Consider the following 71,720-nt stretch of genomic DNA (forward strand, 5'->3'; position numbering starts at 1 on the left):
AGCAACATTACTAGCGGAGAAATGGATAGCATGGTCGGACAGGTAGTGGAGAGTCACAAAATTACTTTTTATGAGGATGAGCTACCGCCTGAAGGGTTGGGGCATAACAAAGCACTGCACATCACTGTGCAATGCAAGGATTACTTTATCACCAGGATCCTGATTGATGGGGGTTCCAGCCTCAACATTTGTCCGCTGGTAATGCTCAAGAAGCTGGGTAAGGGACTGCACGAGATAAAGGATGGAGCCATCGAAAGCCTTCGACGGTTCCCAGAGGTCCACTAATAGGGAAATTAGTCTGTGTTTGCAAATGGGGCCAACTTGGTTCGATGTCGATTTCCAAGTGATAGACGTGCCGGCATCTTATAATCTACTGTTGGAACGGCCATGGATCCATGACGCTGGGGCTGTAGCATCAACACTACATCAGGCAGTAAAGTTTGAATGGAACCACCAGGAAGTGATCATTCACGGCGACGATAGCAACCCCATATACAGTCACCAGACTATTCCGTCAATCGAAGGGAGAAAGAAGCTAGGTGGAGAGACTTACCATCACATTGAACGAGTGAATGTTGTTGACAAAGAAAAATGGTGGGACAACAAAATCGAGACTATACTAAATTGGTATGGGTACGAACCTAGCAAAGGGCTCGGCAAGAATCTCCAAGGAATCGCTAAGCCTATAAAACTCAAGAAGCATGGCACTACTTTCGGTCTAAGATATGAGTATACCTGGGAGGAGTTCAACAGCTGGTCGCCATCATGGCGTGGTCCTTACTTTCCGCTGGAGCAGCCTATACCACACTTGGAGCGGACTTTCCAACCAGCCGATATTATTTATGGGTCAGAAGAAGAGGAAGCATTGGCAGAGGTGAAGAATTTGTTCTTAGAAGATAGTGATATGGATTGTTGTGTCATTCTCAAGGAGGAGGGGGAGGAAGGCCCTTCAATACAAGCGGTAAGCAGAAAGGCCCGCCTCAATAACTGGACCATCAAGACAATCAGAGCCCGACGAGCCTCGGGGTAGCAAGGCTAAAACAAGCACTGTTTTGATTTACTGAAAGATTGTTATTTTTCTCTCGCATGTTTTCAATTCCTGCAATAATATCTTCAAATGTTCAAAACAATTATGCAATTTATCAAAGAATTCAGACTTTTCTTATGAATCAACACTTATTACTATTGTTTTCTCTCATTACTTTACTTATACATCATTACTATTACTTATCTTGATGAACCAATAACTGTGACATGCAACGAGACAACGCAACAAACGAACACAGATTCAGAGGAAGATGAAATACCAGAAGAGGTTGTTAAGGAAGTTGAGAATTTTGAGAACATACCTAAGTCCAACCTGGACGAGACCGATATTGTTAACCTGGGAGATGCAGAGAATGTCAAAGAAATGAGAATCAGTTTCCACTTATCGCCATTAGAAAAGAAGGAATACACAAAATTTCTAAGGGAATATAAAGACATATTCGCTTGGTCGTATGATGACATGACTGGTCTAAGTACATCTATTGTGGCTCATAAACTGCCAACCGATCCAATATGTCTGCCGGTAAAGCAAAAGCTCAGAAGGTTTAAGCATGACATGAGTCTACAAATCAAGGAAGAAATCACTAAGCAAGTCAAAGCCAAGGTTCTCAGGGTAGTAGAATACCCAACATGGTTAGCCAACATTGTGCCAGTACCAAAGAAGGATGGGAAGGTTAGAGTCTGTGTCGACTACTGGGATCTCAACCGAGCCAGTTCGAAAGACGACTTCCCCTTGCCAAACATACACATCCTGATGATAATTGCACCAAGCATGAATTGCAGTCATTTGTGGATTGTTTCGCTGGATATCATCAGATCTAGATGGATGAAGAAGATGCTGAGAAAACAACTTTTATTACGCCGTGGGGAATGTACTGTTACAAGATGTTGTCGTTCGGCCTGAAGAATGCAGGGGCCATCTACATGAGGGCAATGAACACCATTTTCCATGATATGATACACAAGGAGATAGAGGTGTGTGTAGATGATGTTATTATCAAGTCCAAGAAAGCCGCTGATCACATGGAAGATTTGAGGAAATTCTTCAATAGACTGCGAAGGTACAACCTGAAATTGAATCCCGCAAAGTGTGCATTTGGGGTTCCTGCTGGAAAGCTACTTGGATTTATTGTGAGTTGCCGAGGAATAGAACTAAATCCATCAAAGGTCAAAGCTATTCAAGAATTGCCACCACCAAAGAACAAGAAGGGCGTGATGAGTTTCTTGGGGAGACTTAGCTACATCAGCCGGCTCATAGCACAATCTACAGTTATCTGTGAGTCGATCTTTAAGATGTTGAAGAAGGACGCGCTACCAAATAGACTGATGATTGCTAAAAAGCTTTCGACAGAATCAAGGAATACCTGTCAACACCACCAGTATTAGTTCTGCCTGAGCCATGTAGACCCTTATTACTCTACCTTGCAGTATTGGATGGAGTATTCAGTTGTGTTCTGGGGCAGCATGATGAAACGGGGAGGAAGGAGCATGCCCTTTATTACCTTAGTAAGAAGTTCACCCCGTATGAGGCCCGGTATTCTCTATTAGAGCGCACCTGTTGTGCTTTGACTTGGGTAGCTCAAACGTTGAGGCACTACTTCTGTGCATGTACCACATATCTCATATCAAGTATGGATCCCTTGAAGTACATCTTTCAGAAGCCCACGCCCACTGGAAAGATAGCCAAGTGGCAAATCCTGTTGAGTGAGTTCGACATTGTCTACGTGACTCAGAAAGCAATCAAGAGTTAGGCATTGGCAGATCACCTTGCTGAAAACCCCGTAGATGGAGAATACGAACCCCTGAAAACGTATTTTCCTGATGAAGAGGTGTCATTTATAGGAGAAAACATTGCGGAATCCTATGATGGTTGGAGATTATTTTTTGATGGAGCAGCAAATTTTAAAGGAGTTGGCATAGGAGCAGTCCTGGTATCAGAAATAGGTCAGAATTATCCATTGTCCGCTAAACTCAAGTTCTCGTGCACCAACAATATGACCGAGTACGAAGCCTACATCTTAGGGCTCAAAATGGCTATTGACATGAACATTCAAGAGTTGCTAGTGATCAGAGATTCGGACCTACTTATACATCAGATCCGAGAAGAATGGGCAACCAAGAACTCCAAGATACTCACGTATTTGCATTATGTACAGGAATTGAGAAAGAGGTTCATAAAGACAGAATTCCAACATGTTCCCAGGGTCCAAAATGAATTCGCCGATGCATTGACTACCCTATCATCCATGATACAACATCCAGACAAGAACTTCATTGACCCCATTCGAGTAAAGATCCATGATCAGCCTGCTTATTATGCTCATGTTGAGGAAGAAGCAGACGGAAATCCTTGGTTTCATGATATCAAGGAATACTTGGCAAAAGGAGAATACCTAGAGCTCGCAAATCCTACTCAGAAGTGCACGCTTCGGAGGTTATCCAACAATTTCTTTCATAGCGGAGGAATCCTGTGTAGGAGGACTCCTAATTTGGGATTTATAAGGTGTGTCAAAGTAAAAGAAGCATCCAGGCTACTCGAGGAAATTCATGTTGGGACCTGCGGTCCACATATGAACGGTTTTGTCTTAGCAAAGAAGATACTCCGTGCTGGTTACTTTTGGATGACTATGGAGACGGACTGCATCTAGTATGTCCGGAAATGCCACCGCTGTCAAATACATGTAGACATGATAAAGGTACCTCCAAGCGAGCTTAATGCAACAAGCTCACCATGGTCGTTCGCCTCTTGGGGAATGGATGTTATTGGACTAATCGAGCCCGCTGCTTCCAACGGGCACAGGTTTATCTTGGTAGAAATTGACTATTTCACCAAATGGGTTGAAGCAACATCTTACAGAGTAGTAACCAAGAAGGTCGTGGTAGACTTTGTCCGCGACCGCATTGTTTGCCGATTCGGGATTCCAGAGTCAATCATTATCGATAATGGCTCCAACCTCAACAGTGACTTGATGAAAGCCATGTGTGAAACCTTCAAGATCAGACACAAGAATTCTACAGCCTACAGACCTTAGATGAACGGAGCAGTAGAAGCCGCCAATAAGAATATTAAGAAGATATTGAGGAAAATGATAGAGAAGCACAAACAGTGGCATGAGAAGTTATCGTTTGCTTTACTGGTATATCGCACCACAGTCCGCACATCAACTGGGACAACCCCCTATATGCTGGCGTATGGTACAGAGGCAGTCATTCCTGCCGAAGTGGAAATTTCCTCCCTAAGGATCATACAGGAAGCTGAACTCGACAATGCAGAGTGGGTGAAGAGTCGTTACGAGTAGCTGGCTCTTATCAATGGAAAGAGAATGAATGCAGTTTGCCATGGTCAACTTTATCAGAATAGAATGTCCAGAGCCTTCAACAATAGAGTCAAGCCGAGATAGTTCACACTGGGGCAGCTAGTGTTAAAGAAAATTTTTCCGCATCAAGGTGAAGCCAATGGGAAATTCTCTCCCAACTGGCAAGGTCCATACATGGTTCACCGGGTTCTGACAGGAGGAGCCCTCATACCTGCAGAAATGGACGGAGAAATCTGGTCGAAGCCGATCAATTCAGATGCAGTCAAACGTTACTATGTGTAATCTTTATGCTTTCCTCATATGATGCAATTTGAACTACGCCTGACCTGATTCCCATTTAAGAAGGGATACGTAGGCAGCACTACGGGTTCGGTCACAATTCAATAAAACTTTTATTCCCCCCCCCCCCCCGCAATTGGAAACCGGGGCAGAATTGTGAGGAGGACCCTCAAAATTCTGAAGTTAATTTCAGCCAATCATCGCTAGCAGCAGTCGAAAGCATCAATCCCTTAAACTGGAGCAGAATTTTGAGGAGGACCCTCAAAATTCCGTAACAAGAAGGGTTGCAATTTCTTGAACCACGTCGCAGTCGTTAGTTCATCTAAAGAAAACTATTCTTAATTATGTATTTATGTATGCCTTTACTAAATCATGCATGTTTATTGCCAAAATTGCCTTGTTTAGCAACACTACCCTAATGATACGTACAATATCACCAGATCAAATCCGAGCAGGTCAAGTAGAGCCAACCGGGATACGAACTAACCTTCCCCCTTTTACAAAACTCACGATTTTTCTTTAGATGCAGGCACTTGAGTTGAAAAATCATCAAATATACTATACACTCACGTGACTCACATCGCTCAGAAATACAACTCTCAGAACCGTTGTACTTACTCACAACTGCTATGCGCATGCAGGGTCCCCAACAGACACAGTATTCCCAAAGTCGCAATATCACAATCCGCTATCAGCTAAGAAAATTCTATTATTATTTGCCTTTTTACTTCATGCATAAGGCTACCATTCTGCCTTTCGAGACTAAGCTCTATCTCTATCTGAATTCTTGCATTTCATAAGGCTACCATTCTGCCTTCCGAGACTAAGCTCTATCTCCATCTGCATTCTTGCATTGCATAAGGCTACCACTCTACCTTCCGAGACTAAGCTTTGTCTCCATCTGCATTCTTGCATTGCATAAGGCTACCATTCTACCTTTCGAGACTAAGCTCTGTCTCCATCTACATTTTTGCATTGCATAAGGCTACCATTCGGCCTTTCGAGGTTAAGCTCTACCTCCATCTGCATTTCTTGCATTGCATAAGGCTACCATTCTGCCTTCTGAGGTTAAGCTCTACCTCCATTTGCATTGGCTGAAAGATCGCCACCTTATTTACATTCGCATCGGCTGAAAAATCGCCACCTTATTTACATTCGCATCGGCTGAAAAATCGCCACCTTATTTACATTCGCATCGGCTGAAAGATTTCCACCTTATTTACATTTGCATCGGCTGAAAGATCGCCACCTTATTTCCATTTGCATTGGCTGAAAGATCGCCACCTACTATATTGCATAGGCTGAAAGATCGCCAGACACTGCATCTCATGGGCTGAAAGATCGCCAAATTATCCGAAGGCGTCATTGTTCGGAGGCACCATTCTCATAGCCCGAGAACGCCATTTTTTGCATAATATTATTCAAAGGCATCATAGTTCGTAGGCATCATTGTCATATCCCGAGAGCATCATTTCATGGCCTGCGAATCTTTTATTATACGCTTCATGGCCCAGGGCGTCATGGTCTAAGGATGTCAACCTAACCGTCCAAAGACAACTTTTATGGTCCAATGGGAATTTGTATCATGTTTAAATTTACGCACAATATATGCTTGTATCGCTTACTTGCAGGTAAACCAGTGAGCAACGGCCATCTCATCAAGAGCGATCCCACTCCAGTTCCCATAGCCCTATCAGGTTTCAAACCATTTACCCCAACCTGAATATTGTGTCTGTTCTTGAAAAGTCTCCATCGGCATATTCCGCCGATGGATCCTAAACTACATACGACCTGATTCCTGTAAAACCAGGGATATGTAGGCAGATCAGAAACCAAATTACGGCCTAACTCTCCTCAAACCATTTCGTTCGGTCAAAATTGGCCATCATATCTTTACTGGACAACTCTTTCATCCTTCCCGGGTAAAGAGGGGTAGCTGTTGATTTAGAAGTCTCTCTGATCTTTAGCATGTTCTACTATGTTTCTTATGCTGATTCTTCTACTGTATTTCTTTATGTTAAAGTCTTAAGTTCTTTCTTATGTTTCTGATTTTATTTTCTTTGTTGATATCTTTGCCTGATTCTCTTGTCTTTCACCTCTACACTCGATTGATGGCAAAAACCCTAAGATTTGGGGTTCATTCGAGTTCTGATATTATTTGCCATGTGATTTGTTTGTTCCTCATCTCCGAACTTGTTTGGTTTCAAAACCCTAATTTCTTTGGACCTATTTGAGTTTCTGAAGTTGTTTCATCTGTTGATCGACTGAATTTCAAAATCTTTTGTTTCTTTATATGATTCTGAATCCCTGCTAAACTCTTCTAAGGTCATTCTACTGGACCCTTTGCATGCTATTTGATACTCCGTCCCTTCTCCATTGCTAAGTTACTGAAACTGACCTATGTGACTACCATGTCCTTATAGTCCACTACTTACTGATTTTGCAATTGCATGACACTTTTCTTTATCCTAAATTCAGCCTCACATAACTAATACGTGTGTGCTCTTTATATATGCTGAGCTTCTCCTCTAAAATGACTTTCGATTTTTGACTGATTTCAGACCTCCTTGTGTAAGTCTGATTGATTCTTTCTTTGTTTTACTAATTTCCCTGTTTCTTGGTTTGATTTGAAAACTTTTCTTAGCCTTTCTGACTTGGTTTATTCATGAACCAATAATTTCGAATCTCTGACTCCTTGATTTACTATGTACTGATTGATTCTTACCTTATTTGTTTAACCGTGTATTTCAAAGATCCTTCCCTTAATTAAACTCCTATGTATTTGCCCCTAATTGTCTACTTTGTACAAGATGCTTATTTGATCTCTTTCCTTAAATGATTTCTATTCATTACCGTTTAAGTTTGAACTCCTTAATTAAAGGAAGTTCTTCTACTGATTGATTTTAATTGGTACATGATTATTCTCTTGCCTTATTCTCTGCCTATTTTCAAACTATAAATACCATGCTCTTTTATTGACACAAAGACACACGAACACTCTTAGTTTTCTGAACTCACACTCACATTCAAAAAGCGCTCTCCCTCTTGTTAGTTGTACTGTAGCCTGTTTTCTTTCAAGTATTGCTACTGTTATATTTTGCTTCTTTGAAACTGATATGTCCTGATTAAGGTTTTCAGAAACCACAACAATGTATTTATTTAATACCTTCACTTGCATGTCTTCCTATTGCTTGTGTTTAGTTCAAAATCTACTTTAGCATGCTGTAATTTCCTTCCTATTTTTCATCCCAAACCCCCTACCCTAATGTGTTTGATGCTAATGGTTTGTTTGAGGCATGGCAATATTAAGTATTATTGCCTATTGCTCAAACTTGATTCCCCTGGAATCATAACCTCCATGTCACTATCATATGTTGTGTATTCGTGTTGATTTGTAAACATAACAGCACTCCCTATTGTTGTGCATGCCCAGAACTAGCTAAATGCCTAAGCACATAGGCTCTTTGCAACTTCCCTATTCCCCTGAACCCCTTTTATGTACTTTTTTGTAGATGTTTCCCTCTCATTTATCCCCTTAGAACTCTGTCCTTCACTTGCACTCTCTCTTAGACTTTAAGTTCTACCCCCTTCTTGTGAGCCTTGCCTTGGGACCCCTTGAGCTCCCTCTAAACTTAGACACTTGAGGGCTGGCACTTCCACACTGCACTTATTCCTATTCTGATAATGCAATTTGGGTGTGAGCATTGCCCGGAGTCCCATTGAGGCTCTTAGGGAACTTTGACACACTTAGATTGGAGAAAGGCTTTGGATCAATGGTCTTTGAGTTGGGGTTATCTTGTAACTCAGAGAGGAAGTTAGAATCGGGCTTCCTCTAGTTATACTTTTTACTTTTCCTGATATAATTTTATTTATTCCGGTTTGTAATAATTTGTAATAAATATTTGGGGCTGGTTAGTGAAAAAGGGTGGGTAACTATGTATGCAAAGGGTAGAAATCATGTCTTTAGGATTCTGCATATTTAACTTCACTTAGAAATCATGGCTATAGGATTTTGCATATTCAAACTTCACTTAGAAATCATGTCTATATGATTTTGCATATTTAACTTCACTTAGAAATCATGGTTATAGGATTTTGCATATTCAAATTACATCTAGAAATCATGTTTTATAGGATTCTGTATATTTAACTTCATATAGAAATCATGTCTATAGGATTCTGCATATTCAAACTTCACATAGAGACCATGCCTATAGAAACATTTTAAAACAAATTCTGCATCAAGATACCATGTCTATAAGGTTTTTAAAAAATCAGCAACGTATAGAAAGCATGCCTATAGGAGTTTCTAATAAAATCTGATTCGCTTCACTCAGTGTTAGATATAAATCAGTAATAATGGCTACTATCAGTCGCAGGACTTTCAATCAATTCGCTTAAATCCTACCTCTCTTTTAATAATCTGATTCTATCACTTAGCAAGTTTAACGAGTGTGCATTCAAATAGTTCATTTCGAGACTTACTGTTTCATTGCTTTCTGAATCTAGTAGATACCATGCTTATAGGATCGTTGTCCAACACTTAGGCAAGCCTTAGGGTAATAAATATAAACTGAATCTGTTTCTGTTAATAATTACAATCAGCAGGCAGGCTTGATTCGGACTTCTTATCTGAGTTATGTGATAAGCTAAAACTGTCTTAACGATTTCCTCTCACTTGTCTTTAATACCTTTTAAATCAGACCTAAATAGTATGTGTAAGTCATGCTAATTACGTGCTTCTTTGTTTAAGGAGGTATATCTGAGCCTTTGCTTGTTATATGCTTTCCCCAATTTGCAATACGTGTTTTGTATGTCGCCTTAGAGTTTTTTTGCTTTGAAGCTGCAAATAAGCCTAATATCCCTCCCTTTTAGGATTAGTAGTCCTAAATGCCTCCGGGACTGATAGTATCGGGGCGGGTAATAGCATGCAATAAGTAAACGAGACCAATCCGCGCTTTAAATACCTTAACGGGGTAGGAAGGGTAGATATGGACATGATGACCACGCGATAATGTCACGTGTAGCCCCTATTTGAGGAGTGATTATCGGGCATTGTGTGGGGTGATCCATATTGTTAATAAACCTAGGACCCCATTTCCCTTATTTCTTTTATCATTTCAACTCCTTCTTTAAAAAGTCAACCTTTTTTTGCTCTTCCAAACTTTGTTTGTTTGTAAACCATTATATGAAACCCCCTCTTATTTGAACCTTATTTGTCTACATGTTAATTGCACCCCAAATTCACAATAATTGTCTGGTCAGGAACCACACTAGTGGATTCTGAGGGGTGCCTAACACCTTCCCCTTGGAATAATTTCAAGCTCTTACCCTAATATCTGGTTATTCAAAATCAAACTATTTTGGTGTCCTAATGCACCCTAATTATTAGGTGGTGACTCTTCAAACGCAAACCCAATTCCCAAAAGGAATGAGTTGTCTCTCCAAATATCATAAACCCGATTTCGCTCTAGAAAAAGTGGGCACGACAATACATAGATCCTTGAAGGCAGTACTCTTCTGACCTGTCAACCCTTGCATGTTTTTCAACCGTCGTTCTAAGCTTTTCACTCTTTGGGTCATTTCTTCCTCTGCCATATTTCGGGCAGGCTTCTCAATGCTTGCAGGAATATCAAACAAGTACGAGTGGTACTTAGGAGAGTGGTATTGCTCTTGTTGGGTAGCAAATTGTAACTCATGACAAGGCTGTCATTGGCCATTGGCCCATGCTTGACACATTTTAGTCATTTGTTGTTTCAATATTCTATTTCCTCAAACACAGTAGACTCTTGTTGAACCCTCTAACCCTGAGTCTGTTGATCACAGCTTCGATGTCAGTTATCATTTTTCATTAGATCTTGTGTTGTCCGCTTACCACAAACCGACCATCTCAAACTTTCTTCACAATTCAAAACAAAAGACAAGTTAGAATGGACTCACTCAGTCCTTATTATTATCATCATTTTTTTCATTTTTTTTGTTGATCGAACTTGATGTGGGTTGCCTATGTATCATGTGGGAACATGAATCAAATCTTGCGTAGTTTGGGAAGATCGAAAATAAAGTGAATAAGCTAATTTCTTTTTTTGGATTTTGAATTTTCTTTTTGAATTTCTAGAAGAAAGACTTATAAAGAATAAAGAAAATATTTTTTGATTTCGATTTTTGTTTTTGGGGAATTTCAAAAGAAAAATTTCTAAAGAAGAAAGCAAATATTTTTGAATTTTTGGACTTCTATGTTAAAATTATGAAATAAAGCCTTCTAAGAAAATATATTTGAATCTTGAATTTTATTTTCAATTTTCGAAAGAAGAATGAAAATATTTTTGAATTTTGAGAAGAAATTAAAAGAAAATATTTCTATATTTTATTTTATTTTAAAAAAATTGGGTCTAAAGGAAAGACTTTTCCAAAGAAGGAAATAAAGAAAAATATCTTTGGATTTTTTGAAAATTATGGGCCGGAACCGATGAGGTTTGCCTACGTATCTCACATCCGGTGAGAATCAAACCCGCGTAGTTCGTCCATTTTGAGATAATTGGAAAAACATGCTATTGACTCACTTTCATATTTTTTTTTTTGAAATACACTTTCTTTTCCTAGACGAACCCAACCCCTGTGTTGAGTCCCCTAAGTCAAATGCACGTGATGCAAACTAACGTTCCTACTAGGGATCCGGTATGACGTAATGTTATTCTAGGTTTAAACCTGGGGTTGTGTTCTTGATCTAGCTTACCCGAGCGGACAACTCTAGCTGAAGAGGGAGCAACATACCGGGAGCACTAAAGTCTACCCAGCCTTGTTGCTTGCCCAACCCCGTTATTATTTGGTATAACTTCTACAGAAAAAAGCGGGCCACGCGAACATGTGCACCATTTTCAGAAGACTCAGAGGGGTGGCGTAAGAAGACAGTTATATACAATAATATCAAAGCAGTAAATAAGCAACAATTAGCACAATAGGTTCAAAAAATACAGTAATATCAACAATAAATAAAGTCAAGGAAAAATCATATTAACAAGCTCGAATATTTGAACCCTGAACCAGAAGTTCTAGGTTCTTGTCCCCAATAGAGTCGCCAGAGCTGTCACACCTCTTTTTTTCTACCCTGGAAGGGTATAAGGGAGTTTTTCTATTCTAAGTGACAATCAAAATGAGATTATTTATTTAAAAATCAGAGTCGCCGCTTGGGATAATTTATGGTGTCCCAAGTCACCAGTTAAAATCCCGAATCTAGGAAATTGACTCTATTTACTGTCTGCGAACACATAAATCCGGGTAAGGAATTTTGTTAACCGGGGAGAAGGTGTTAGGCATTCCCGGATTCCGTAATTTTAGCACGGTCGCTTTGATCATACTTGGCTTGTTAAATTATCTAATTACTCATTTTAGTACCTATGTGTATGTGCCTTTTTTAATTAAGAAACTATCCTAAAACAAGTCACGCGTACGTGTACTCATTTCGTTTGGCGCGTCAAAAAATTATGTCACGCGAACGTGTCCACACTCGATAACGCTTTATTACTATTAAGAACGTTTAGTCGAAGTTGCGCGAACGCATACCCCGATTTTGTTTTAAGATCGTAATTATGTCACACGAACGTGTACACAATCACAATTTATATTAAATCGCGCCTAAAGCAAGCCACGAATATTCATGGATTATTTATTCTAAAAATTAGTTTAAGATTATTGTGACGCCAAATTTATGAACAAGATATTATTGGGGTAAAAAGGCTAGCTAACATGATCTATTACTTGGCTAGATTCCTCATGGTCCGAAACCCACCTTATGGTCCATTCTTATTCCTTGCCAAGAAAGAAACAACTCCGATTTTTCCATCTACCCAATTAAAAGTATTTATTCAAGAAACAAGACTACATATATCACGATCGAAATAAAATTAATTAAAACAATTTAAATAAAAATTAAAACATGCCACTCAAACAACGTAGAATCACAAATCAACCAACACGTGCACCGAGCTATCATAACATAATAAAAATGAGAATGAAAATTGAGAAATGGACCTTTTATTGATGAACAAAGCTGAAAATTGCAAATCAATCGGGCTATGTCGATAGCAAACTCGAACAACCACTTCAAAATATATGTTGGACCTTGGACCGGAAAAACCTCGACAGAGGATATGATGCTTGTTCCCCAAGAGATTGACGCGCAAGTTAATTCTCAATGCTTCAAAAAGGAAATGTTCCTAGAAATCATCATCCATATAACGTGATGGTAACAAGTAGCCACCATTATTTTCCAACGCCAAAGATTCTTGGCTGTACACCAACAGCAGACATATGAGATTCAGGAAAAAGGAAGTCAGATTTTCATTCCTAGATTTTCGCCCCTAACAATCAGGAAAAAGGAAGTCAGATTGGGGTAAGGTAGCTGAAATCGGAAAATGAGAGGGAAGCCCGCTGTTCTTAGTTTAGAGTCTAGGTCTAGCAATTGAAAATTTGGGGTAAGATTTCTATAATTGGGTATTTTATATGGAGGTGGGAAGGGATGATGGCCATTGGATTAGAAGGAAATAGATGGCTAGGATTAAATCTTGCACTTAAATGGGCTAATGGGTTGGGAAGAATGGGCTAAGGGTAATTGGGTTGGACCATGTCTTTTGGATTTGAACTTAGGCTAAAAAGACCAAATAATACAATGTCTCTATAAAAATGTAAAAATCACTCTAAATTAAAATAAACTAATATAAAACTAAATACTACGAGTGAAACTAATTTTTTTGTATTTTCAAAAGTCATAATACTATAAATATAAATATACTAATTGACTTTAACCTAAAGATGAAAATATTTATTTATTTTTTTGTAAATTTTATTTTTTGTGATAAGATAAAATAAAAGAGTCAAAACTATTTAAAATAACGATATTAAACCTAAACTAAATATTTTACGCTAAAAATGTGTAAAATCTTGGGGAGTGTCAAAATTACATGTCTACATTACTCAGAGTAGCTAGTTGTGTACATCTATGCTTGTTTTGTAATGATTTCACTGGTGATTAATATAATATTTTAATTACAAAAAAATAAATAAATATTGAAGTTAGAATTAGGGATAAAACTAATATTTTCATATAACCGAACAAGGCTAAAGCCGAGGGACGTATTAAACAAACAATTGCAGTCCTATATTCAACGATAATTCTGTTTTCTTCTGTTTGGTTTAACAATGGCAAAACCATTACATATTTCAAGTTGTGCTCTTTTAATTCTCCATCCCACTCATAGAGCTAGCTACAATGGCTTCCTTGTCAACTATACCAAAACCCATATCCGACACCTCTTTTTTATTACCAAAATTAAGGGATTCCGTTATTTTTCTGAGGAACATCTCAGTTTCAGGACCAAAGATCAGACCTTTGACCCGATCCAATGTTTTCAAGAATTCAAATCAAACCCTGTTTTCCTCTGGTAAATTTGAAATATTTTTTGCTTAATTCTTTTATTTTGGTAGGGCAGAATGAAAGGAAAAAAAAAACTACATATTTGTCAGAGAATATTTTCTAGACATTAGCACTTTGATTGTAGGTCCTATGCTTTTTAAGTGTGGTTTAGCTGGAGATTTATACATTTAGAAAATATACAGAACTAATTGTATTTACATCATATTGGCATGAAATGAGTTTAAATGGAGTAACGTATTTAGTGAGAGTTCATATAGCCGACCCCAACTTGTTTTGGACTGAGGTATAGTAGTTAATGTTGTGTTATTTTGGTAATTGGGGTTATGTATATTCCAATTATTTCTCAAAGTTGTTAAATAATTTGGCTTAAGCAACTCTCGTTAGTGTTCCGAGTTTTTGGTTTATTGATGGTTAGCAGTTATTGAAGGATAGCCTTGGAGCAACGATCAAATTGTCTCCATGTGACCTATAGGTCACGGTTTCCAGCCGTAGAATCATCCATTGATGCTTGCATCAGGGTAGGTTGCCTACATCACACCCCCTTGGGTGCGGCCCTTCTCCGAACCCTGCGTAAACCCGAGATGCTTTGTGCACCGGGCTGTCCTTCGATGGTTAGCTGTTATTAGAAGTTTAATATGAGCTAATACTAAAATGGTTGTTTGGTGTTGCAGAAGGACAGTGTAGTCCAACGTTTGATGTCCCACTTCTTTCTTCCTCAGAGGTCTGTCTTCTTTTTATGTTCTTATTGTTTATGTAAAGACATAGTAATTGTTTGTAAAGCTGCAGAAACAGAACTTGAATACTACCTGCCTCCGGAATTTACTACTCATCTGTTCCATTTCATGTGATTGTGTTTGAATGGACACGTAATTTAAGAAAGAAAAAAAGACTTTTGACTTTTGTTTTCCGTGTAAAGGTTATTGAGAGAATGAGAACAAGTCGAGAAAGTCAAGAAACCAAGCAGCTTTATTTGGCAATGTACTCTAGCGTCTTCGGTGGAATCACAACTGATACAGCTGCCATGGTGATCCCCATGGACGATCACATGGTTCATAGAGGACATGGAGTTTTTGATACCGCTGCCATTATGGATGGGTTAGTATTTCTAACTCTATGGGTTAAGCCATTTAATTTTGGTTCTTTATCTTTCTTCCATCAAGGTTGATTTATGATGTAGATTTTCGTTCCTTTATGTAACATCAATCAAGTCTTGGAAAGGCCTATTAGGATACCTAGAGATTTAGCTACACTTGGTTACAGTGGCAATAACAACAACAACAACAACATACCCAGTGTAGTCCCACAAGCGGAGTCTGGGGAGGGTAGAAGTACGCGGACCTTACCCCTGCCTTTAAACACTTGGTTACAGTGGCGAAGCTAGAATTTTCATTAGGGGAAGTCAAAATGTAAAGAAGTAAACCACCAAAGAAGCCAAGGGGAGTCAATATATAGATATACATAAAATTGAATTTTTACTTAGCTACACAATGTAATTTTTCGGCAAAGGGGTGTTGACACACCTTGTTTACATGTGGCTTGGCCACTGTTTGGTTATTTTAAGCACATATCCAAGTGGTCATGCTCATGCATCTCCTTGATGAAATTTGTCCTCCTACTGAATTCGATGACAAGTTCATTGTTTAATACTGTCAATTTACTATCTTGTAGTTTTCCGTTGAAATATTCTGTTTGGGTCTGTCTAATTTGTCGATAGTAAAGAGTTATTTTAAACCCTTTTATATTGCGTGTGTTTTCTACTTATAAGTTGAGATAATATGAGATCTGGTTTTTTGGCAAATAGAACATAACTTGGTTGTATGTCTAACTTGCCAAATTTCTTGTCCTTTACACGCAATTACCTCTTCTAGTTCTATGTTGGGAAAATGTCTGTTTATAGGATTAGATCACAACTCCAAACTGTGGAGCTAATTGTATTTCTCTTACGTTCGATGTTGGACAAATGCCTAGTTATAGGAACTTATATGAGCAACTTTAAAGTGTGGAACTAATTGTACTTTACATGACTGTGAACTGGTAAATCTGTAAATGTTTTTCTTGGTTAGTTGTCAGCGAACAAAAATGAGAAGCTACAGGTTAGATGAAATTCTTAGGCGTTGCTTTATTCTTCTTATATTTTATCTACCCTCAGATACCTTTATGAGTTGGACCAACACCTCGATCGCTTCCTGAGATCTGCAGCCATGGCCAAAATACAAATTCCTTTTGATAGGGAAATTATTAGAAGAATTCTCATTCGTACAGTAAGTGTTTCCCAGTGCAGAAAAGGCTCTCTAAGATACTGGCTGTCGGCGGGACCCGGTGATTTCCAACTATCTCCATCGGGCTGTCCTCGAGCAGTTCTTTATGCCATTGTAATACAAGATCAATCACCCCCCGATCACAGGGGAATCAGAGTTGTAACTTCATCCATCCCAATAAAACCCCCACAGTTTGCCGTCATGAAAAGCGTAAACTATCTGCCAAATGCACTTTCCAAAATGGAAGCAGAAGAAAATGATGCATATGCAGCAATTTGGTTGGATGGCGATGGCTTTGTCGCAGAGGGACCAAACATGAATGTGGCTTTTGTTACAAAGGAAAAGGAACTTCTGATGCCTAGTTTTGACAAAATTCTCAGTGGCTGTACGGCTAAAAGAGTTCTGGTTCTTGCAGCAAAGCTAGTAAAAGAAGGTAAACTTCGGGGCATTAGAGTAGATAACGTGTCGGTAGAGGATGGGAAAAGAGCAGAGGAGATGATGCTAATTGGCAGTGGTGTTCTTGTTCGCTCGGTGGTGCAGTGGGATGAAGAAATTATAGGTGATGGTAAGCCTTTCTATGCCGCCTTTCTCAGTTTCTTTGCTTCCATCGAAACAATGAGCTTTGCACTGTTACAATTGTCTTTTTATGGTCAGTAACTTAATTTTCTTATATCCTTACATCTGTTTAAAACTTTTTCATCCAAGCACATAGAAGCGTATTTCAACCGGTAATGAATAATGGATGCTCTCCTTGTCATGTTGGAAGCTCAAATGCTCAATTTTGAACTTGACTTCTAAATAATATTTGGACAACGATCACAAAGGATGAACATCCCATGCTATTCCCTTATCTCTTTGTCACGTTGGTAGCTCGAAAACAGAATTTTGAACTTGACTTCTTAATAATATTTGGACAACGATCACAAAGGACGAGCATCTCATACTATTCTTTCATGTTCAGCATATAAAGAATAATCTCCTTGCTGTGGAGTGTGCCATTATTATCCATAGTAACCGTTATGCCCATGATGCATTTTCAGACCTGAAGTGTAAACTTTAGCCAATTTGCTATGGTTTTGCTCCAAATATGATATTTCAAAATTCGAACAGGAAGAAACATTTCTTAATTTCGGGGTCCAAAGAAAGTAATGTTTGACAAACTGAGACTAGACAGATATTAGATACCAATATTTGTTCACTCATTGTCGCTCTTTCTAAATAGCAGTCCCATCTAAATCTTGTTTCAGAAGCATGCAAGAGTGACATATAAATGTACGATCGTTGAAGTAGTTGTAACATGAGTTTAGCTGTTTTACTTGATTGTATTCTCATTTACTTTCTGCTTCTTCCTCGTTACTGTAGGTAGAGAAGGTCCTGTGACACAAGCTTTGCTAAATCTTCTTTTGGAGGATATGAAGTCAGGGCCTGCATCAGTGCGAGTTCGCGTTCCCTATTAAAACGGATAGCATATCTTCACTTGCAATATGGTGGTTGGAAATTCAAGATTCAACAATCTCAACTCTTGATTAGGAATTGCTGCTGCTACTCTGAGCCGATGGTCTATCGGAAACAGCCTCTCTACCTCTCCAGGTAGGGGTAAAGTCTGCGTACACACTACCCTCCCCAGACCCCACTTGTGGGATTATACTGGGTATGTTGTTGTTGTTGCTGCTGCTACTACTGCTACTATAGAAATGTTTCTCAGATAGCTTTACTAGAATAAGCTTTGCTCTCTTATTTTCTTCATAATAGTTGTACTATGGCCAAAGATTATTTCTTCATAAAGTTCTTTCCGAGTGCCCCATTGGACTTTATATTTAAGGGTTCCAAGCAAAAAATATGACCATTTTCTATATATATACGTACACTTATATATTCAGAATTTTTGACGAAGTTAATAGGGTCCGGTGACCCCTCTCCTATAAGCGTAGGTCCACCTCTGGTTCGGGCCAATTATTATTTCCATTGGAAATGAGTCTAAGTTCTTTGCATTTTCATAGATGAATTTTTTTTGATTCACTGATGAATATTTGAGAAATGTCCAATATCGTTTCCAGTCCATCAAGAGAAAAAAGTATGAGAACCAACAATAAGGGAATCAAAACCAATAAAAAAGAAAATTTCCATATGGAGAGTCAAGAAATGTGAGAAAATCTATTCAAAATGGTCTAATTAAGAAGTTGAGGTAATAAAATTTCTGTTCAGACCAATTCTTACAAAAAATTATTTCAAGAATTGAAGGTGAGAAATTAGAATCTATCTGGAAGCGTTCATCTATATCTATCTATATTATTATAAAAGCATGAATACAATATCGGTTTACAAAAATGACCTTATAATATTAAGTATAATAACTCATGATAAAAGGACATAATCGGAATTCCAGATATTAGTCTTATAATCCTATTAATTTTAGGATATAATACTACATGTTAATATTCAGGACTATAAAATTAACAAAATTTTTGCTATTAAATCTTTCCTTATTGAACTAGGTAAGAGTTCTTAAATAAAACATTAAATTTAACCTTGTATTGGAAGAACTTAAAGAGTGAACGGTCTAACGATGTATGGAAAGGCTTTGAAAAAAATTGAATTTTAAAAAATAGAAAGATTATAAACTCAAGAGTCCACTTTGACTCAACGTTTTAAAAACTAATAATAGTATATATATATATTTTACCTTCTTTATTTATATTAGAGATTGAAGGAATATTTTTTTGTACTTTGAACAAAATACCGTTCCTTCATAAAAGTTATAGTTGCATTTTATGTCGATTTTAATTAAAATTAATTTATTTTATTTGTTGTTGGATCTTCATGATTTTTTCTATCTTTAATTATTTAAATAGAATCAACATTTAACATTTATAGAAAATTTTATTTACTTTTCATCTCATAAATAAAACATGTTGTTTAATGTAAAATCTACGTGAGTTTTCAACATTGAATAGTTATTGATGGGGTATATACACAATGCACATACCGAGATTAATCTATCCTTACTTATTTTTATTTTCATGTATTTTGAAATATGGTAAGTAAATAAAAAATTCTTAAAAATTACATCGTGACTCAAAGCTAATGTCCTGTACTAATGATAAGTAACCTAACTTGTCGGTTTATAAAAATAACCTTATAATATCAAGTATAATAACTCATAATAAAAGGCCAAATCGGAATTCTAGATATTAGCCTTATAATCCTATTAGTTTTAGGACATAATACTACACGTTAGGAATCCGATTAGTATAGTTACTTTCGGACTACCTAATTCATATAAAATTGATCAAGTAAATATCTTTAGTTATGTAATTCTATTACTTTTAGGATATGCTTCTTATTATTACTAATTTAATTTGAAAACGTATTGTAATATCCTATTACTAATTTAATTTGAGAATAATTATATTGTCCAAATCTATTTAGAAAAAAGAGAGCCTATATTATTATAAAAGAATAAATACAATATTAATATACCAAAGTAGCCCTAAAATATTAAACGGAAGAACTCATAGGGAAAAGACATAACTGAAATAACTGACTACAATACCTTCTATGTTAATTTTTAATATTTAAGATTTATAAATTAAAAAAAAAAATTGGACTATTGAATACTTACTAAACATATGTGGGAAGTTTTAATAAAATCAATTTCATAAGAATCCTCTATATTGACAATACATTATTACTCCATAATATTCAATACCAAAAAAATTAATATTAAATGGACCGCATAAAGAGTTGAAATTGAGGGGAAAAAATATCCCCACGATAATGTATTTTTATATTATATTTGAACTATTTTCCTACTCAAATAATATAGTTTTTATCAATTTTTCGTGTAATATTAAAAATAACCAATTATTAAACAACAACTAAGATTTTTTTTTTTTTTGGTAATTGACTTTTTTCATTACCAGGGAAAATATTTACAAGTAAATCAAACTCTTACATATTATCCTACTTTCCTATACTTCACCCCTTCCCATTTTCCTATTATTTATACATTTCCTACCTATTACAATGGATACCAGTCTAGTCTATGTAGGATTTTCTATGTATGTCTACTACTTCGACAATGAAGCTCTTGTATAATCTTCTTACATATTACCTCCCACCCTTTTGTCTTAGGTTGAAAAGTTCGAGCATTCCTTTCTTGCCATACATAGTACACTGTTGCTGCTAGTGCCATTTTGTATAACTCAGTTGTTGTTGTTTTCCTCTTAGTCCACATCTCAGCCCATCGTAATTCCTCATCCCGGCCATTTACTAATCTTTTAATCCTTTGTCATGCTAACAATGTGCTCCATAATGTATGCATATGAGAATTCAAAGAACAAATGCTGTATGAATTCATTAGCTTGCTTGCATAGGACACATTCTTGATCCATTTGCACTCCCAAGCTCTGTATTCTATCTCTTGTGTATAATTTCCCATGTGCTGCCATAGTTAGTATAAAAATCCACCTGGGGCATCCTGTGTTGTGACAGACAACTCTTCTCCAACTGACTTTGTCAAATCTTCCTCGCAGTCTGTGATATATGTTTTTGATCGAACAGTTATTCATCTTTATGATATCATCATAGCTGAAGCCTGTTTCCATAAATGTCTTCTTTGCTTTCATGATCTTGCTCACCATCCAAGATGTTTGTTTCAGCTGAGTTTCCCATATGTGTCTGTCTTTGATATAGTAACTATGCATCCATTGTATCCATAACTTCTTCTTTTCTTTGCAAAGATTCCAGTATTGTTTACATATGGCAGCTTTGTTCCAGATGATTATGTTCATAATATTGAATCCCCCAGCAGACTTGGGTAGACAAACTTTCTCCCATGCTAATAGAGCCTTCTTTGAAACACTTCCTTCTCTTGTCCACAAAAAACTTCTACATATTGCTTCAATTAGCTTTGTGATCTTTTTAGGGAGCACAAAGATTTGTGCCCAGTAGGTCTGGATAGAGAACAAAATACTCTTTATCAGTTGAATCCTTCCAGCATAGGATAGAAATTTGGCAGTCCATGAAGTTATTCTGCCCACTATCTTATCAATTAGAGGATGGCATTGTACTATGAATATTCTTTTTGAACTTAATGGGCACCTAGATATCTTACTGGTAGTTCCCCTCTCTGAATTCCTAGAAATTCTAGGATTTCCTCTTGAGCAGCTTGTGAGACCCCTCCAAAGAATATAGAACTCTTGTTTTTATTGATCACCAGACCAGAAGCTTTTGAGAACTCCATAAAGCAATGGAACAATAGCTTAAATGATCCTCTATCACCCCTGCAAAACAATAAAAGATCATCAGCAAAACCAAGTTGCATGATTTGCATCTTTGCACACTTGGGATGATAGTTGAAGTCTAGGATATGATTCAGTGTCTTTAAGATCCCTGTTAAGTATTCCATTGCCAGCACAAACAAGAATGGAGACATTGGGTCTCCTTGCCTCAACCCCTTCTTAGCTTCAAAAGGCTTTGTCAGATTTCCATTAATCACAACTATATAAGTAACAATTTCCATACAAGCCATAATCCATCTCACAAATTGGTTTGGGAAGGCCAAAGCATTCAGCACTTGTTCCATGAATGGCCATTCAATTGAATCATAAGCTTTTTGCATATCCAATTTCATCATGCATCTAGGTGATACCCCTCTCCTTCCATATCCTTTCACTAGTTCATGACTCAGGACAATGCTATCAGTAATTACTCTACCAGGCACAAATGTAGACTGAGTGTTGTCAATTAGTGTATCCATAACTCCTTGCAACCTCATAGTTAATACCTTGGAGATCACTTTGTATAATACAGGGCAACATGAGATAGGTCTATATTTTTTAACACTAACAGGATTCCTGACCTTAGGGACTAAAGTGATTGCTGTGCAATTGACAGGTCTGTACATATAGGTTGTTTCAAAGAATACCAATACAGCCTGTGTTATATCCTCTCCTACAATTTGCCAGGCTTTCTTAAAGAACACAACATTAAACCCATCATAACTTGGAGCTTTTAGGTCACTGATGTCCTTCAGAGCCGCCCATACTTCTTCCTTGGTTACTAGCTTGATCAGCTGTATCTGTTGTTCCCTATTTAATTTTGCACCCATCTTCATAACATTTGGGTTGATAGCCGGGATACTTTCAGCTCTTGACCCCAGTAGCTTCTTGTAGTACCCTAATATTTCTGCTTCTATATCATCCTCCATTACAAGTTGAGCTCCCCCATCATTTGTTAGACTTTGGATTCCATTCAAGTGGTTCCTATTCTTCATTTGTGCAAATAAATAGGCTGAGTTTGAATCCCCCAGTTTCAACCATTGTACTCTGGATCTTTGTTTGTATATACTTTCTTCAATCTTTCCCCATTTTTCTAACTTACACTTCAATGCTTTCTCTTTCTCAACCAGCTCCTTATTCTGTAGTTTAAAGCTCATTTGCTCTTGCACCCCCTGCAGCTCCCTCCTAACCTCCTTTATCCTTTCATCTACCCCTTTATAGTGTTGTATGTTTATTATTTTGATTACCTCCTTTACACTTTTAAGATTATTCCATACTGCCTGCATTATCCATGTTGTGCTCCTTTCCTTCCAAGCTATCTCAATTTGTTGCATGAATTGTGGGTGATCAGTAATGCAATTAAAAAATCCGAATGGCCTATTCTTCTTTCCTTGTACCTGAGTAATCACTAGCTTCAGTGATGAATGGTTAGATACTAGTGGTTCTAGCACCTGCACTTTCACATTTGGCATTGTCATCATCCAGTTGACATTTATAAGTCCACTGTCTATCCTACTATAGGTATGGTTGTTAGTCCATGTGTAACTCCTTCCCACATATTGTAATTCATTCATCCCTGTGTCCCTCATATACTCTTTGAAGTCTTTTCTTTCCATCTCTTGTACCTCAGATCCATATTGTCTGTCTTGAGGATGTAAAGCAGCATTATAATCCCCCATAGCTAGCCAAGGACCCTGCTGGATGCTATGAATTTATCTCATCTTACTCCATAGCTTCAATCTGTCTTTAATAGTATGTAGGCCATATATTGCTGAAAATCCAAACATGACTGCTTTTGAGATAATTTTGATTTGACCATGTATCAATTGCTCATCTACTTCCACTGGTTCAAATGTATATATCCTAGGGTCCCAAATTACCCAGATTCTGCACTTGTGACTCGCACTAACATTGGATATCCATTTCCATCTTTGTGCTCTTTTACTCTGTGTTCTACTAATGCTATAATTGCTTTATTATTCCCTTTTATAAACTCCTTTATCTCCTTTTGCTTATATGTTTTATTCAACCCCCTAACATTCCATGTTATCACACTCATACAAGTATAAAATAGGGATGGTGATACAGTTCCTGCACCTCTGAGTTCCTCATCTGCATTTTGCTTATACCTGGTTCATCATGTGTTTGGTCCTTTGCCAAACTTTGGAATCCATTGCTTCCAGATAGTTCCTGCTCCTCAAGTTGTTTAGCCTTAGCTGCCCTAGCTGCTGATTTTCCTAGGACTGTTATCCACCCCTCATCCTTTTCTTGTGCATCTTTGTCTTTTGATTCTGGCTCTGATTGCTGAGTAGTCTCAGTTATTTTTTGTTGTTCATGCACCTTCTTCTCATTTCCACCATCTGTATCTGTTCTGAGCCAGACTTGCTTATTTTTGATCATTTTCCTCTGCTGAATCATCCTTTGTGGTCGTGCTGTTTTAATCTCAGCACAATCATGCCCTATTTTCAAACACTTTGTACAGTATTTTGGCTCCCAGTCATTAGTAACTTCCTACTGAATTAGCCTCCCCTTAGGGTCTTGTAGCTTCACAGACCCAGGTACAGCTTTAGTGATATCCATTTCAATTAGCATTCGTGCATAAGAAATCCTAATTGAGCCAGTGGTGCATTCATTAGCATATACCGGGTTCCCCAATATACTACCTATCTTGCTTAATGTTTTCATACTCCAACAATTGATAGGTAGATTAGAGAATTCCACCCATAAGGGAATAGTTTTCAGAACTTCATCTTGAACATTGAAATCTTCTAACCATGCTTTCATGATTATGGGCTTGTTGTTGACTGTGTGAGGTCTAGAGTATAGCACCTGGTCTCTTTCCTCCAAATTGCTAAATCTTATCACAAAATATCCTTCATTATGGTAGTAGATCTGCGGTTTCACTGAGAATTTACCCACTGAGCTCAGGAATCTATCCATTGCTCCAATAATAGGCGTTTACCCAATCACATATAGGACAATAGTAGATCTCCATTTCTCAGTTTCTAGTTCAACATCTTTAATTTCTAACTTCGCTGTTTTCTTGCCATTTTGGACTACCGTGGCTATGAACGGTAAATTCATACCTTTCATGGCCAATTTGTTACCTACCACCACATTTGCCCAGGATTAATTCCTCTGCTCATTCCTTGTCTCACCTTTTTCTCCACTTCCAACAGTACTTGAGATGCATGGTACTGTTCCATTATTGATTGGTTTTATAACTCGTGTTTGCGCTTTCTCGTTCCCAGATCCACCGCCTACAGCTTGTACAACTACAGGTGTAACAACAACTTCTTTCGATTTGCCTTTATCCAGTGATAGATTTGCTTCCTCCTTGCTTAGCTCGCTATGCATGCTCCTAGGAGTGCAATTTCCAGTTGGTTCTTCAATTCGTATCCCTTTTGGTGACACAAACAATTCTAATACAACATTCCTTGTTTCTGTAGATCGATGGCCGTTGATTGGAATCTTCGTCTGGTTTTTCTTAGGTCTGCCTCTCCCTTCCATGACTTCCAAGTGCATGTTAGCTAGGCCACGTTAACGTGCGCCGGGAGAGAATGTTTACGGAGATAGTTACACAACTAAGAAAATATTTAAGAATATAAATGTATGAGAAAAAGAAAAAAAATTGGTTGGTAAGAGTCAATATCACTAGTGATTCTATAGACATAAAGATCCAAAAGTGAAATGTCATATCAATATTTTACTTTTTAAAGATAAAATTTATCGTGGATAAAATTATAATTAAGATCAAGAGATGAACAAATATTAAGATCTGAATTAGCATAGAATAAATTATTTTTATGTTAAAATTAATAAATTAAATATTTTAATTAATTATTTCGCAAGAAAATCCAATTAAATTATTTTTTAAATTAATCATATGAGTAAAATTCTTATTCAAATTAAAAAAAAAATCTCAGGATAGATAAATTTATTCCATAAAAAGAGCGTTAGAACACAAAGTAAAAATGTTAGTATGTTATTAAGAATCAAAATGCTATACAAGTGTCTGAATAAGTACAATTAAAGCTAAATTCTAAAAATACATTTGCATAACTTTTGATGATATCCTTTTATATTATAAATTCATGTATTATGCTAATGTAATAATATTTTCGGCATTTAGATGATTGTTATATTATTATACATAAATTTTTTATAATTAATTAAATTTTATTGTTCCGTCATATAAATAAAAATTTAAATCACTAGTGTCATTATTAACGTGCAACGCACATTGATAATTATTAGTTTTGTAAATAGTAGCGAAGATGCTTCTCGAACATAGTTTTGAGGAAATTCTTCTCAACAATAAATTCATTTCATATCTTATAGATAAGACCATTTATATCTTAGACCAAACTTAAGAGAATGTTTATATTATGTCTATTGAATGGTAGGATACGCTACAAATTACTTCCTTCGGTCTACTTTAATTAATTTTTTGATTTTTTTCTGTGGTCCATAATATTTTATTATTTTTAGATATAAAAAAAGGAATAACTCCATTTTTCCAAATTGCCCTTATAGTAAACAACCTAAAAGTATTTGTTATATTTCCAATGAATAAAGTAAGGTTAATATGGTCAATTTTATTGTTAATTAATACTATAATGTAGATTTCTTAATATGTGTGAAAACAACCAAAAAATCCATTAAAGTGGACCAGAGAAAGTATTACATAATACTAATAAATAAGGACTAATTGGAAAAGAAAAAAAGGAATCCATAGTACTACAACTTACTTCGGTCCACATTAAGTACTTCATTCCATCCACAATAAGTATTCATTTTACCCTTTTATTTTGGTCTAAAATAAGTGTCCGTTTACATAATCAAGAAGAAATTAATTTTATTTTTTTAAAATTTGTCCTTATTTACCTATTCCAATGTGTCAATGCAACAATTAATTAAGGTTAATTTAGTGAATACATCTTTTTTCTCTAGGAGTTCGTATTTCCTTAATGGGTGTGCTAAATGTAAAATAATTAGTTATTGTGGACCGGAGGAAGTAATTTTTTTGGCCTTTGACATACCCCTTAAGAAAGTACTAACTCCTAAAAATAAAATAAGTCTTTTGACTAAATTACCTTTAATTAAAATTTGTATATTGTTAACTTGACACATTGAATATGTAAATAAGGGCAAATTTGAAAAACTAAAGTTAATTCATTCTTGAATATGTAAAAAGGACACTTATTTTGAACCAAAAATATAACAACAACAACAACCACTACCACACAGTGTAATCTCACAAGTGGGATCTGAGGAGGGTAGAATGTACGCAGCCTTACCCCTACCTTGAAGGGCAAAGAGACTGTTTCTAATAAACCATCGACATTTTGAACCATAAATAAAATGCCATATTATGGTCCGGAAGGAGTATAGGACAGCCCGATATACTAAGCTCTCGCAATGTGCAGTGTTTAGGGAAAGACCGAACCATAAGAGTCTATTACTACCGTAGGAATTTCATTTAAAGTTTAAAAGGTGCAAATTTTGAATTATCAAAATTAACTTCTACAAACCTTAGGGGCTAAAGTTTACCAACTTGAAATCTTGACATAGTTAGACTTATACGTGTTCTCTTCTCATTGGCTACTTCTACTTTCTTTTTAATTCTATTTTGTTCATTGGAAAATAAACTAATCATCATAACAGAATACAAGAGAGAGAGAGAGAGCTCATATGATTTGATTCGTAATTGGAATCTCGCCAGTTAATTATTTTAACGCCGGAGAATTCGCCGGCGGTCACATTTTTGTTTCAAGTGATCGGAGGCGGAAATTTTTCTATTTTATTTTTTGGCGGTAAATAAAATAATTATAGGATGGTGAATTTTTTGGTGGAACGAGCGACGAGCGATATGCTTATTGGTCCTGATTGGGCCATGAATGTCGAGATCTGCGATATATGCAATCGCGATCCCGGGTATGTAAAATTTGGAATTTTTTTCTTTTTCTTACATAATATATGGCTCGGCTTTCTGTTTTATTGAATGCTCCATTTCTTACTGAAATAGTTGGTAGTAGTAATAGTTTCTGATTACTTGTATGTAAACCTTTAGTTTCAAAAAATAGTACTCCATCCTAATTTGTGTGATATATTTTCTTATTTCTGTTCCAAAATATGATACGTTTCTAGAATTAGAAATAATTTTACTTTAAATTTCTCATTTTACCTTTATTTTTAGCCGCGCAAGTATTTATGACTTATTTTAGACCACAAGTTGCATCGCACAATCAAACAAAGTCACATTATTGGGACTGAGGGAGTAATTTGTTTCTCTGCTTTTGCATGTAAATATTTTTTCTTTTACCTATTTTTTTTTAAAAAGTATGAGTCAGTTTTCTGTTTTGCTGAATATATGTAAGTGAAAAAAGTTGTAAGTTTTCTATAGTCGTAATCTCTGGTTGGAGACTTCTATGTCAGCGTAGCGACAAGTGTGAGATTTAAAGAACTTCTAGTTTTAGGGAACCTTTTTTTGTCATAAAAGACAAATTCTAACGCTTGATCTTAGACAAAAGGCCTAGAATGAGTTTGGAAGCTCAAAACAAGAGATTTCTCTATTATGAAAAAAAAGAGGCTTAGTTAGATTTTAAAAAAAAAGGCTTAGCCTAATGGTTGATAAGGTTGAAATTAAGACCATGGGAGACAGGGATTTGAATCCTAGTAGTGCTAGAAGGATCAAGTGATTTCTTCACATCTGTCTAAATCTTGGTGGACAAAGTTATTCAGTACCTATGAGAGGATGCAGGTTGGTGGATAATCGAGATACATGCAAATTGGCCTATACAACACCGTCAATTAAAAAGTGGCGATAAAGGCATGTCCAAGAAGACAAATTAGTTGCCAGTATTGAAGAAATGGTCTTGAATAGAGTGGAATGGGCACAAAGGGTTCATATAGTCGATCCCGACTAGTTTGAATTGAGGGTGAAATATAAAAACTAAAGGTTTTAGAGAATTATTTGCTAGTATTGGAATGAAGTGGCCTCGAGTTAACCGGAATGGATATAGAGGATTGACATAGTTTTCCCAAAGGTAATACAGAGGAGATATAGTTGACCCAACTCGTTATGGATTGAGGCATAGTTGATTGATTGATTTTAGTAGTATCTTGCTGTGATTGTGGGACTGTGCTGGACTGTATAGAGCGAGTTCAAAAACTAGGTTTGCATCTTTATATGGTGCTACATTTGAGGGTCATTGTTTTGCCATGTGTTACTGTAATCTCTGTTTTTGTGGGAAGCTGGAATGTAGGATTTTAAAGAGATCACAATTCATGTTGGTTGTCTGGTGCTTTAAAAGTAATTTTTCTTTAGATGAATTTTTGAAGAAGAAACTAAGATGGAAACAGTTGATCTATAATTGCAGCAGACCTTATTGATACCGATTTAACTGTAATGTTCCTTGAGCGTTCCTTGTTCAATCTTGCTAGATCCTTAGTTTAATAGAGGGTTCAAATGTGTTTCAGCAGCTGTGTATGCAGGATTTTTTGCAGGCAGTGTCGACATTTAAAAAGTAAACAAATGAACAAGTCACTCTAATTGACACAATATAAAAAAGACACAATTCAAATTTTATTACTAATTTTTAGTTAACTTGGATGATTCCGTTCCAAACTTTTTAAATTATTTATTATCAACACTGGTAATGAGTTACTTTCTAGATCCGGTTGTTAGTTTTGCACTTAAACAGTGAGTGGTCGGCCGGGTCAAGCATGACAACAAACTTTTCCTTTGAGATAAGGGGCAAAACTTTAAAATACGTGTAAAATTTTGAGCTAGAGAATCAAAACGTCAACCTCACTCTAATAAGTAAGGCGCTTCACCTTTGGACCAGAGCTTGTTGTGACAAGTGGTGTCAGTATTAACGATCAACAAAAAAAAGTTTTCCTATTTCCTTTTCTCCAAATTGTCCGTATAGGCGCTAGAGGGACTACGCTTATTCCTTTTTCTATTTATGTTGTTTTTTCTTTTATTTTTTGTTTTGTTTTGTATTTTTACTTTTTTATCTTCGGTCCTTCAGCCGCTATGGTATCTTACCTATCAGATACAATTTTGTTCTTATCGCAGTTTACTGGTTTGTGCTGAGATTATCTGGTAGCTAATTGCTACATCTTTTTATGTTTCCTAATTGGAGTGCCCTCACGTTTCTGGTGCTGCTGGTTATTATATGACATCTGACTATTTTTAATTACGCACTAAGCTATTATCAGAGGCTAGTATATTATAACACTCTCATGAGAGTCTTTCTTCCGGGATTAAAAGGGTTTTAGGGAAGACGAAGATATTTTTCTCTTCTCTTTTTTGGTGGTGAAAGTAGACAAATAAATACTGGATTTCCTGTATTTGTTTGATAGGTAGATTATCATATATGAGACTATAATCATCTTGAAGATGCAACCTCACATTTCCAGTGGAAGGAGCCAATCCCTGAGGGCATTTCATGCGTTAATTATTTTAGTTGAGATGACCAAAAGGAAAAATGGTGCAGGTCCAAGCAAACAGGGTATTAATCTAGTATTGACAGATTTTTATTGGTGAAGCATTTCGTTAATTATTTGCTAACCTAACAAATAAATTGCCATCAAGTCTCTTCAGCAAGTCCATTCTTTTTCGGACGACCTAAACTTCTAATTACACTTTTTTTTTAAAATTTAAATTTAGTAAAATTAAGATATGAGGTTCTTCTAGCCTCTTTACTGACCTATTTTAATGAAAATTGAGATAGTGTTTATTGGACTTACTAGTATTTTCATAATATAAACTCCAGTGGTGTCATGCTGCGGTGCTCAATGCAATTTCCCCTTTTTCTTTTGTTTTCTAATATCAAATGTTTGGTATAATCATTGAGGTGTTTGCTTTGTTTGGACCGGAGATTGGTTAAAGTAGTTCTTATTATTTGTTTTATTTTGGTTCACCAGGCAAGCCAAAGATATTGTGAAAGGAATAAAAAAGCGTCTTCGCAGTAAGAAACCAAAAGTCCAGCTACTCGCCCTGACAGTAAGCGTTTGAAACTATTTTATCCACAAATTGCTTAAACTATATGGATTGTCAAGTCCTTACCTTCCATCTTTTTTGTTAGTTTTCTTTTATTTATTTTAAATGAGAGAGCTAAGATTTCCATCTACATTCATTTGTCAATGTGCTATCTCTCCGCCTTCTTCTTTATATGTTCACTATTTCTCCTTTACTATTAGCAACAAGAAGATATGATGTAGATTTTGAGAAGAAGAAGGGCTTTTTATATTTCTGTTATGTTTACATCCCTTGAGCAAGGGAATTTATACAAAGCTCCTAATACTAATAAAGGAAATAAAATAAATCTATACAATCAATTCAGCTATAAAATAAAATAAAATAAAATCTTCTAAATATAGTCAAATCTTCTGAAATCATGCTAATCAACAATCTCCTAAATAAAATCAAATCTCCTTGAATCATGCTAATCAACACTCCCTCTCAAGTTGGTGCAAAGATGTCTCACATGCCCAACTTGCAACTTAAAGTATGGAAAGTTCGCTTGTTGAGACCTTCGTTAAACACATCAGCTAGCTATTTTTCCGATGGTACATGAAACAAACTCAAGACAATATTTGTAACGTTGATCAATTTCCACATGCTTTGTTTGGTCATGCCGGACTGGATTATGAGCATACTGGTGGCAACTTTATTGTCACAGTGCAAGAAAAGTTTTCCTTTTTCAGACAGTCTTAATTTCTCTAATAGCTTTTGTAGCCAAAGCAGTTCGCAAACACCCTGGGCCATAACTCTGTTTCTGCCTTCACACTTGATCTAGTAACTACACTTTGTTTCTTGCTTTTATTAGTAATCAAGTTTCCTCCTACGAGCGTACAATAACCAATTGTAGATCTTCTGTCATATGGAGATCCAACCCAATCCGCGTCTATAAAGGCTTCTATGTTGAGGTGATCATGTTTGGAGAAAAATAGACATTTCCTCGGAGCAGACTTCAGATACTGCAAAATGTGAAAGACAACTTTCATATGGGGATTTCGGGGATCATGCATGAACTGACTCACCAGACTAACAAAATAGGCTATGTCTGGTCTAATGTGGGAGAGATAAATGAGTTTTCCAACCAGCCTCTGATATCTCTCCTTATCAACTGGCTCTCCAACTCCGCTTTGTAACTTGTGATTGCTTGATTCTACGGGTTTGCAACATGTTATACCAGTTTGTTTCAAGAGATCCAGAATATACTTCCTTTGAGAAATAAAGATTCCTCTTTTGGATCTAGCAACCTCAATTTCCAAGAAGTATTGCAACTTTTCTAGATCCTTGATCTCAAATTCTTGTGGCAACAACTTATTCAATCGGGCCATCTCCTCTTTGTCATCTCATGTCATTACTATATCATCAACATAAACTATGAGATGAGTGAGTTTACTCGTTTGATATCTTAGGAAGGGGGTGTGATGAACATTGCTTTGTTGGTAATTGAAGGAGATCATTGCTTTGTTGAGTCTGTCAATCCAAGGTCGGGGGATCCATACAAAACTTTCTTCAATCTGCATACCTTTTCTTGACTTTATGCAGTATTAAATCCAAGAGGAATCTCCATATACACCTCTTCTGCTAAGTCTCCGTGAAGAAATACATTCTTTATATCAAACTGTTGCAAGTCCCAATCAGGATTAGCTACACAAGACAAAAAATTCTAACAATGTTCATCTTAGCAACAAGGGCAAATATCTCTTGATAATCCACTCCATAAGTTTGAGTGAATCCCTTGGCCATCAATTTTGCTTTGAATCTTCAATTGAGCCATCAACTTTGTGCTTCACAGTGAAGAACCATTTGCAACCAACCAACTTCTTGTCTGGTGGTGAAATGACAAGTTACTAAGTTTTGTTTTTTTGACAAGGCCTTCATTTCTTCTTTCATTTAGGTTATGCAAAAGCTTTTCTCCAATTTTAGGGAATAGACACAAAAGAAATAAAGAAGGCAAATGCTCTATAGGAGGGAGACAAAGAATTATAGGAGACAAAATCAAATAAAGAGTATTTGCAGGTGCAAGATCTGACTCCTTTTTTGTGAGTAATAGGCACATCTAACTCATTAGAAAATGTAGATAACTCCCCAGTAGAAGATGGTTCAGCTTCGGTAGATTGCATGCTAGCTTCTTCTGCTCTACTTTTCCTTGAGTAAGTTTTCAAATCAGGCCTATCCAAATGCCCAATGGTCTCCCTCTGAATTCTTTCTCCAATTTCACTTTCCCCTCGACAATGTCATCAAGAGGCCCAGTAATAGAACTAGGTAGAATCACCTCTTCCTCATTACTGCTCTCCCCCTAAAGGGGTGATGAGATAATACTGAAATAGGGCTCTCATTCTCGAACATTAACATTCATGTTAACAAAAGATCTCCTAAAGGGAGGATGATAATATCTGTAACCTCTTTGTGTCGGAGAATACCCAATGAAAACCAGTGTTGTAAATAGCGAGCGCTATGTCGCTAATAGCGAATGGCGATGTGAAGCGAGGCTTTGCGTTTTAGAAAAGGTGCGCGCTTCTCTCTGAAAGGCGAGAAGCGCTGAGAGGCAAGAGGCGACCTATTGCGACGCTTTTTGAAAAAAAAGAAATTTAAAATGAGGCTCAATGACTTAAAAGCAAAAAATAGAGTTTCTTCTTCTATTTGCGCAACAAATGCAGGTTAGGGTTTGGTTTCTTCTTCTCCCACAAACACAACAAACTCCAGGTAGTGTTCTCCTTTCTTCTTCGACCAATTTTCTTCTTCTTTCTTCTTTCTTTTCTTTTCTTTTTCCAGCTGTCTCAATTTTCCGGCAGCATCTCCGGCAGCAAACTGCTCTTTTCTTCTGTTTTTTATTTCTTGTTCTTCTTCTTCTTTCTTCTATTTTCTTCTTTTTCTTTCTTCTTCTTACTTCTTTCTTTCTTCTCTTTTTCCGGCAGCAGCTCATTTCCGGCTTTTTGCAACTGATTTTCGGTTGTTTCTGGAGTTTTTTGCTCAATTGATTTGCATCTTTTATTGCTCAGTATTTTTGTTTTACCTGCATTTTTCCAGTTCTAGTATACAATTAATTGCTTATTAACTTAATTATATGCAAATTCGAGTTTCTGGTTATTTATATATGCGAATTTTAAATTTTAATTTTTGTATTAATTGGCGCTTCACTTCAAAAAGGCGAGCGCTTCGCTTCTCGCCTCAATGAAGCGGGCGCTCGTCATTTTTTGTCGTCTCTCGTGATACAAAACACTGATGAAAACACACTTTATATCTCTAGGATCAAGTTTCCTAGAATTCTTAGAGTGGACAAAGCAAACACACCCAAACACCTTTGGAGGAACAATATATTTATCCTTACCCTTTAAAGCTTCCGGAGGACTTTGAAAATTGAGGGGTTTAAGTGGTATTGACATTCTGTTGATAAGATAGACAACCACTAGAATAGCATCCCCAGTAAGGTTTTGGTAGATGCATAGTGAACATTGCTACTTCTAACAAATGGCTATTTTTTCTTTCAGCGACCCTATTTGGTGCACTAGTGTAAGGACAACTAGTCTGATGGACTATCCAATTGGACTCCAAATAAGCACCACATCTTTTATCCATGTATTCGCTGCCATTTTCAATTCTCAAGATTTTTATTTTGGGATCAAACTGAGTACAAATCATCTTATTGAATGACTGAAAATAAGAGAAACTTCACTTTTGGCTTTTAACAAATATACCCCAAGTCATCCTAGTGCAACAATCAATGAAAGTAACAAACCATTGACTACCGGACAAAGAAACAGTTTGGTTAGGACCCCATACATAAGAATGAATAGTCAGAAACGGAGTTATGCTTCTATTATCACTCACAGGATAAGAGATTCTAGTATACTAGGCATATCGCACGCATCACAAAACAAAGATTCAAATTGAGTCCTTGAAAACAAATCGGGACGTAACTTCTTCAAAACAAAGAATGATGGATGTCCTAACTGTCTATGCCACTGTATTATTTCTTGGTTGACATCCTTACTTTCCCCAAAAAAGGCTTGACCAGAGTTTTAAATTCCAACTAATATACAAGTCATCACGCAATCTACCACTGCCAATCCTTTTCCCTATTTGAATATCCTGAAAAACACAATGATCAGGAAAGAACTCAATTTTACAGATTAGAGCTTTGGTGATGACACTAACAGATAAAAGATTGACAAAGAACTCAGGGACATGGAGCACAAATGATAGTTTAATATTAGGAGTACGGGCGATAGAACCTGTTCCAGAGATAGGTGTTATTTGCACCAGAATCAACAATCCAAGAATTAAAGTGAGTAGCAAAAACAGTACCTTATTGCACATGATTGGATGTTGCAACATTAGCGGAGTCAAGTTTGGCTAGGAGGCGATGGAGAAGTTGCATCCGAAGACAAGATTTCTCCAGAAACCGTCTCCTTAACTGTCTCCATATTTCTACCCAATCATAAGGAAATCCGAAGAAAATTGCTCAAAAATAATCTGCCTCGTTGGAAACCAAATTTGTTTCAATGGAACCTTAATTCCGATGAATGGAAAAATCAAAACTGGTAGGGATAGTCTTGGAGTGTTTCCGGTGACCTAATAGAAAAGAAAATGCCAAAAACAAAATTGATCAGAAGGAGTTCGTATTGCGGACAAGCACCAAGAGAGAGAAAACTTGACCTCTTTAATAAAAATAGAACCCTAGTGCTATGAGGGAGATAACTCACCTCAAAAAGACAACATTGACTTTGATACCATATAGATTTTGAGAAGAAGAAAAGATTTCTTGTATTTCTGTGTATGTTTACATCCCATGAGCAAGGGAATTTATACAAAGCTCCTAATGCTAATTAAGAAAATCAAATAAATCTATACAATGAATCTAGCTATCAAATAAAATCTATATAATCAAATCTTCTGAAATCATGCTAATCAACAATCTCCTAAATAAAATCAAATCTCCTTGAGTCATGCTAATCAACATATGATTATGTTGGAAGACTAATAAAGTGCTGATATAATGAAATACTTGAACCAATATGCTACTTTTACTACTAATAAAGCTCTAGCAACACAGAGTATTGGTTTCTCTTCATTGTGTAGTCGCCTAGTTGCCTCAATGTTCCTATTATTAACCTCAAGAATCCTACGGCTGGATTTGTAAATTGTCTTGGTCTCTCCGGTGTACTTGACTTTTTCTTACTTTTTATCTAATTATCTACAGTTTGACTTTTTCTTGGTCTCTCCAAGTGTTTTTTAACCATCTTGGTGTATTTATGTTGTAAAATATATTTGACTAATCATAAATAAATAGGTGGTTGGCTGCATTTGTTTATCACTTCAGTTTTATAGGGGTTTATGCTGTTACTTGAGAATTTTGTTATTCTCTTTGCTTGGCCTGCAAAGTAAAAAATTAGCTGGACTCACGGTTAACCTGAGATGTTACCATTTTTCAGCTATTGGAAGCAATTGTGAAGAATTGTGGGGACATTGTGCATATGCATGTTGCTGAGAAAGGTCTTCTTCACCAGATGGTGAAAATTGTAAAGAAGAAGGTGATTGCAGACTCTAAGCCTCCCTCATGTTATGTTACCCCCCACCCCCATAAATTTCTGGCATCAATCTTATACTGTTTTGCAAAAGCAGCCCGACTTTTACGTCAGGGAAAAGATATTAACTTTGGTAGACACTTGGCAAGAAGCTTTTGGAGGACCAAGGGCGAGATATCCACAATATTATGGATCCTACCAGGAGTTGTTGGTAAGATTGTTTTTAACTCTTCTATTAGGTGTACATTTGAAGTTAATTTTCATCACTATTAGGGGTTGACATTATTTGTATTTATGTGACGGAGCACCCCGACAAGTTCTGTATGGCTCCAGACATAAAAATTCAGTTTTCTAACTTATCACCTAAGCAGCAACTCTATAATCAATAGGGTTTACTTGGAGAGTAAAAGTTCTCTTTTCCTTGAGTAAGTCATTATGGGTCCGTCGTGTGGAGAGCCCATCACATGATCTGTGGGTGTAAGCACACGTCATGGGTTTGAACCCTTTTGCAGACAACAGTTTCTTGGTATTTAAGTGGAGAAGAGTAGAGGGATAGCCCATTATCCTCTGAGTTTTGAACCATGCACCATTGGCTCTCGGGGATTTATCGGTTATCAAAAGTTATTTTGACGCCTTCCAAACAATACTAATGGTTTGTACCAGTTGATAATTGATTGGTGTTGGTTGCTAAAATTCCAAAACAAAATGCTTGAACGTACTGACTGAACTTATACAATTAACTGGAGTTTGTCCATGCCCAGTTGCTATGATAATACTTTATTTATGCTTGGTTGACACCTCAATTCATAAAAAATGTTTTGCAAATGTAAAAGTTCTCTTGGAAAGTTAGTTAAGCAGTAATTAAATAGGGTTTCACTTGGAGGGTAAAAGTTCTTTTTTCCTTAAAGTTTTTATGGGGCCTTTTATGAATCATTTTGTGACCTCTGCAAACAATACTAATGGTTTATACCAGTTGGTAATTGGTTGGTGTTGGTTGCTAAAATTCCAAAACCAAATGCTTTTCTGTACTGACTGAACTTCCACTAATACTTGGAGTTTTGTCCATGCTGGTATTATGTACTTTCTATATGTTTGTTTGACACCTCACATGATGTTTTGCAAATGTATTGCTTGACTTTCAGCGCATTGGAGCCGTATTCCCTCAGAGATCTGAGAGATCAGCACCTGTGTTCACACCTCCTCAAACACATCCACTTGCATCTGATCCACAGAATCTTCAGAAGCCTGAATCTAGACAGGATACAGCAGAGTCTTCAGCAGATGCTGAATATCCCACCTTGAGGTGACTGTTTTTCTATTAATATAAAGAAGATGTTAAACTATGACCATTTTTGTTTACTGGGGAATTTCCAACATTCTTTCTGTTTCTTTAATTCTGTTGCCCAGCTCTCAGCAAACGTAGCTTAGGTTAGTTGGTGGGACAATATGAGAATGGAGGATCAGTGTAGGAAAATGCTCCCGTTATCCTTGCATTGCCTTGATAGATTAGTCGTTTATAGTGCATGGCTTGACACTTTCTCATGGACAAGCTCAACCTGAGAAATCTGAATTTTATTACTCTTTAGCGTCTGGACAGTTTGAGCTTACAAGAGGCTTAGGACTACACTAATTTCTTCAGTTAGTGCTAGTACCATCTTATCCCTCAAAGGTGTCTAAGAGGCAAAAAGCCTCTGAGTTCGATTTCTAGTAAATCTCTTGTCTTCCTAGCATGCAATGTCCGTTGAATGTAAACCTGCATTACCAGATCTTGATCCGAGTACTTTGAAGCTATATGAAAATCTTTAAGAAGCAGAAAGTGGTAGAAATGACTCCGACGGGTTTACAATGTACAATAACAACCTATTGATCGTACTGCTATTTCAAACTATACAGGGTTTTCTCTTAGGTTGCTTATTGACATTCTGTTCTGTTATAAATTGTGGGAACAGTTTATTCATAACAGGTATGAATAACAATATACCATAAGGATAACATATGTAGTTTTATTGCTTTAGTTTCCACTCACGAAAATGTGCTGCGTATGATACGTGTGGATTTAGCAAAATGGATTTATGGGGTATCTTTTTTGAGCTACGTTCCTCACATGTGGACTCAATTTTCAATATTAAGCTAATCTGAACTAACTTCTAGTTGTCATTTAAGTCTCCTTACATAGTAATTCTGTCTTATTTATCTTTTATATGATATTATGATCCTACATGCCGTTTTTGTAGTCAAACCTTAGATATTTCTAACTTATTCCATATTGTGTCCCAAGTCTTGAGAAAAAATTGTTGAGATGTCAATCTTGTTAGGCTAGAGGGGCACTTCTTGCTTTCTTTTTCTTTTTCTTTTTCCTTAAAAGGTTTACTTTCTTGTGAAACTTCTGTATCTGCACTGTTTCTTCCATTCTTCACGGGAGGGTAGGTTTTGTGACCAGTGCATAAAAAGGTGCGTCTCGGGGCGAGGCGGTCAGAAACTGCCCTAAGGCGGAGGTGGCGCAGATTCGGCGGCCCATTCACTAAGACGTACGGGCAGACGTGTATTACTCCTCACTGACAGGGTGCACGCAGAAGACTCAAGCAAATGTTGGGCAAAATCCTAAAGAAGAAGAAGAGAACATTAGGGTTTATTTATTTACCACAACTATTTCACCAACTTGGAAAGTATCCGTGGTTGTGTAAATAAAATAGTTTCGTATTGCTTCAATTTCATTTGCTGAGAACAATGGGCTCCGGGGATGGAAGAAGAAGATAGGTCCAATCCCTTCCAAATACACTACTACAACAACAACCCAGTATAATCCCACAAGTAGGGTCTGGGGAGGGTAGGATGTAGGCAGCCTTACCCCTACCCTGGAAGCGCAGGGAGACTGTTTCCGATAGACCCTCGGCTAAAAAAGGTGAAGGAAGCCCTGATATCAAGTAATAGCAAGACAAATAATTAGAAAACTAAATCGAAGATAGCAACAGAGAATATGAAAGGGGTACCGATAACAAGTAACAGCAAGATAGTATATTTAGAGAAATAAATCCAAGGCAACACACGAGAATATGAACGAAGTACTACTAGCAAACTGTGGAATTATCGATAGCAAACTATGGAAGTACTGCTAGCAAACTATGGAAGTAATAACGGAACAAGACATGCGAATATAGCAAAAAAAAAAAAGGGTACCATACTAGCCTATGTTGCACGGACTCTCCAAAATGCTGCCACACCCGTGTCGGATTCTCCAAAAATACACTGCTTTTGGAGAATCCGACACACACCCAGCGATATTTTCGGAGAGTCCGAACAACATAGATACTAGCACTAATACTATCGAACTAGAGAAGACAAAGGGAAACGCATGACTACCTACTAACCTTCTACCCTAATCTTCAACCTCCACACCCTTCTATCTAGGGTCATGTCCTCGGTCACCTCAAACTGCTTCATGTCTTGCCTGATCAACTCTCCCCAAGACTTCTTTGGCCTACCTCTACCCCCCCTCTCACCTCCCAAGGCCAACCTCTCACATCTCATGGCTGGGGCATCTGTGCTTCTCCTCTTAACATGCCCGAACCATCTCAACCTTGCCTCATGCATCTTTGCCTCCATAGGGCCACTCCCACCTTGTCCCGAATAGCTTCATTCCTAATTCTATCCAACCTAGTATGCCCACACATCCATCTCAACATTCTTATTTCCGCTACTTTCATCTGCTGGACATGGGACCCCTTCCAAATACACTATTGAAGAAAATTGTATTTGGGTTTCGAATGTCGGTAATTTGGGGAAGAAAATGAATTTTCAAAACCATGAGAAGGACACGGGGAGAAATTTTGAGGGAAATTGCAGGGGAGAGAATTTGCGAAAAAGATGACTCTGTGATTCAAAATCCATATGTTGACCTTTTTTTTCCTACTGTGAAAATGGGCTGACGGGGAAAGCAATGACACTCTCCCACTGCCCTAAAACATTGCATCATCTTGCAACTCACCTCCATATCTGCTTCACTGGTTCATAGGAAGCTTAGGAAATCTTACCCATAGTGGCATCTCAAATCAGAAGTTCTGAGCCAAAATCAAATTGTGGAGTCCATTGCTTCATAATCATGGGCCTATTATTAACTGTATATGGACCGGAACACATAATTTCTTTCATATCTGCCATGGATTGGAACTTGACAATGAAATGACCATCATCATGATAGTATAAATCCCGCATAGACACTGTATTCCACGTCTGATTTATGTATCTACGCATATAGTTATACCCTGGTTTTTCCCCAATTACAGAGATAATTAGGGCACACTTCCATTTCAGAGCTTCCTTCTCTAGTTCTGATTTCTCAAGCTTAGCTACTAGATTCCCTTCTACAAGCTTAGGGGTTATGCAGTTCAAGGCCATACCATTAGCTGATGATCTGTTACCGGTGAGTAATCCTGCCAAAGTAGACTCCTTAGGCTCCTCAAGCAATGTAACAGTAACTGGTGCTGGTGATGGTGCTTGAGTTGCAACCTCCTGCTCCTTACTACTCAATTAAACAGTCACTACTTGAGAAATCGGAGGTGTGACACTACCCCTTAGGTCAACATGCAGAGAAATAGGACTCTGATTTGCCTGCTTTTGCTGTTGACTAGCCAAAGCAGAAGCTCCAACATAAGGGATCTGAGTGAGGATGCCAGATCCTACCTGGGTCTTTGAGGCTCCAGAAATGGACTCCATAACAGCTGACGGGCTTCCTCCTGTGGTTGAGTTTTGGAATTTTGTCATCCACCTTGATTTGTTCCTTCTTAGGACTGCCGCGAGACTTCTTTCCTGCCATTGACTTGATCGGCGCATGTTAGCTTAAACTACTGCGAGAGGACGGGAGAGAAGAAATTCTTTTAGTTATATTTGCAAAGAAAGTTTTCTTAGTAAAGTTCCTTTCTACTTTATTGACTGGAAATTCTTTTAGTTATATTTGCAAAGAAAGTTTTCTTAGTAAAGTTCCTTTCTACTTTATTGACTGGTCTATTAGAAGTTATAACCTCTACTTTATTGAGCATGTCTATGGATTATACTAAAATCTCCTGCCTTTTTGATAAATTTTGATTTCTAAAAAATATTGTATGTTTCTCGTATTTTAAAAATATTTATGTGCTATTGAATTATACAATAATAAGATCCACGGGGATTACGCCTCGCCCCGTACTTGATAAAATACTTCGCCTTGCGCCCTCTCCTTTTAAAACACTTGTTATCACCCTCCCCGTAGTCGACACATCTTTTATTTGAAAAAGGAAAGAAAAGATGATTTTCACGTGCTGGTGAATGCCATCTGATAGCTGTATTACTTATCTTTCTTCTGTTAGGTTATCTTGCTATGATAATTAATGTTCTTTGGTTCTTTTCTGCATGTTTCTATTGCTAGCTTGACGGAGATCCAGAATGCACGTGGTATTATGGATGTCCTTACTGAAATGCTGAATGCATTAGGTCCTGAAAACAAAGAGGTAAAATCCATATGCATAGTATGTCTAAAGGGATATGCCCCCTTGCTAGTTTATTGAAGTTTTGAGACTAAAGATTTTGATTCAATAATTGAGATTTTCAAAGTTAGATGCGAATTAGAGCAGACAAAAACTGAAAGGAAGGGAATATTCACCTCTAAGATATTTTCATTCCTGTTCAGTTAATTTTTAATGAGTTCTGTCCTTTTTATATTTGATGCAACATATTTGCACTGTGGGGTTACAGGAACTCAGACAAGAGGTCATTGTTGATTTGGTGGAACAATGCCGTACCTACAAGCAGAGATTGGTACACCTTGTAAACTCGACTACGTAAGGCCTCGTTTTACTTGTCTGATTCTCGTGACTTTTTCTGGATATTGTGATATGCTTCTTTTTTCTTATATTAACCTTAACCCTTATAATTAGAGAATATTTCTCTCTCTAATGAAAGGGTCAGTGTAAATATTCATTTGAAGCTTCTGACACGTATAACCTGGGTTTGTTCTTGCTAGGAATAAAATTTGATGGCCGAACATTCATCTCCCATCTATTGTTTATATATGCATATTCATGTATACTATATTATGAGTACGAAGGCCAAAGTTTAAAGTTGAATTTCCAAATTATCCATCAAAAACCAAAAGACATTTTTATCTCTCTCTTAATTTCTTGTAATATTTTTGTATTACCAAATAGTAAATTCAACTACCAATAAAAGTAAAAGTACTTTCATTTCCCATTAATTATTGCAAAGGTACAATTTATATCTAATCATTGTCATTTAATTGTCAGTTTTTTTATTTTTTTGCAAGAAGTGTTTGTTTGAGATTTTTCAAAATGAAAAGTTAAGTGTGGTTGAAAAGTCGAAACAAATTGAGAGGAACATCTCTGTGGAAACAGAAATGCGGAAACATCATATCTCTAGACAAAAAACAGAAAAAAATTTGACCTAAAATTATTTTTTTCCTTTAAATTTACATCCAACATGCAATATTTGGACCTGGAAGATAAATTACTAAGCACTTATTATATGGGACTGGTTGCTTTTTATTCTTTAGGGGAACTCTAGTTAATTGTTTGTTTTTGCTTTGTTTTTTGATTCATCAATTATATGGATATTCTTTTGTAGTTAAATCCAGATGGTAAACTCTTACTAAAAGTTTTTAACCAATTTTTACTTTTTGCCTTTTATTACTGCCTTAATAAGAATATATATTATAATAGACTCGTGTATCATTTTCACATAGTTATTTTTTCTTTTTCCTATAAATCTGCGAGTCAATTTGATGGAAAGGTGGCGTTTATGTTATTTTAGTGAAATTTGGTGATATTTGGATAATTCAATAAGGCATTTCAGGACTTTTGTGTGGTACAGTTTCTTCCTTTATTGAATTAGTTAAATTGAATTCGACATCCATTTTTGAGAGTTGAATTTTTGTAACTCAAATACATGATTTTATGCTTCTTCTGTACCAATCTATGTGGTATTTTTTTTTAGTCTGTTTCAAAAAGAATGACATAATTCTTATATTTAGAAACAATTCAGCTTTAATGAGAATTTATAGACACAAATGTCTCTGGATTGTGTTATATCATAATTTTCAAATTTTTTTCTCTTGAATTTGTGTTCAGTCAAATAAAGCTACGTAAAATGAGACGAAAGTTGTAGTATTTAACTATTTATGTAATTCTTAAAAAAATTATACTTATTGATGGGGGTACACGTGCAACGTGCGTGCCCACGAACTAGTATATACTATAAAGTTCAAGTAATTTGAGTTAACTTTTTTTCAGAGATGGGTTTTTCATTAACTTCTTGGAACTTGCTGAAACTGGCCGTGTTTACAGTTACTATTGAACTTAAAACAATTTTGAACTTAAGATGGACATTTTGTCTGTCCTTTCTGTTCTCCCATCTTTTTTACGCGCCACAGGTGTTGTTCCTGTGAATCCTTACATTTACCTGATCCAGGGATGAGTCGCTGCTATGCCAAGGACTATCGCTGAATGATGACTTACAGCGTGTATTGGCCAAGCATGAAGCTATTGCATCAGGAACTTCTATTAAAGGCGAATCATCAAAACCTGAAGCTGCTCGATCCCTTGTAGATGTTGATGCTCCTCTTATTGATACTGGAACCAGCAACCAGTCAGACCAAGGGTAACTTAGTTTTGTTATTTTTTTGGCCAATCAATGTACTTTGTTAAGTGTTTCACTTCTTACTACAATTGACTTTTGAATTAGTGGTTTGGTTCTCAAGGACTGAGATATGGATATCAGTTTGTCATGCCTAAAATCATCAGACATGAATTGTATAGATAGTTATCAAATATTTGTCTAGAACAAATTTGACCTGCAAGTGTATTGTCAATTAAATTCAGATTTTAACAAAGTTATGTAGTTGAACATATTTGCTGTTGTAAGAAATATTAACTGAAACCACCCACCCTCACCCCTCACCCCACCAAACCCAAAGGAATAAGAACTGACGGGTATTGATTTAAGTTTCAGAGTGTTAACAGGTCAGGTTGGAAGAAATTTGTTTTTTATCTAAGGCATATATGTTGTGCTTTCCAGATCTACACCAATTGCTAGTTTAGGGACACAGTTGCTTCTTCCTGCTCCTACATCAGCAACTCCAGCAAAAGTTGACCCTAAGATGGATCTTCTGAGCGGAGACTTTGACTCACCGACAGCTGAGAATGCTCTTGCGCTTGTTCCTGTTGGAGAACCTCAACCAGCAAGTCCTTCGCAGCAGAATGCCCTTGCTATTCTCGACATGTTTTCGCAGCCAAGCACCACCCCCTCTACTTATTCAGTTGGTCAGGCAAATCCTTCATCCCCTCAATTTCAGCAACAACAGAATTTTCATTCTGTGCAACCATCTTTGTACCCAAATGGAAGTGTCCCTGGTATGACCTACGCCCAAGGCTCCAATCCTGACTGGAATGGGCAGATGTCACAGCAACAACAGCCAGCTTCTCCAGGTTATGGTGATTCCTTTGTTATCCTGCGTGCTTTCCACTTAAATACAGTATTGAGGACATGATAAAAATACAAAAGAAATATTATGGAGACATGCCCGTTTTGTACCTTGGCAACCTGTGCATGTTGTCTGGATAATCTACCTGATGGATTAGTCGAGGTGCATGCAAGCTGGAAAAGGCCTGGTGTGTTAAACCCTAGTTCGAATTTTGTCCTTTTGAGCTTTTGTGTGCCTATTGCCTAAAAAACGACCTATTAGATAGAAGTCATAGTAGGGAAGAGTTCAATATATATCCTTATCCGTTAATGCTTAAAGCCCCCTTTACCTATTGTTTAAGATCCTTTCCTTGTTCAAGTAATGTGAATTGCCATGTTTTAAGACTCTTACTCATTCAGTTTCTGAATAGCTATATCTTATTCAATTTCTCAATAGGAACTCAAAGCACTAATCCTTTTCCACTTCCTCCGTGGGAAGCTGAGGCAGAAGAAAGCCAAATAGCAGGTAGCCCTCATGCTCAATCGATGCTAAATAATCCCATGCCAGGTAGTTCACAAGCTTTAGCAATGCACAATAATCAGATGATGCCTGGCGGTTCACATGCTGTATCACCGCAAAATAATCAGCTGGTTGCAGCCAACGCACAGCAAACATACCTCCATGGTATGTATGCACATCCGGGCACAGCTGGACAGCCTGCTATAATGAGCAATCAGGCTATGCAAAGCAATCAGATGGAAGGCATGTATCCTCAACAATTCCAAGGTGGGCAACCAGGGGGTTTGTTTCCTCAACAAATGCCATCTGGGCACATGGCTTATATGTATTCCCAGCAAATGTATGCCAACCAAATGGCCAGTTATGGTTATGGTAACGCTCAACAACAAAATACTCAGTTCCTTAACCAAGGAATGTCTGGGCTCTCTGTGAGGGACAATGGTGTCCTCAACAATTCTTCCTATCCAGTTTCCGCTCCTTCATATGTGCCATCTGGAAAGCCCTCAAAGCCGCAAGACAAATTGTTCGGAGACCTAGTTGACCTTTCAAAATTCAAATCAACCAATGCCCCCGGCAGAGCTGGTAGCACATGACAGTAACTGGTTTTGCACCTTTTTTTCTTAATAATTAGCATTTCTATTTGGTTCTTAAGCTTATGTTGTCTCTTCTTCATTTTTTTATTTGCACATTCTCCTTCGAGTCCATATGCATTTGATGGTTCTTCACAAGATGATGAGAGTTGTGTACATTTCTTATAGAGTGAAGAAATATCTCTGGAAGAAAGAAAGTCAAGGAACCTCGCTCTAGCTTGAATATGTATAGGATGTATTCAATTATTCATTTTAATGCAGTTTCGGGTGATATAATTTTGTGCTGTTATATTTTTCTTTTTTTTCAAGTGTTCTGTTATATTTAGTTATCCTGTTGTATGTTTCTTTGGAGATTTTTGGTATGAGCTTGGCGAGACCGTGTAAACAGAAGAACTTCCATGTCTCAATAGTGAAATCTTGCTTGAATGTGGACTCGCCTTACATAATCGTACTTAGAGGTGTGCATATTAATTTTTTTTTAACTAAACCATCCACCCAGGTTTTCATCTCCTGTGGTGTTGGGGGGTTTGGCATAGACCCCTACCCTGTTTATTCATTAGCAAAATAGTACAAGGAGGGGGACAAAGGCCAAAACCTCATAAAGTCACACTGATCTAGAAAAAAAAACTAAAATTGCTAGGCCTATAAATTATAAAAGAGCTACTATAACATGATATGGTTCGGTACAGCAGTAGCTCTTTCCTTATCTTTTAAGGAGGATCAAATATCCATCCTGAGTGCTTCTTTGGTCTAATTCTGAAATTCGGAATCTGCCTTTTATCCATAGTCATTGCATTTCTGGCCTCAGCAGGCATTTCAGTTTCATTGAGGAAGATGGCCTGTTGCGTGAGAGTAGCAGCATGTTTGGCCAAAGCATCAGCCACTTCGTTTCCCTCCCTGTAGCAATGTTTTATCTTGATGCCATGTTGTTGCACCTTTTGCTGAATAAGTGTGACTCCCTCTTTTAGTCTCCATGGTGTATTGTATTTCCCTTGGATCATGTTAACAACCAGGAGCGAGTCTAATTCCAATATTAGTTCTTGACAGTTGTGATCACAACACCAAAGAATAGCAAACAAGGCGGCTTGCACTTCAGAGTAATTGTTAGTCAAGAAATGTACTGGTGCGGAGAAAGCCATGACCATTTGACCATTTCTCTTCCTAACAACACCCCCAATGCCTGATTTGCCTGCGTTTGCGCAGAAACTTCCATCTGTGTTTATTTTCCATTGATTATTGTTAGGGGCTCCCAAAGAACCATAATACTCTTCAGTTGAATCTTGTAATCCTCTGCCACCTTGTATACATTGTTCCATGTCCAATTCTAATCCATCTGGCTGTATTTTTGGCCCATGGAAACTTTTACCTAAAAAAGAACTTGTTGACATATTCTAAAAATAGAAATAGTCTTCTTACTATATTTCTTACCGCATCTGGCCTTCCATATTTCCCAGCATATTATGGTTGGAGTGATTTGCAGTAGAAACTTATGGACATTGTTTTTTGGGTGTCTGTTCCACCATTGAGTTATGATGCATGGTATATTCCTTCCCATGGTCCGAAATCCATGTGGAGTGGACATAGTGTTCCATACCTTTTTTGCTGTGTTGCTAGTTGCGAAGACATGGTTCATGGATTCTTCTTCTGGTACCCTGCAACAACAACAACTAGATATACTGTTAGTTCCAAACTTCAGCACTATGTTACCTAGGGGTAGCCTGCCTTTCAGAATTCTCCATGTAGTAAAGGGGATTTTGAAAGGCAGATGTTTATTCCAGATTTTGGCCAAGAGAGGAGAGGGATCCTTTCTTTTTCTTAGAAGCTGGTAGGCGGAAGAACAAGAAAAGGATCCTTGGGGATTGGGGGTCCATACTGCTTGGTCGAGAATATCGTTGTAACCAATCTTGATTTGCTCGATTTCATCAACAACTCTCTGAGGCACAGCTTCTTGAAGGAGCTCCAAGTTCCATCCTTGGTTATTGAGGAAATCCTTGATCTTAGTATTTCCTGGTTTTGAGGGGGGGGGGTTGGTTATTGTTTTGATGTTCCCTGATGGTAGCCACCTATCCTACCAAAATAGGATATTACCCTTGTTGATCTTCCAATGAATGTAATCTTCCACTTTATCTCTTGTCTCCATTAGGCTCCTCCACGAATTGGAGTCTTTAGGATCCAGCTTTTTTGAGATTGGATTGGATCTTTGACAGTATTTGGCTCGGAGAAATTTAGTCCATAAATTATTTTCCACCCTGAATCTCCACCATCTTTTTGCTGCGAGTGAGTTGCATATATCTTGGAGCTTTTTGAATCCAACACCTCTCTCATCAGTAGGATAGCTCATGTTGTCCCAGGAGCACCAGTGATAACTCCTTTTACCTTCTTTCTCTCCCCAGAAGAAATTTGCAAGGTACATTTCAATCTGCTTGATAATGGACTTAGGAGGTGCCATAACTGACAGCAGATATAAGGTTTGGGACTGAAGGATGTGCTTGATGATAATAGCTTTACCACCGAATGATAGGAGTTTCCCTTGCCAGCCTCCCGCTTTGTTTAGCACTTTTGTGGCCAGGTCTGCGAAGTAGCAAATCCTCTTTCTGCCTATGTAGATAGGGCACCCAAAATATGTAAAAGGGAATTGCATGTGCTTAAAGCCGCATTTTTGTAGTCTTCTAATGGTTCTTTTATTGTTTCTGGCAACTCCATGGTTGTTTTTTAGGAAAAATTGTTGATCTCCTGGCCTGATGCATCTTGTTAGTCCTCAAGGATTTCCATTAGCAACTTTATAGATTTCCTGTCACCAGAAGAGAAAAGAATTAAATCGTCAGTATAACTTAGGTGGTTTATCTTGGGTCCTTTAGGATTCATAGAGAAGCCAATGAATTGGTTGTTCTCATTGAGCCTGTTAAGGGCCCTAGATAAAGCCCCAGTCGCTATAATAAATAGCGAAGGGGAAAGAGGGTCTCCCTGTTTCAGTCCTCTTGTTGACTTGAAGAATCCATGTCTTGTTCCATTTATTAAAATGGAATACAAGTTCTACAAAATCAGTTTATAGATGGTATCTATTATAATTTCAGAGAAGTTCATTCTTCTTAGCACAGCCATGAGGAAATTCCAAGAGAGTTTGTCGTAAGCTTTGGACATGTCAAGCTTAATGACAATGTTTCCCCCTTGATTGTTTTTCTTGATACCATGAACAAGTTCCTGAGCAAGAAGGATGTTTTCAGTGATTAGTCTACCTTTAACAAAACCTGATTGATTATCGGAAATTAGGTTAGGAAGGATGTTAGCTATCCTAATACTGATAATTTTGGATATAATCTTGTTTGCCACATTACAAAAACTAATGGGCCTTAGTTGTGATAAAGATGAAGGAAAAGGAAAATGATCTATTTCCTTGACATGCAATTCAAATGACCTTTTAGTTTTTTTCCCCTCATAATCCATTAGATCAATTATATATTTTAGGTATCCTGGGGTAGTGGAGATTTTTAGGAGACAAAGAGGAATTATATAATGTGGCCTTGTTTTGCCAAGGAAGGAATAGTAATTACAACTAGGAATTATCTACGGTCAAACATCTCTATAACAACATCTTTATATAACAACACTTCTCGATAAAAGTCAATTTTTTCGGAACCAAATCTCATGTTCTATTATAATATATGTTCTCTATAACTGCAAGTCGCTATAACATCCAAAAATATCTGGAACAAATAAGGTTGTTATAGAGAGATTTGACTATACTACTATATGTAATAGCCTAGCAACTCTTGGCAATATCTGTGCATGTTATTGGTAATGTTAATACCATCACTATGCATGGCACAATTAGCGCCCCTACGATCTACCTATAATCAGAGGCGGAGCCAAGATTTCAAGTTTATGGGTTTGTGATTCTAATCATTTGATGTTACTGGATTCTAAATTAATAATTTGTACATATTCAATGAATTTTTTAAGAAATACAGAGTTCGAACTAAAGCTACTGGGTTCGGCTGAACCCGCTTCTATCACTCTAGCTCCGCCCCTGCCTGTAATCACTACTTTAGTATGTATGGAGTAATATATATTACTCCCGTTTTACCCCCCAAAAAAATTATTAGTAAGAAATAAAAGAATAAAAGCAACTGTGGTTAAGAAAAATGCTGTTTTTTCTTAAAGTTTGACGGAGTATGCAAGGCAGAATATATTTGAACGCCATAACTTTAGCCTTTAGGATTCTGGACGTGCGTGTGTGTATATATATATATATATATATATATATATATATACACACACATATAAATATACTAAAATTTAATTTCTAGTGTTTAATATGTGGGGCGGCTCAATACTATTGGAGGCCTAAAGCCAAACTTCCATAAGAGGCCTTTAATTATTTTTTTATAATTAAAAAAAAAACTTTCATATACATTATTTATTTGAAATATAATTTTCTAGCTTTTTCAAATGCAAAATTATGAATATTTATTTTATAATCAATTTCTTCTAATAGTTATTTTTCAATTGATAATATAGTTAATTCATTTAGGCTCTTGTGCCATGGTTAATCTTAAGCAAGATTTTATCAATTTTAATTTAAAAACTTCTTTTAAATTTTTAATTTGTGATCGAGGACGACCCCAGACAACTGTTACAGAAACTGTTACCATTATTCTATATGCAATATAAGCATATTTGAAAAAGAATCAAGCCTTTTTATTAGATTGAGTATATCAATTAGAGTACTACCATTTCTTCTTTTTGGGATTGTATCAAAGATTCAACGTTTTTTCCTAACGTTGAATAACCGAATTCATACTTTATATTTGGCATATTTAAATTTAATAAATACTAAAAGGATAATATATGCGTACGTATTGAAAATATCAAGAAAAATAAACGTAGATGAAAACTAGTACTAAAAAGTTGTAATAGAAGAACCCGATTCATTAATTTGATGTGAAAATAAATATTTGTTGCTTTCAATATACTTCTGGTAGGCTTTAGCTTGATTGACGAAAAATACGGAACAATATGATCTCTTGAAGGCACAAATAAAAAATATAATAATAGTAATGTTTGGTGAGAACTGAGAAAGATTAAAAAAGGAAATTGAATATTGTGTAAACCAAGAAAGAAAGTGAAAAGGTTTTACATAATATTTAATGAGAAAAAGACTAAAGAAAAAAGAATAATCACTTGATTCCTTACATAAATTTTGCATTTATACATTAGGAGCCAATTTTTAAGAAAAAAATATCTTTTTTTTTTTTACCAAAATATGTAATAAGAGTAAAAATACTTAATTTCTCAAAAAACAAATTATATGGTAAGAAATGGGGACCCTAAAATTGGGGGCCTAAAGCTTGGACTTTAGAGGCTTTACCCAAAAGCCGACCCTGTTAATATGTTCAATGACAAGATTTTGACATGGAACTAATCAAATTTAAATTCTGAATCTGATTTTGGGTAAAAAGATATGACAACATATGCCGGAGTGCGGCTGTGGGAAAAGATAACAATAATTGTTAGTTTATATGGATCCACTACATTATAAAGTACCTGGTCCTCTATGAATTTCCACTGAGAATACTAATGAAGTAGTAAGTAAATGAGACACAAGACTTTTACATGGAAAAATCTCACTCAAAGGGACAAAAACCACGACCTACACTTGTAGGCTTTCAACTTCACTAATTTGCAATCACACTATTACAAGCCACTTTGTAATGACTCTATTATAAAGACTTCAACTCAACTAACTTGTGATACACTTACCACAAGCCACTTTGTCACACACCAGTTACAAAGACTTTAATTTATAACTAACTTTAGTCACAACATAAACTTAGAAAGTTTATGATTTTGGATTTCCTAAAACACAGCTTCTAAGAAAGCAAGATAGGAGTTACAAAAAAGAACAAATAACAAGATTACAACTCAACTATGGATACACATAGGCTCATTGTGGAACTGATCCTTAGTGGAGTTGTCTTCTTGTTCTTGACATACTTGTGACTTCAATGCTGGATCAACTCTTTAATGCTTGAGAGAATATCACTAAATGCTCAAGTCAATATCTTGTGCCTTGTACCATATTGTTATACTACGAAAGACATCCCAAGGATGATGTCAGTTCATGGTTGGTACACGCCTCTTCTCAATGGGAAGTGACTGTTGCACTGTCTGCTGCACTGTCACATGTACAGTTACAGGCAGGTACTTTCAAATCCAACATGCCATCAATAAAAAGACAAACAAAAAGAGAAACAAAAGCCACAAAACATCATAACAGAAGACAACTAGGCACTGAGAAGTTTCTAAGGGGCACTAGAAGAGGGAGACTTGGAGAAAAAGGCAACAAGGGTATTGAGAACCAGGTCCATACGAGCATTTGCAGACAGCTGCTCTTCAAGTAGTTTTGCACGAAGCTCATCATTTTCCTTTGTTAAGCGGGCAACTTCTTCATTTGTGGAATTAACAGAACCAGGTCCCCTAACAGCTTGACTGAGCTGAGTTTCCAGTATGGCATTCTGAGCCTCAACCTCATGATCTCTTCGGAAGCAGTATTTTGAGCATTGATCAGCTGAGAAATGGTCGAGGTGCTTCCACCAACCTTTTCTACTCACTAACATTCTTCCAGAGTAGTTTTGGAGAAGGTTTTCTTGCGTGTGCCCACTTTGGGATTAGCCAAAGGAACCTTGTAGAACATAAACACTCGAGTGAGGAGAAAGCCATATGGTAGCCCGTAATTGCCACAAGCCATATGGTAGCCCGTAATTGCCACCTTTAAAGTTTTCCACATTTTGCATATGTTTTATCATGATTTCTGGCAGATTGATCGGGACAAACTCATCAAGAGCCTCCATTAAGACCAGATCAGACTTTGAAGTGATAGACCGCCTCTCAGCACGAGGTAAAAGCACCTTATTGACTAGCTCAAAGAGAAGCTGATACTCAGGAAGTAGCGCCTTCTTATGCACCCGTTACCCCTACTGAACAACTTGTTCTTTCATGATAGCTCTTCTAAAGTTAGTACCACAGGCACCCTTGACTGAGGAGATCCCTTCACATGGAATTTGGAGAACCTTCCCCAATGTTGAAGCATCAAGCACAATGTCTACTCCATTTACTAGCACACAGATGTGATCCCCCTCAACAATAAAGAGAGATGCGTAGTAATTTTATACCGCATCTTCGTACACCTTAGGTACATCCTCTTGAAACAAATGGTTCCATCGCTGAAATTCCACCATCTCCAGAACTTGCCTCATACCTGCCATCTCTGAGATTGCCGGATCAAATATACGACCCCACAAGACTTTCTGAGTTCTCAATCTCTCCTGCCAAAGACCACTGTCATTAGGTATGGTCTTCATAGAACCAGGTGCCCCTATAGTTTCCTGTTTTCATTTTTTGGACCCCTCAACAAACTTCCCTTTCCGGTTTACAACCCCCACAGTATCTTCTTCAGACATAACTTGCTCAACTACAACCTTCTTAGACTTACTGCTACCCTTCATGGACGTTTTTCTTTGTTTTTCAATAGCTTCATCGGAAGCTCCAACCACAGACTTCTGGATTTTTGTAGATTATTTTACTAAGGAACTGGGTTCATCTACAACATATTCATCAACCTCAACCACTAGAATGCTTTTGTCAAACACAAATTCCCCTTGTTTTATCAATTTCTTCTTCTTTTTCTTAATACTCCTCTTACTTTTCTGTAAGGCAGACTCAAAAGTCTCTTTCTGCTGCAACCTGGTAGTGAGTCGTTTGGAAGAGGATTCAGGAGTTTTTTTTGGTTTGCGCATCTTAAATTGTGCGCTGAGAACCATATCATCTTCATCAATAGGGATCTCACTGGGTGTAATAGATTCTAAGGGCTATAAACAAGAGGTTCCTGAGTTGATTTAACTGGAAGAGAATCAGGTTCTCCAACAGGTTTTTTTGTGACTATTTCATGGACTAGAGACTCGAAGAGTACCAAGTTTCTTTCATCGCCTAGGAATGGAGTTTCTTCCCCTTGAGACTCATACAAGAGGAAGGATGCTTCATTCAAAATACTTTCAGTAGCGATAGCCATGATATTGTATGATGCTTCCTTTTATGATGACTCTTGAGAGCCACTGAGTCCAAAATGGAGGAGTTCAGATACTGATCAGGATCATCCTCAGAGACCTCTGACACCTGAGTGGTAACACCTGAATGTTCTTTGGTGAGATCAGAAGAAGGGGGAGACGTAGGGTTTTCAACACATCGAGTTTGACGGAGAAGGAAAAACAATAGGAAATAAGGAGAAAACATGTGTGGGTGCAGTAGTATTTGGAATAGTGGAAGAGTGAATTTCTGGAGATGACTTTAAGGATAATAGGGAAGTGGGAGTGGTGTTGATGGTAGGAGAAGGAAGAGATTATTCGATTGCCATTGTAGGAGGATTTGGTAGGAAATTTGAGTACGAGAGAAGTTAAGAGAGGATCACAGAGATACAAAGGAGATAAAAGTTCAGGACAACTGTGAGAGAGAGAGAGCTTTATGGGAATAAGGGTTAATAATGAGAAGGGAGAGAAGGGTTCTGAAGGGTTTTGAAATGGCGGTAGGTTTGTGGTAATACATAACATGCAGAGGAGGTGAAAGGATTAAAAAGACAGGACGTGACATGCAGACTCGGAAAAGTTGGATGATGTGGTAGTTGAATTAATTTTGTTAACCTTTTTGAGAAAGCATGCGAAAAACAAACACATTACTACTAACCTGTGGTATAGAAACCTGATTCCCGAACAGTTTTTGAAAAAAAATTTAGCAGCTCTTCTTTCGCAGTTCAGCATTGTACCTTTAGCTTATATTATCGTCATGCGTGTTTACCTGCAACTGTATCGATGTGAGTTAGGCTTGGCCAGAAAACATTTTAGCTAGTTTTACCTGAAGGTGATTTTCATAGCCAATTGATGAGGTATCAGGTTCTCAATTAAGCTTCAATAGCCCCAACTTCACCTTGTTTCTTTATTCTGACTCATCATATCAGCCTTGCCATTTGAAACATTAGATATTTCCCCAGGAACCAAAAGTGGTTCAATATCTTGATCATCATTGTTTCCTCCCTTGTTAGAAGAGGGAGTCTTGTTGAATAACTCATGACTACTTTTTTCCATACATTGTGTCCTTTTGTTGCAGACTTTGTAGACTTTTCTTTGAGAGGAATATCTCAGAAGGATTCCTTTATCGCTTTGTGCATCAAACTTCACAAGCTCGTCCTTCCCGTTGTTGAGATCATAGCGTTTGCATCCAAAGGTTCTCAGATGAGTTATCTTTGGTTTTCTTCTATTGAGAAACTCATAGGGGGTTTTGTTTAGGAGGGACCTGATCATACACCTGTTCACCTAGTAGCAAGCAGTGTTTATTGCTTCTGCCTAGAATTTTTGGCGATTCCACTATCGATGAGCATTGTCTATGTGATGTATTCCAGAGTTCTGTTCTTCCTTTTAACAACACCATTTTGCTATGGAATCCTTGGTGCTGAGAAGTTGTGAGTGATCCCATTTTCATTACAAGACTCATCAAATTTGGCGTTGACAGATTCTGTCCCATGGTCAGATCTTACATGCTAACTTCAATTCCATCTTCACTTGAATCTTCTTGACAAATGTCACAAATACCTCAAAAATCTCTTTCTTTATTCTAAGAAACAGTGTCTAGGTGAATCTTGAATTTGGCGGCCCACGAACCAGGACCTTCTGAATCAGTTTATTCAGAAATGAGAAGTTTGCATGTCCCAATCTTTTATGCCAAATTTTTGCATCATTATCAATTGCCTTCAAGCAGCTCATATCACCAGCTTGTAGAGATTTAAAGTTAGCGACATAGATGTTCTTGTATCTTTTGGATACTAAGACCACTTAACTAGTTACCAGATTGGTAACTGTGCGCACTTTTGATAAGAACTCTACTTTGTTCTTTTTATCACAGATTTGAGAAACACTCAAGAGATTGTACTTCAAGTAATCCACATAGTACACATTCTCAATTGAGTGTGAAAGAGACTTTTCAACTTTTCCAACACCGAGAATGTACCTTTTTTATTTCTAAAGGATACATTCCCTTTCCTGTAGGGCTTTCAGTGAGGGAAAACCCATGGTGTTTCCAGTCATGTGATTTTAGCATCCACTGTCCATGAACCATTATAGTCTGCTTCCTCTCACTGTTCCCTGTACATATAAATTATGGGTTAGATTTAGGAACCCAAACTAGTTTGGGTCCTTTGTTATGAGAAAAGGGATAAATAAGAGTTTTTCTAGTCCATGTAGGCAATATTCATTTCTTGCGAGTGGTACCTGGTCCCTCTTTAGTAGTCACTTTTTCAGTAAACAATTTGTTTTTCTGAACAGATTGAACCCTGGCCTGGCAATTTTCTTTGAAGTGCCCTTTGTTCACACAGTGGGTACAAAGCCAGTTATCAAGAACTGTTACATACTTGCTGTGAGGGTTGTAAGGAGTTTTCTCCTTTTGAAACCCGATTCCCTGTCTGTTTCCACTATTGTTAAAGTACATGGCATTAACAACATCTGAGGACCAGGTCCACTTGAGAGATTTCTCAAGATCAGTTTTTACTTTCTTCAGTTCAGCTTGAAGCTGCCTATTTTTCTCGAGTTCACCACATAGACTAGTTTTAACATCAGTTAATTCTTTTTCAAGCTTGATATGTGACTCACTGCTACTTTTTTCCCTTTCTCAATACTTGCAGGCCTAAGTTCTGATTTGAGTCCCTCAGTAGTTTCCTCTAGGTCAGTGATTATCACTAAAAAGTCATCCCTCTCATACTCAGTAGCTGCAATTTTCTCTTCTAAAGTGTGCTTTTCATTGCTAAAGCCCTCTATGGTTTCCTTCAAATCAACAACCACTACCATCAAGTCATCTCTCTCATTTTCTACACTATTTATTTTTTCATTCAAAGCTTCATTTTCTTTTTCAAAATTAGCTATGGTCTCATTTAGATCAACTACACAGACCACCAGATCGTCTCTAGATTGTTCAGCATCTCCTAGCTCTATGGTCAAGATCTCCTTATCATTAATAAGACTATAATATGCATCAATTAGAACATTTTCTAATGACCTTAATTTCTTAGAAGAGTAAGACTTCAGATTTCTCTGAACATCCCTGAAATTTACCTCATTATTTTCATCCTCTTCATCATCGTCAGACGGAGCCATCAGTGCAAACAGTGAGTCATATTTCATTGCTTTAGTTTCCACTGCCACAATAGAGCTGTTTTCTGCATCTGGTTCCCCTTCTGATTCACCGGAGGAGTCTCCCCAAGCAGCAAGAGCTTGCTTCACCACATTGTCAGTTGCACTTTTTCGACTGAATCGTTTGTCAGGAACCGAGTTCCTTTTTGCTGCTTTGTCAAGGTTTTGCTTGTATTGCTCCTGTTTTAGAAGTGGGCAGTCTTTGATGAAATGCCCTGACTTTCCGCACTTGTGATAGAGATCATTGTTCCTTGCCTTACTTGAACTACCCCTCTTTGGTAAACCGTCATTCCTTCGAACCATCTTTTGAAACCTTTTAGTAAGATATGCCATATCACTATCTTCTTCACTTGAGTCACTATTTTTAGCTTTGAGCACCAGGTTCTTTTCCTTATTTGGCTCTCTCCTTTCAGTGTCTTTTTTTTTTTCATCTCGTATGTCTTTAGATTTCCAATCAGCTCATCCATGGTTAGAGTTTGTAAATCTTTAGCTTCAGTGATGACATTCACCTTACTCTCCCAAGAGCCAGGTAGAACACTAAGAATCTTCCTTACAAGCTTGTTTCTGGGAATAACATCTCCAAGTGAATGAAGCTCATTTATAATGGATGTGAATCTAGTGTGCATATCTTGTATAGACTTATCATCCTTCATCCTGAAGAGCTCATACTCAGCGGTGAGCATGTCAATCTTGGACTGTTTAACCTGAGTAGTTCCTTCGTGTGTTGTTTGCAATGTTTCCCATATTTCTTTGACAGAATCACAAGCTGAGATTCTGTTGTACTCATCAGGTCCTATACCACATACCAAGATTTTCTTGGTACGATAGTTCTTTTCTACAACTTTTCTGTCAATATCATTGTACTCTTTTTTGTTTTTCGGCACCATTGGTCTAGTTTGTCCAAACTTCTTCATAGGAACATGTGGACCATCACAAATGATGTCCCACAATTCTGAGTCTTTAGCCATTATAAAATCATGCATACGAGTCTTCCACCAGCCGTAGTACTGACTATTGAATCTAGGAGGTCTGTAGGTTGATTGTCTTTCCTCAAAGTTAGGTGGAGCATCCATTGAGATCCTTTCTAGGTGTTAACCTTTTAGAAAGAACCTGCTCTGATACCAATTGTTAGTTTATATGGATCCACTACATTATAAAGTACCTGGTCCTCTATGAGTTTCCACTGAGAATACTAATGAAGTAGTAAGTAAATGAGACACAAGACTTTTACATGGAAAAATCTCACTCAAAGGGACAAAAACCACGACCTACACTTGTAGGCTTTCAACTTCACTAATTTGCAATCACACTATTACAAGCCACTTTGTAATGACTCTATTATAAAGACTTCAACTCAACTAACTTGTGATACACTTACCACAAGCCACTTTGTCACACACCAGTTACAAAGACTTTAACTTATAACTAACTTTAGTCACAACATAAACTTAGAAAGTTTATGATTTTGGATTTCCTAAAACACAGCTTCTAAGAAAGCAAGATAGGAGTTACAAAAAAGAACAAATAACAAGATTACAACTCAACTATGGATACACATAGGCTCATTGTGGAACTGATCCTTAGTGGAGTTGTCTTCTTGTTCTTGACATACTTGTGACTTCAATGCTGGATCAACTCTTTAATGCTTGAGAGAATATCACTAAATGCTCAAGTCAATATCTTATGCCTTGTACCATATTGTTATACTACGAAAGACATCCCAAGGATGATGTCGGTTCATGGTTGGTACACGCCTCTTCCCAATGGGAAATGACTGCTGCACTGTCTGCTGCACTGTCACGTGTACAGAAGGTACTTTCTGCAGTTGCTTTCTAGCTGTATAAGTATGATAATGTTCGTGTCTGAAGTTCTCCCTCATGATAGTGTAAGCTTCAAACAACCACGTCTAAAGTTCGCATGGAGTTCTCGCATCTAAAGTTTTGCCCGCAACAGCAGGGGCGAAGCCATTTTTGCTAAGAGTGGTCCCTTCGTCGAAATATTACGAAAATTTACACTGTATATATAAGTAAAATATTGATGTTAGAGGTATAAAACATATATTGAACACCCTTTGTTGGAAAATTATTTAAACTTTTTTCAAGTCTAAACACCTTTAAAAACATTTCTGGCTTCGCTACTGCTTCACAGTGCAACTTCAGATAATTTGTGTCTCTCTTCCACTTGGGCGAAGTCCAAGTCGTAATAAGTCCAAATAAAAAGTCGAGGAAGAAGCAGATTTGACGTTTGTTAATATTGGGTACTAGTTAATTAATTTTGAAAAATTTGGTACTTAATAAATGGATGTGTAAAATTAGGGCACGCCGTGAAACTTTTATAGAAATTAGTAATACGATTTTCATACCAGTCCCTAACAAATAAAAGTAAATCTTGTGCAGAGGCGTACGCAGCGTTGCGATACTAAGTATATTTGAGCCTAGTTTTTTCATTGTGGAACACAAAATTATGTGTAAAAAATCACTAAAATTCAACACTAAATTTTTTAAAATTAAATCTATAAAGCTTAAATACTGAATTCACCTCTAATTGTGAGTATGACCGGAGGATTGGTGAGAACTCATCAGTACGTATAAAAGAGTGTAACATGTTAGGTGTTGTCCTGATTTTCTTACAATATTTGATTTTCCTATCTCTTGAAGGAAAGGACTAACATATTTACCTTAATTGAGTTTTCTTTCTTGTAAAAGAAAATTATAAATCTTCTATATTTGGCTAGTCTTTTTTCTAGTAGGAAAATGTTTGGACTTCTATAAATTGAGGATCCTTCCTTCTCATTCAGTAGCATCAACAATGTAGCCATATGGGATTTGAGAGTTGTGTTTAGGGGGAGAACTTTACGGAACAAGTGTTAGAGTGTCACTTATGTTTGCCTCTTCGTGAGTTGTATGATTTATCGTCGTTTAAAATTTGTTTTACTAGCTCCTGAATGACACCTAATTTTTTCGGTCCTAACGTAACATTCACCCGGGGAATATGTGAAATTTAGCTCTACTACATTCCTTTGAGTCCTCTCCTTGTCCTTTTACAAACCTCAAGATCATGAAAAAAATGAATATTTCAAAAGTCTTATACTACTTATGGGGTCGTTTGGTACATGGGATAAGGATAACAATCTCGGGATAAAGTTTGAGATTAATTTTATTCCATGTTTGGTTTGGGGTTATTAGCTAATACCGGAATAACTTTTATACTAAGGACTCGTTTGATACGAGGGATAAGGGATAATTAATCCCAGGATTAAATTTAAGATGCGTTTATCCCACGTTTGGGTGGGATAAAATTGTGCTATGACTAATCCCAGGATTGTAGTATCTTTTGTTCCCATGGGAGGGTAAGATAACTAATCCCCGATAATTAATCATGAGATAACTTATTTCTCAATAAAATGACCGCTAAAATAGTGGGATTAGTTATCCCATATAGAAGGTGAGATAACTAATTCCATGGGATATCCCACCTCATAGAATATCCCACCATTGTACCGAACAACCCCTTAGTAGATTAATAAAAACCTAATTTCAAGTAGTCATTTGTAGTAATTGTAGACCATATAAATTATTTACTTAACACATATCACTTGACAGTGGCGGAGCAAGAGTGCAGGTAAGGGGTTCGTTTCAGTCCACATTCTATATTTGTCTTAAGTAAACCATTAAATATGTACAAATTACGAATTCATAAACTTCAAATCCTTGCTCCGCTACTGTTAGTCAAGTGTAACTGGGAGCAGTGGGATTTTGTTCCACTTAATCCCTCTGCACAACCACATAATTTCCAAAGTACAGAAAACTTTTAATTTATTCTCTCGATAACATGATCTAACTATAGTTTGTCCAAATTGACCCTTAAAGAAATACTTTGTCCCTTCATTTTTTTTTGTATTTTCTTGTTTAACCATATGGTATCTGAAACCTAGTAACGAACTAATCCAGATTCATCAAAATTTACCAATAATTAAGGGATCAAAGCAATTATCCCTATATATATATATATATATATATATATATATATATATATATATTATTTACCTGTGAATATTCGTTGTTCAAAATTGAAAGAAAAGTGTAAAAGAGCACCATTAAAGTGTTTCAGGCTTGCCACTTCCATCATCTGTAGAACTAAAGTCTCGGACTAGTTAGAGTCGACTATATGAAGATTAAAATAGAACAGAATATATACCAGAAAATAGAAGGTACCCTTTTAATATTGAAGAGCAAAGCTGATTTTATCTCATGTTTTCTCTGTTCAACATACAAAAGAAGCACAACAACACACAAGTTATCTAACATTCACCATGCCTCCAAGCTGGATCAAGATCCGGAATCAAGAGCTCCGGTTTCTTGAATCAGTTCAAGTTTATGTCCAGAGTATAACTCTATTCAAAGTTTCTGAACATTTTGATACATTTCTTATTATCATAGATTAATTTACCTGAAAACTTTAATTGGTATTGTAAGCGAAAATATATGCTGCGAAACCAACCAACATTAACCATATACCCGAGTATAAGTTGGGAGGTATGCTTTCAGCAGAATTGAGTCTCCACAGCAAAAAGATAGACAATTTGTGGAACTCACTATGCACGGCCTAATGGTAGTAGTCTCCCTTCTTTTTCCTTTGTGATTCTCCGCTGCTTTCGCTTATTCAGATCAACAATGTGAGATCTCTCTCTTGATGAGATCTTCTTCCCAATTCTTGGATCCTTTACACTCCTAGTGAAGGGGTTCCCTTCTTCTGGAATACTAAATTCAGCAGGGTTTCGGTTAAGGCTGCAGATGTTACTTCCGTTGATTGGAAATACAGCTCTAGCATTACTGTGGCCCTCCAAGTCAGAGAATTTTGAAGCATTATGATCCTGCAGTGGAAGCACCTGAGAACTTGATGTGCCAAGGATTTTGTTTTGCTCGTCCTTCTCAGGACAAGAATGTCGACTCATGCTTAGCAGGCCATTTGAAGATACAAATCTCTCCGATTTGCTTCCACCACATCGCGGAGGTGCATGAAAATTTCTTGATTTCTCTTGTCCTCGAGACTTGAAAGATATTTGATCTGTAAAATCAGCTTATTAGAGTATGTTTCATTTACACATGGAACGATATGACCGGAAATGAAGATGAAAATATTCTAAGAAAGTTGAATCTTAATCAATAAAGGAACAAAAAGATTATCTAGAGCTCTAACCTGCATGATAACCACCAGGGTGTACCCCAGAAGACTCCTTCAACTGATGATGTGATAAATACGATCCGTTGAGAATACTCTGCTTACCATCCATTTGAAACCTCGGGTGATAACTGCATGGAGAAAAAGGTTTCTCCCGGAGCTTGTTTATATCCAGATTGAAAGGAGGACTTGAGGGCATCCTTCGGTCCATAAGGCTGAGTAACTGCATAGCTGGGATTGTCTCATTATTATAAGGATCTAAAGACCCCATATTTTTCACGTTCAAATCGGCATTGCCTCCTGATTTGGATAAAAGAAGATGAGGCTCAATCTGCATTCTCACATCACCACTCTTTATGTCGCTGATAGTCCTCCCTTTCTGAATCATTTTTTCATTTGGCTGACCAATGGATTTCTGTGCAATTCCAAGTCCTAATGGTGTGTTCTGCACATTTGAAAACCATACCGGGTTTGCTTCCTCACTATGCTGCAAACCGGATCTGATGTTCATGGAAGCAGAACCTTGCCCTACATTAGATAATTCCTGTTGAGTTTGTGGAAAGGTACCAAACAGGTTGACCGGCAGTCTTTCAACCTGGGCCATTCCGAGGTGGTTCCTCTTAACATGAGAGAATTGGAGGGAGCTTCCGCTTCTTGCTCCAACATCGGTCTTTGTATTTGCATTAGATGGATGGAAACTAATTAAACCAGGACGTGACCATGTCACTGCTTCACTGTCACATATCTCAGAACTTGGCCTTGCAATACCATCAGTTCTTTCAATCATGCATTTGGTTTTGGTCTCAGTAAGACCCCTCTCGTACTGGTTCTTCGCCATTAGCTCCACAATTTCCATTGGTATATCATCTGATAACCCCCGTTCTAAAGCCTTCTCAGAGCGTTGATTTCTGTGATGCTTAACTACATCTGAATGCTCTACAAATTCATTAAGAGTGGCTCCATTACGCCGGTGAGGCATTTCCTGAAAGGCAAATCTCTGTGACTTCACTGACTACAAGCACTTACCTTAAAATTTGTGCTAATAAGTTGCATTGGCTTACTCTACAACATTCATGAAACAGAAATAATAAATCAAGAAGTCAGACGTCCACTGATTGAAATTTGTTTCACCTAAAGGACCTATAGAGAAGTATTAAGCATATAAAACAATACCAACTAAACTCAGGCTCGCACGAATAAGCATGACCAGATCAGAACATGTAATGATATTGTCTCTTAGCACTCGGATCGGAAATTCAGCTAGTCACTTAAGTAACTTCATAGTTTAAGAACATAAAAAGAAATTTAACGGAAAAAAGGGGCGTCGCTGTCTAATGTGAATATGACGTTCTTTCATCAAAATGGCAGTCTTCTAAGTTATCAAGAACAAGATTTTGAAATAGAAAACAGATCTCAGTTATCCTGCTGGCTTTTTCCAAAAGCTTGTCAACTCCCTTCAATCCCATGTGTCGGATCAAAACAATCAATCTCGTTATTTAAGATATCATTGCTGTTTATTAACAGTATTTTTGCTTTTCCATCATCTCTGAACAAAGTAGTATTAGGTATATAAAACTACACTCAAGAACTGCAAAAAGTATCAACTCAATGAAGATGCATTCTTAGCCATTTGATTTGGATTCTTCGACCCCACAGGACATTATGGAGGGGAGGGGAGGGGGAGGAAACTATATCATCGCAAACAAAAGGGAGGCTCAAAGTAAAACACGGAAATAAACCAGTACCATTATATCGGGAACATGAAGGTTCCCCTTCTGAAGCAGATTTGGAGAGTTTTGGATCCCTTGCCACATTGATGATGTCTGGAAAATTCCATGGTTGAGGTCATGAATCACTCCTTTCCTTGAAGATTGTGAATCAGTCACATTTGACTGTCCGACAAGAGTATTATCTTTCCCTCGAGGATCGTTACTCTTATTTCCCTTGTGCAGAATGAACGGCCAGGTTGTCATATTTCTTTTTTGGGTAATATCATTCTCAGCACATTTGTCAGAGTCTCTGAAGCTGTTCAAAGACAGGTCTAGCCTTACTTTATGAGACAATTCATGCGCTGGCTGAGAGGTCACCATTTCCATATCAGGTGTCACAAGTACGAGATTTTTCCTCCTGGTTGAACTTTCCCCCTGGGAATTATTGTCTGGATGCATAAGAGTTGAGGGAACACGTCCAGCTTCAGGAAACTTACTACTGTTCCAACACAAACCAGAGTCTCTATCGGTTCCTACCAATGACTGATAACATTGCGCGGAATGAACGAGGCTATTCGCAGCACCATATCCCTTTGAACCACAATCTTCCATGGTTGTATCCTTCCAGGGCATTTCAGGAGAATATCCATCGACAGGTCGAAGCTGCTTGTTTTTCTTTTTATTTTTTCCATTTCTATGCTTAATATGCAGACTTTTGGTACCACTCGGTATACCTTCTCCATCAGATTCCTTCTCATCTGAACGTAAATCATCACTTTCGATTGCCATGGAACTCCTCTCAGCTCCTCCATGAGAGGACCTGACCTTTTTAGCCACGTTACATTGTATGCCCATCTCCGATAGATTTCTGTCTTCTTCTTGAGATAATTTCCTCTTCTTCTGAAAGGATCCCTTATACTTAGAAGCACCAACTATTTCTTGCTCAGAAGGCACCGTGGGCGTGGTACTCGATGAACTACGCTCTGCTTTGGCATGCCTAGTCTCCAAATTGACTTGTCCACCCAATATATCAGTCAAGAGACGTACCTTTCGAGTTTTCCGACGTGGTAGATCATTTGGAATATCATGGTGCAAATCACACAGTGTTTTTTCAGCCAAAATTATGTCACATCTTGAAGGTGTTTCATCATAATCTCTCAATTCAAGGGAAGGTATCCTACTTAGTTTCGTCTTACTAGTTTCAAGAGCTTTACCGTTGCTACCTGGTATATCAGATTGCTTGAAAGCCGTTGAGGCTTTCCTCTGTCCATCATTTGGAGAACCCATTTCTTTCTCTGGACTAATATCAGCACTTACATCATCAGCACTTATGTGGAGATTTCCATGATGAACAATGTTATCCCCTGCCAAGGTTGAGTCAGAGATTGCAACTCGTATTCTGCTGTTTGAGAGATAATTAGCAGCTGTTTTGGAAACCAAAAGAGCTCTCGTTAAGTAAAAATTGACGATCATATGATATTGACGCATATAAAAAATGCTATTGAATTACCTGGGCTCTTTGAACCTATTTCTTGACCTGAGTGTTCTTTAGATATTGCTACCTCAATATTTGGATATCCGATCTCCTCATTTCTAACATTTCCGGAACCAGTTCTGTTGCCTGAAAAGCAATATGGATTATAAACACGTAGGCAGAGATTATTATCGTTCTAAATGAATAAAAAATATCCAAAATATGAGCCATAGTAAATGAATTATTAAAGAATATACCAGCTGCAATAGCTTTGTCTTCAACTACAGTGCACCTTCCTTTGTTTGGTTTACATAAGAAGTTATAGCCACTACTGGTATTGGGAGAACCATATATAATAGCTTTGTTTCTGTCAGTTTTTCGTGAAGTTAACTCCTGCTTTGTCTCTGGAAATACATTTGCCATAGCACTAGTAGAAGCCATGTTTTCGGAGTTCAATCTACTTCTGCAGCTTGAAGAAAGGACCTCACACTCTTCTCCTGCACTTTCTGTGCCTATCTCGTTTATGCAATTTTTGCATCGCCACCACCTAAATTTAGGAACATCTAGAGGAGGAAGTTGCTCCTCAGAAGTACTGCAATCACTGGTCGATGCAAAAGGAGAACAAATTTTCCTATCCCTTTTTCTCATCTCAGCAGCATATCCACTGTGTCCAATGTAAGAAATGTAGTCAAGAACATAGGAGTTCGCTAGAAAGACTGCAGTGTTTATTCATTGAAAAACATCCCAAGTGATTATTGGGTTTTATTCGACCTCAGAAGGCTTAAGACTGTAACTATAGTAGTAACATTCAGCGCCTAGAAAATATTATCGGAAGAAAATCTTTTGAAGGAGATAACCACAAAGCAAAAGTTTGACCGTACATAGGTGATGTGCCACGATTCATCCCACTAAAATCCAAAGATAGTAAAGCCAGCTATACATCTTGCCTAAACTCTCCACACTCTCCTATGCGTACGAGTAAACAATTATCAACCAATATCTGCTATCAGACATATAATCTATTTGTCAATCCAACACCGTAATCCAGTAAGCAAAAGGTGACCATCAATAGCAACAACAAACTTCCAAACACTTCAGGTATCAACACAAAAGAATCGGCTTCTAAACGAAGTCAACTGAAGATAGCATAAAGGAAAGGTAAAACAGAAACTTTATGTAAGAAATAAGAAGGCAAACTGTACAGATCAAGACTTACCGTATTGAAAAATGTGGACAGTTCCCTTCCTCTTTCTTCGGCATAGGAATATCAAGGTCTATAGATATTGATTCAATTTGTATGAGCGATCCCAAGGATTTCGACAAAGATGTATTGATATCAGTACTTGTGTGAGAATTTTCTTCCACTGCTATGTTACTTTTCTCCATGTAAAAGGGAGACCAACTAAAAGCCTACATAAAGCAATAAATTTGCAGTCACAAAAATGTAATTCATGATAGAAACTCAGACTCTCTATTCCTTCGGGGTAGGGGTAAGGTCTGCGTACACACTACCCTCCCCAGACCCCACTAGTGGGATTTCACTGGGTTGTTGTTGTTGTTGTTGTTGTAAACTCAGAAAATGAAGCATTGCAAACAGCTAAACTATTTAGAAGAAGATCAAAATATGTGGTTGCATTTTGCATCGGCATTACTGAGATACATATGGGCCTTTAATTATGTGTTTGTGTACACTTAAAAGATTGGAACTTTATCATCAAACTAAGATTAAGGTATTTAAGGGAGAAAATTTTAGTTCATAAAAAACCAACAGTGCCATATAATATATAATTTAACTTCTAAGGGGAGCCTTAGCATAGCTGGTAAAGTTGCTTCTATGTGACCAGGAGGTCAAGGGTTTGAGTTGCGAAAACAATCTCTTGCAGAAATGTAGGGTAAAGTTGCGTATACTGGTCCGGCCCTTCCCAGGACCCCGCGCATAGTGGGAGCTTAATGCATCGGGCTGCCCAATAAACTCATCACCTAAAGATAACATGGGAAAAAGGTAGGTGTAGATATTATTTGTACTGTTAGTATATATCAGTTAAATTCTAATATAATTACCATACCGAATACCCAAGACACGACATTAAAGAATAACACATGACTGCAATTCTAATGAAATTCAAATGCTAAAACCCTAATCTAAATGACAACAGAAATCAATCTTTTCCCATCAACTATTTTCATAATCAATCATTTATAGCCATTCTAGGGTTTATGCATTTGTTCCATAATTCACATAAAATTATACCTAAATCTAACAAATTAATATCCACAAGCAAAATTAGGGTTTTGCTAATACCCAATTATCTCGATAAACTAAGCATAAACCTAAAAGGCAATCGAAGCTACAACCTTAAGAAACAGTACAAACAGACAAGGAAATAAAACCCAAGAAGTACACAAAAATAAATAACCAAAAAGGGGAAAGAAGAAAAAAAAGAAATACTTAAAACGTACGGGAATCATTTCATGTCCAAAGAATCAGCTAAAAAATGACGTAAAAAACAAAACCCAGATATCAAATCACCTTAAATAAAAAAACCCAATAATTCAGAAACTAAAAAAAAAATAGAAAAAACTTACCTTTCTCCAAAATCGAAAGCTCAGATCACAAAAACCCAGAATAATTTTTTTCCACGGCTGATAATAAAGCGACTATCTTTGTAAAGAAGAAACTGAAATGAAGCCAATTATACAATTTTCTTGAAATAATTTTTAGAAAAATGAGAAGAATTGAGAGTGCGAAATGAAAACGAAACCCTTTTTAGGTATATTTTTGCTTTGAGATGAAGTTGTAGAGAGAGAATAGGAAAGATGAGTGAGTGTTGAGGTTTTATTTAAAGTTTTTAACTTTTTATATCTAATCTGATTCTTGAAATTAGCCTTGTTGTTAATTATATAATAATATACACTCATTATTACGTGTATTTAACTTTAATTGAGATTTTGCATGTGTATAGACAGAGGAGAGAGAAAGGTATTGACCAAAGGGAATGTGACAAGTGTGATGCTGTGAAACCCTAGTAAAAAAAATGAGTGTGACGCGTGTTTACACGCGCTAGAAGTGAGTGTGGGGTTTGTTAGTGGATGGTCCTTGTCTGAAGACAGGTGGCACGCACTTAAAGAGAGATATGAGTGGTCCGTGCTGACGCGGCCAGGTTTGGCGCGTGGCTGTGAGAGATCCGAGGATGAAACCCTAATGTTTTTTTTGGGGTGGGGGTGGTGGTAGGGGGGGGGGGTCTAAAATGTTGGGATAACCCTAATCTTGTACAAAACGTAAGGCACAAAATAGAACTTGAAAGATGTGGGACCCAATATATGATAAAAATTAAAATAAGCATTTAATTAGGGTTTTGATTTGATAATTTTCTTTTCATGACATTCTTATCATGTACTATTTTTCATGAATATTATTCTGCTTTTTACCCAAATTTTTACGTATTATTCAGTTTCACGCATGCAAGAGTTTTCCCTCTGGAAATATGATACGTGTAATCATACATGGATATATTACAACAACAACAACAACGACCCAATATAATCTCACAAGTGGGGTCTGGAGAGGGTAATATGTACGTAGATCTTACCCCTACCCCGAATGGTACATATACATGGATATATTGTATGATAAAAACTTATTTGTATTCAGTATTTATAAGCAACCCCCACTTCCAACCGAGAGGTTGTGAGTTCGAATCTCCCCAAGAGCAAGGTGGGAAGTTCTTGGAGGGAATAGATGCCGAGGGTCTATTTGGAAACAATCTTTCTACCCTAGGGTAGGGGTAAGGTCTGCGTACACACTACCCTCCCTAGACCCCACTAAGTGGGATTATACTGGGTTGTTGTTGTTGTTGTTGTTGTATTTATAAGCAAATGAGTACATAATACTACTCTTGTATATAAATAATTTATCACTTAACTATGGTTAGGTGATTTGCATCTGCACTTTAATTTGTGACTGTTATAATTAAATTGTTTGGTTTTGGGTAAACAGTGGCGGAGCCACATGCACTCAAGGATGTCAATCGATACTCCTTCGTCGGAAAATTATAGTTTTAGCTCGGTTATTTTTTTTAAAAATATCTATATAATGACACACTTGACTTCTTGGTGAGTTTATTTCTTTATATTTTGCCCCCGTAATTAATAATCTGGCTCCACTACTAAATATAAACACTGAGGGCATGTAACTATTTACCATACATTTACCACCCTTGACTTACTTCCCTCTGGTATAGTAAACTATAGCTATAAAAAAAAATCTATCTATAATAATAATTATTATTTGGAACTGAAGCATAGTTATTATTATTTGTTTGTTATAGATTGTCTATATTAGTTGAGTTTCCAAGTTAGATAAGTGACATTTTTTCACGAAAAAGAATCAGATTCTAAAGTATTCATTCATTTTTAAAAAGTTGAGGGAGTTCATACATTAACTATTTTTACAGCCTTAATTATTTGTATATGCTCTTAGGTTTTATTTGAATTAAGTACATTTTTGTCTTGCGATAATTCTCATAGAAGTAGTGCAACAGAATATATGAATACTAGAATCTGATTTTTAAATAATCGTAGTGTTCGTGTCTGGTGTTACTCAACTAATTTATGTGTATCTGTTAGTTTCCACCAGCATAAATATTAAGTTTGTCCATCACAACTTGAACAAATGAGATCAAAATTCCTAACTAGTATCCAGTTAGGAGTTAGACTAAGAATGTCATTGGTCGTCTATCGATGCTGGGCTTTACCTTCTAGTTGTACTTACCAGCCATCTATTTCGTAGTTCGTATTTAGTATCTTGTATTTCATATTTCATATCTTTTATATATTGTTGTTATTTTTATTACGCATTTTTATGGTACTAATATATCATCTTCTGTTGCTTTTTGAGCCGAGGGTCTCCTGGAAACAGCCTCTCTACCCTTCGGGGTAGGGGTAAGGTCTGCGTACATATTACCCTCCCCAGACCCCACTTGTGGGATCATACTGGATCGTTGTTGTTGTTGTATTTTTGCCTTCGCTTTGAACTTGAGATCAATCACAAATTATTCTTATGGTACTTTTCTGTACAAAAAAAAAGTTAAAACGAATTGGAGTACTATCTTTTTAATAATTATGGACAACAACAAAAATACATTTCCCTATGCCCTACCACGAAAAGCCAATGACGTGACAGAAAATTAAAACTGGTAGTGTTCTTCTTCATAGGAAGATGTATTACAATTAGAAAGAGTTAAAATTTTATGTTTATGAGTTATCATTTTAAATTATAGGATTTTAAATTAATAATTTATACATATTTAGTAATTTTTTAAAATAAATACAAGATTCTAACCAAAGCTACTAAATTTGGCCGAACACGTTTCCGACACTCTAGCGCCGCCCCTGATAATTATCATATGAAAGATATATTATGTATTGATAATTTTTGTTCTTGAAAAATGAAAAATTGTTCATTGATGCATTAGATGCAAAACTTTATAGGTAGAGGCGAATCCCAAATTTAACACACGCTTCCTACATCGACCTTTAGTAAATGGTATTCCGCGTTCTTTCTCTCATCCACGATAGAAGTAGATCATCAAGCGAACATGCCCAATTACTTGGCACATGATCATAAACTAACTTTGTATATATATATATATATATATATATATATATATATATATATATATATATATATATTTCCACTTATGGAATCCAAGTTTCAACCATATCAAATTAGATATATTGATTTCTACCTAAAATTTTCAAGTTTCCACAATACATCTCCATCCAAGTTAGTTGAAAACCCAAAAACCTACTAACAAACGTGCACTTTTTTTTAAAATAATCGAGAAATCTCCGAGATTCAGTTGTGTGATTCGTAACATAGTGAACAATTAGCTCGTTGCTCTACCCTTTACTACTTAAATACCATGCTATCTTGTTAGCGACTTATTTGAGCTAACGTATGATATTTTTTCTGTATGAGAATTTTAGTGGTTCAAGATGGAATGAATTGTTATTTTCTTACTTCAATTAGTTTCTCTTTGAACCCATATGACCCTTCAAAAAATCATATCATAGTGCAAGTATTATTTTTACAGAAAATATGTACGTATAGAAGAGTTTAAACAGGCGTGTACTCATAATAACTATTGTACCTCTCTCTCTCTTTTTTTTTTTTTAAATAAATCAATCACCCAGGTTTTCATCCACTGTAGTGTTCGGGGATTTGACTTGTTTTCCTATTAAACATTAAACCGTATATAACCTACTAATATTAAGACAGGTGAGTTTAAATTCTGTGCACTAACATTATAAAATATCTATTTAATCAAATCACTGATAAAATAATTACGTGTAAATCTCTATGATAAATATTTATTGGTAAGCTGATAACTAAAATTATAACT

The 71,720-nt window shown here is 36.9% G+C and overlaps 5 protein-coding genes across 8 annotated transcripts; 2 read left to right on the forward strand and 3 right to left on the reverse strand.

The window, feature by feature from the left end:
* Window positions 1–13,809: 13,809 nt before the first annotated feature.
* LOC104242791 (D-amino-acid transaminase, chloroplastic) lies at window positions 13,810–18,148 on the forward strand. 2 transcript variants are annotated; one of them, XM_009797868.2, is made up of 5 exons: window positions 13,810–14,083; window positions 14,748–14,797; window positions 14,993–15,171; window positions 16,226–16,899; window positions 17,697–18,148. In XM_009797868.2, the coding sequence occupies exons 1-5, from the start codon at window positions 13,912–13,914 to the stop codon at window positions 17,789–17,791; spliced, it is 1,170 nt and encodes a 389-aa protein (XP_009796170.1). In that variant the 5' UTR covers window positions 13,810–13,911; the 3' UTR covers window positions 17,792–18,148. The 2 variants fall into 2 exon arrangements, with proteins under 2 accessions (XP_009796170.1, XP_070012728.1); XM_070156627.1 differs by having other exon boundaries at window positions 16,358–16,899; window positions 17,697–17,906.
* Window positions 18,149–24,127: 5,979 nt separating this feature from the next.
* Window positions 24,128–24,556, reverse strand: LOC138876929 (uncharacterized). Its single transcript, XM_070156185.1, has one exon. The coding sequence runs from the start codon at window positions 24,554–24,556 to the stop codon at window positions 24,128–24,130; it is 429 nt and encodes a 142-aa protein (XP_070012286.1).
* Window positions 24,557–27,286: 2,730 nt separating this feature from the next.
* Window positions 27,287–46,013, forward strand: LOC104242790 (TOM1-like protein 9). 2 transcript variants are annotated; one of them, XM_009797865.1, is made up of 10 exons: window positions 27,287–27,553; window positions 30,551–30,629; window positions 36,077–36,175; window positions 36,267–36,380; window positions 37,312–37,472; window positions 41,571–41,652; window positions 41,897–41,982; window positions 43,625–43,813; window positions 44,231–44,646; window positions 45,072–46,013. In XM_009797865.1, the coding sequence occupies exons 1-10, from the start codon at window positions 27,453–27,455 to the stop codon at window positions 45,725–45,727; spliced, it is 1,983 nt and encodes a 660-aa protein (XP_009796167.1). In that variant the 5' UTR covers window positions 27,287–27,452; the 3' UTR covers window positions 45,728–46,013. The 2 variants fall into 2 exon arrangements, with proteins under 2 accessions (XP_009796167.1, XP_009796168.1); XM_009797866.1 differs by having other exon boundaries at window positions 44,231–44,640.
* An 8,683-nt stretch (window positions 46,014–54,696) lies between these two features.
* Window positions 54,697–58,025, reverse strand: LOC138876931 (intracellular protein transport protein USO1-like). The gene is made up of 6 exons (XM_070156186.1): window positions 57,622–58,025; window positions 57,331–57,516; window positions 56,416–57,265; window positions 56,038–56,335; window positions 55,778–55,911; window positions 54,697–55,086 (listed from the first exon to the last, which is right to left on the reverse strand). Exons 1-6 carry the CDS (start codon window positions 58,023–58,025, stop codon window positions 54,697–54,699), a joined length of 2,262 nt encoding a protein of 753 aa, XP_070012287.1.
* A 3,121-nt stretch (window positions 58,026–61,146) lies between these two features.
* LOC104242788 (protein EMBRYONIC FLOWER 1) lies at window positions 61,147–68,127 on the reverse strand. 2 transcript variants are annotated; one of them, XM_009797864.2, is made up of 7 exons: window positions 67,903–68,127; window positions 66,533–66,726; window positions 65,574–65,980; window positions 65,353–65,463; window positions 63,879–65,266; window positions 62,152–63,115; window positions 61,147–62,019 (listed from the first exon to the last, which is right to left on the reverse strand). In XM_009797864.2, exons 2-7 carry the CDS (start codon window positions 66,700–66,702, stop codon window positions 61,547–61,549), a joined length of 3,513 nt encoding a protein of 1,170 aa, XP_009796166.1. In that variant the 5' UTR covers window positions 66,703–66,726; window positions 67,903–68,127; the 3' UTR covers window positions 61,147–61,546. The 2 variants fall into 2 exon arrangements, with proteins under 2 accessions (XP_009796166.1, XP_070012479.1); XM_070156378.1 differs by having other exon boundaries at window positions 66,533–67,296.
* Window positions 68,128–71,720: the final 3,593 nt, after the last annotated feature.

Source organism: Nicotiana sylvestris, chromosome 9, assembly GCF_000393655.2.
Source record: "Nicotiana sylvestris chromosome 9, ASM39365v2, whole genome shotgun sequence".
NCBI classification, from domain to species: Eukaryota; Viridiplantae; Streptophyta; class Magnoliopsida; order Solanales; family Solanaceae; genus Nicotiana; species Nicotiana sylvestris.

Excerpts from the sequence above, each read along its gene's own strand:
- LOC104242791 (XM_009797868.2), top strand. The coding sequence starts at position 13,912 with ATGGCTTCCTTGTCAACTATACCAAAACCCATATCCGACACCTCTTTT. Across the intron at positions 14,084-14,747 it reads TCAAACCCTGTTTTCCTCTG|AAGGACAGTGTAGTCCAACG; the intron begins GTAAATTTGAAA and ends TTGGTGTTGCAG. Across the intron at positions 15,172-16,225 it reads ACCGCTGCCATTATGGATGG|ATACCTTTATGAGTTGGACC; the intron begins GTTAGTATTTCT and ends ATCTACCCTCAG.
- LOC138876929 (XM_070156185.1), bottom strand. The coding sequence starts at position 24,556 with ATGGATAGATTCCTGAGCTCAGTGGGTAAATTCTCAGTGAAACCGCAG.
- LOC104242790 (XM_009797865.1), top strand. The coding sequence starts at position 27,453 with ATGGTGAATTTTTTGGTGGAACGAGCGACGAGCGATATGCTTATTGGT. Across the intron at positions 37,473-41,570 it reads GCTGAATATCCCACCTTGAG|CTTGACGGAGATCCAGAATG; the intron begins GTGACTGTTTTT and ends TTCTATTGCTAG. Across the intron at positions 44,647-45,071 it reads GCCAGCTTCTCCAGGTTATG|GAACTCAAAGCACTAATCCT; the intron begins GTGATTCCTTTG and ends ATTTCTCAATAG.
- LOC138876931 (XM_070156186.1), bottom strand. The coding sequence starts at position 58,025 with ATGGATGCTCCACCTAACTTTGAGGAAAGACAATCAACCTACAGACCT. Across the intron at positions 56,336-56,415 it reads AGAAAGGGAAAAAAGTAGCA|CTTCAAGCTGAACTGAAGAA; the intron begins GTGAGTCACATA and ends AAAAATAGGCAG. Across the intron at positions 55,087-55,777 it reads ATCCTTTAGAAATAAAAAAG|GTGAACAGGTGTATGATCAG; the intron begins GTACATTCTCGG and ends GCTTGCTACTAG.
- LOC104242788 (XM_009797864.2), bottom strand. The coding sequence starts at position 66,702 with ATGGAGAAAAGTAACATAGCAGTGGAAGAAAATTCTCACACAAGTACT. Across the intron at positions 65,464-65,573 it reads AGACAAAGCTATTGCAGCTG|GCAACAGAACTGGTTCCGGA; the intron begins GTATATTCTTTA and ends ATTGCTTTTCAG. Across the intron at positions 62,020-62,151 it reads CCCTGGTGGTTATCATGCAG|ATCAAATATCTTTCAAGTCT; the intron begins GTTAGAGCTCTA and ends CTGATTTTACAG.